Source organism: Cololabis saira, chromosome 8 (genome assembly GCF_033807715.1).
Source record: "Cololabis saira isolate AMF1-May2022 chromosome 8, fColSai1.1, whole genome shotgun sequence".
Taxonomy (NCBI): Eukaryota; Metazoa; Chordata; class Actinopteri; order Beloniformes; family Belonidae; genus Cololabis; species Cololabis saira.
The window spans coordinates 5,533,119-5,591,821 of record NC_084594.1 but is presented as its reverse complement, the minus strand read 5'-3'; the positions used below and the strand labels follow the sequence as shown (position 1 = coordinate 5,591,821).

At 39.2% G+C, this 58,703-nt stretch overlaps 1 protein-coding gene across 1 annotated transcript; it reads right to left on the bottom strand.

Moving 5' to 3' along the window:
- Window positions 1-11,896: 11,896 nt before the first annotated feature.
- LOC133448254 (14-3-3 protein beta/alpha-1) lies at window positions 11,897-48,030 on the bottom strand. The gene is made up of 7 exons (XM_061726615.1): window positions 47,894-48,030; window positions 35,259-35,419; window positions 26,249-26,389; window positions 18,977-19,100; window positions 16,350-16,513; window positions 13,394-13,489; window positions 11,897-12,638 (listed from the first exon to the last, which is right to left on the bottom strand). Exons 2-7 carry the CDS (start codon window positions 35,409-35,411, stop codon window positions 12,582-12,584), a joined length of 735 nt encoding a protein of 244 aa, XP_061582599.1. The 5' UTR covers window positions 35,412-35,419; window positions 47,894-48,030; the 3' UTR covers window positions 11,897-12,581.
- Between the last annotated feature and the right edge of the window lie 10,673 nt (window positions 48,031-58,703).

Sequence of the window (58,703 nt, the reverse complement as noted above, 5' to 3'; positions counted from 1 at the left end):
TGAATTATTGAAATAAATTAACTTTTACACCATATTCTACTTGAATTATTGAAATACATTAACTTTTACACCATATTCTAGTTTAATTATTGAAATAAATTAACTTTTACACCATATTCTAGTTTAATTATTGAAATAAATTAACTTTTACACCATATTCTAGTTTAATTATTGAAATAAATTAACCTTTACACCATATTCTTCACCTGTAGGCTATATTATACATCTGGGCTGATGTGGACATACACAGCATAGGAGGATATTTCAGCTGCTAGTATGGTTGGCTGTCTCTACAGTCATGAAAGTTCAATGCTATTAAAGCACTTTAAACTTTAAATCAAAGCATTTTGTTTTTTCATATAAAATAAATACATTTCTATGTATTTTAGAAGTTTTGGGGATGTCCCTTTTTTTTGGCGCCTGCACTGCTGAAATCAGGGCGTCCCTTATTTCTATTTCTGAAAGGTGGCGACCCTACAGCAATGTGAACCCGGAAATGTTGAGTACCCCAAAGTTTTATGTTAGAAATGTACAGTATAGGTCCCCAGCATTTAGAAACTGCCAGATACTAACTTACATGTTGGGTAATTAGCATAAATTAGCATCAATTAGCATACTCACACATATGGACAATATTTCAGCAATTGCTTGGCCAATTTGGACAATATTGGAGTGGTTCTGGGGGTTATTGATGATGCTGAATCCATTTCTGACATTTTCAAAATTCAAAATGGCCGTTTAAACCAGAAGTGGCCATATTTCAACTCCTGGTGGGCCGATTTTGATGAAGTTTCCGTCAGTTTAGAAGTTTTAGAAGATGCTGAATCGATTGTATTGGACAGATAACATGTATTTGAAATAATTGAAACAACTTGGTTATAAATTGTAGGATATTTATGAACACAATTATCCAAACAGTGCAGAACATGTACATTTTAATTCACATTACACTCTGAGGTGACTCACAATTGGGTATTGGAGGTAACAAAGGCAGGTACCATACCAAACTAGAATTAAATCTGCAAGCAGCGATGAACGGGCCCTCACACCCTTGTGCACGTTCAGGCTGCAGTGGAAGCTTGTATGACTTGCATGTAGATTCTTCAGACCTGGGGCCTCATTTATAAAAGAGTGTGTAGGATTCATACTAAAAGTGCACGTACACCCAAAAGCCGAAAATGCCGGGCGCAAAAAAAAAATCCGGATCAATAAAACCGTGTGCACGCACACTTGCACGCAATGTTCGCTTTATAAATCACAGTCCAGCTGGAATGCTGCGCAGCTGAATCCGCCTCATATCCCGCCCTCTACACGCCCACTGTTTACCATAAATGCATATGGATGAGCCTACTGAGCATGCGCAGTGGTTTCCTACAGCCTGTTTGGCGTCAGAATGAATGAGAGGGTGTCCAGCCACCGTGACACTGACTTTCACGGAGACTTAGATCTAGATGTTGTAGATGATGTGGAGGACAGGAAAACCACATTATTTGGTGGTCACAGTAAAAGTTAGAATAAGTATAGAAATAGTATACAATAAAATAAAGCGAGTGACTGGCAGCACGCCGTTGCTGCCCGTTAGTGCCACGACGCAATTACCACTGGGGACAGGGGGGACATGTCCCCCCCCACTTTTCAAAATCATGTATTTGCCCCCCCCACTTTACAGTTTAAAAACTAACGGTAGGCTCATAGTCATAGTAGACATAGTTTTACCGGCAGCAAAGACAAGTTCAACAGTTTGAGCCTCCACTGGCTGTAAACTGTCACTAATGGAGTTATAAATGGAGTTATAAAATAAATGAACGAGTTTCGCGGCAATCATGTGTTATTTAGACGCTGCATCACCTGTGTCCCGCTGTGCCCCCATGCGCTACCATTATATGGAGAAGCGGCTCGCAAAAAAACCCCTAATATCTTCCGAAGGACTACAAATGACACACTTGCCTGGGTGAGTATACGACCATAAAAAATGCCAGAAATAAGGTCCAGGTTGTAAAAAAACAAACTTTCCCTTTAAGGACAAAAGCCAATTGAAAATGAATGCATTAGTATAATGCAAATATATTAAAGAACCATATATGTGTACTATTGAGCATTAACATGTGTTTCAGAGAGCAGCAGATATGATGACTAGTTGCCTATAAGTATTGTAATGGTGCAAAAAGTCAAACTTCAGAGGCATGTTATCATTTATCCTAACCTTTATTGGAATGTACATCCAAGTTTAGTGGCAGGAATCTGAGGGAACGGATGTAAGAACAAAACTGGACAAGAACATCTGAAACAACCACAACCAAATTCACTCTATCCGGATGGAGCAATTTAACTGGATAGTTTTTATTAAAAGGCAGAAATGAAATAGAGTAACGAGGCTGTTTTTAAAATGTAAGGAGTAAAAAGTACAGATAATTGCGTGAAAATGTAAGGAGTAAAAGTAAAAAGTTGAAAAATAATTACTCCAGTGAAGTATAGATAACCAAAATTTCTACTTAAGTAAGGTAACAAAGTATTTGTACTTCGTTACTTGACACCTCTGGTTGTGCACCATGGAAGAGTGCCGCACATTGTTAAACAGACTGTGAGTTCAATTCCCGCCGGACTTCTTCATCCAGTTGTCTTTAAGTAGATCAAAATCCACTTTTAGAGTTCAACGCTAAAAATGAAAAGATAAATGCACTATGCGAGATGTCTTCCCCCAAGGATACTGGTGGTGTGGAGGGTTTGCTCAGGGCTCTAAGGTGCCAATGAAAGGGTGGTGCATGCTGGTTCAAACCCTCCCCATCCTCACAATTTGGTGAGGTAGAGGCATCAGACCTTATACCTGGACCACTTTTAAAATTATGTCCTTCTACTGACGATTGAAAACTGGCCAGGAAGCCTGGGAAAGAGGCAAGATTGTGGGGCCTCATGGTAAAGAGCTGTACATTGTTAAAGAGACTGTGAGCATTATATAATAAGTTCAGATATATAGGTAGTTTAGATTGTCTTCCCAAATGTTGTAAGGATAGAATTGACCCTATTAAGTGAATTATTTTCATTATGTTCAGACTTACATTTACCTCTTTTCACTTGCTGAATGTTCATTTTTTGTTGAGTTTGGCTGTGCTTGTGGACAAAAGCCGTAGTGTTTAACCTGAAGGAAGGTTCCATTTTTATTTATTTTTGTTTTTTCAGATATATTTAATTTATATATTTAGACAGACAATGTTGAGTGGTCTTAAGACAAATGTTTAGTTTTTGCATTCTGGATAGTTAAGAGATTATTAATAAGTACACTTAATACATTTATTGTGTATATTAATATAATTTAAGTTATGTTCAAATATTGCAATTTAAATTGATAATAAAATCCTGGAATATTCTGGAAGTTTTCAAAATGTTTCTTTAGTAGTTTTTGAAAACATATGTTTGAATGGAACCGTGTATCAGGTGAACCAATACACATGAAAGTTAGTATAAGTCAACAGATTTATTTTGCATTGATCATTTAACCTATCAATTAATTAGGTTCATATTCGTGACAAATGCAGCCCTGACCCCCGTTCACCCAATCTGTTTGGTCTTATTAATGTCCCGTCCCCAGAAAAAAGTACATGCAGGTTATTCTGTTATATCGTCCCTACCGATGTTGAGACCAAACCTACGCCCTTGGGTTAGGGTTAGCTCTCTTGATTCTGAAATGTAACTCCAATGTATTAAGCACATCAATAACCTCAAAATCGACTAAAATTAATCAAAATCGGGAGTTGAAATTGAAAGTGTTGAGTTGAAATATGGCCACTTCTGGTTGAAAAGGCCATTTTGAATTCTGAAAATGTCAGAAATGGATTCAGCATCATCAATAACCCCCAAAACCACTCCAATATTGTCCAAATTGGCCAAGCAATTGCTGAAATATTGTCCATATATGTGAGTATGCTAATTTTATTTTTATTTATTTATTTATTTATTTCAGATCCCCATTAGTTGCTGCCTCAGCAGCAACTATTCTTCCTGGGGTCCAAAAGTACAAATATACATTTCTAAAAAACTTTTACAGTACAATATAAAATGTTAGTTAAACAGAATAAAACAAAGTAGATAACAAGTACAAAGAACAACTAAAAAGAAAAACAAGACAAAAAATAAAAACTAAAGGTAATAAGAAGCAGAAAACAATGAAAAAAAAGAAAATGAATTTTCCTAAATGAAAAAACGAAAATGAAAAAAACAAATAACAACCAAAAACAGATAGATTAAAGATAAATCCAAGTACAACTAAAGATAAATAAGTGCATACTAAATGAGGCAAATACAAAAACAAAAAAACAGCAAAAACCATTAGACACGATCTAAAACAACCAGTTTCTTTTGAACTAATTATACTAATTGCCCGACATATGCAAGTTAGCATCCGGCAGTTTCTAAATGCTGGGGACCTATACTGTACATTTCTAACATAAAACTTTGGGGTACTCAACATTTCCGGGTTCACAATAGGGCTCTATAGGCTGGCAAATAGACTATATGGGGACAGATAATTTGTAAATAATATAATATATTACAAATAATAGCAGTGACCAAAACAGCTGCAGAAATACTGCAGGAATGACATAGCAGCAGTTAAATGCAGCCTTCTGTAAGCTTTAAATATCCACTGGGCTTACATCAAATACATCAAAACACAACAATAAAAAACAGTTTTCTGAACTTATCAATATGACTCTGTCCTTCACAGGATAAGTAACATGGATCACTGCAAAAACTCACAATCTTAACAAGAATATTTGTCTTATTTCTAGTTAAAATGTCTCATTTTAGTAAAAAAAATCTTATTACAAAATCTTATTACACTTAAAACAACAATTTTCACCTGTTTCAAGTAGATTTTCACTTAAAATAAGTAGAAAAATCTGCCAGTGGATCAATATTTTTATGCTTGTAATGAGAAGATAAATCTTGTCCCACTGGCAGATTTTTCTACTTATTTCAAGTGAAAATTTACTTGAAACAGGTAAAAATTGTCAAATAAGTTATTTTTCTGGTGTTATTTTTCTGGTGATGACTCTAAATGTTGAAATAGCAGTAAAACCACATTCATTGATGAAATGACATAAGGGATGGAAAGGGGGGATGGCAGTTTTACAGGGGGGATGATTTTGACCGTTTTTATTTCAGGGGGGGATGCCGTCCCCCCTCATCCCCCCTCAACTCCAGTCCTGATGGGAACGTGTTCTGTGGAGAGGATGCTGCGGCAGCAGCAGATCTCTGGCTTTAAAAGGCCCATCAGATCCAGATACATCTCCTGTGGAACAAAAACAATGAACACCCTACGAGGGTTAAAAAGATGCAGCAGACCGGCTGGGCTCCTCTGAGCTGTTGCTAGGCAACCGCTGGAGGATCCAGGAAGTTTATGTGCATGAAAATAGTCCAGAACATTTCTGCTTTCAAACAACGGGAAACCATTTCTGAACAGGCTTTTGTTGTTTGTTGTGGTTTCAAAGACATCACAGCAAACCGGCTGGAGGTGTCTGGAGGTATCTATCTATCTATCTATCTATCTATCTATCTATCTATCTATCTATCTATCTCATATGCATATATATAATATATATATATATATATATATATATATATATATATATATATATATATATATATATATATATATATATAAATATATGAAAAAAAAAATATATATATAAAAATATATAAATAAAAAGAAATATATATAAATATATGAAAATATATATATATAAATTCATATATTAAAAAATATATAAATAGACATATAAATAAAATGAAATATATATATATAAAAAATATATATATAAATATATAAATATATATATATATATATATATATATATATATATATATATATATATATATATATATATATATATATATATATATATAGATATATCTACTCTCACATAGACCTAAAATCTCAGCCACTAAAAAAACAACCTGTTTCCACATTGATTTGAATATTAAATAATTGGGAGAGATGTTGCGTTCAAGGACATGTCTGTCGCATCCGACTGTTCCCCGCTCATTTTATCTTATACTATTTATATCCTGTTCTAATACAATAAAACAGAGCTGCAGGCTCTTTGTGATGCAAGGCTTTGAAATGATTGATAAATGGTGTTTAAACTCGCGTACGTGCCAAACCCGTGAAAGCACCACACCCTGAGCCGTGAGTCAGCTCTAAACCTCTAAACCTCGCCCTCGGGAAGAGACTCCTGCGAAGGCAGGACGTGAAACTTGAGCCACCAGTCGGGCCTGGAGCGAGCCGAGCGGCAGGAGACATTTCAAACATGTTCAAACAACAGAAAGACTCGTTTCTTTTCTTTACTTTCACTGCAGAAATCAGGAGAAAACTACTGTGACGTCAGCGCCTCAAACGCATCACCGGCCAGTTAAGCCTGATTTATGGTTCCGCGTTATATCGACGCAGAGCCTACGGCGTAGGTTACGCGGCGACGCGCACGGTAATGCGTTGGTGTAACGCGGAACCATAAATCAGCTTTTAGACGCACAAACTGCGACGGAAACAGTTTACACACTCAAAAGCGGGAATGTTCACCCACGTTTTGTCTTTTTTTACTTAAAAAGTATATATATGATACTTATGGTCCATAAGTATCATATATATACACTTTAGAGTTTACTATAGGTATATACTTTAGTAGGGTTGCCACCCGTCCCTTGATAAATTGATAAATACGGAATGGTTCCGTATTATTAATTATTATTAAAAGTTGCGTCCAGTATTTAACTATGGAGGATTTTTTGTGCCAAATTAAATAAATAAATACATCATTAATTAATTAAAATGGGAATGAAATATATCAATTAAATGTGTCATTAATTAATTAAATGCAGTTTTACATTTCTTGATTCACACGCAACATGAAATAATTAATTAAATGTGTCATTAATTAATTAAATGCAGTTTTACATTTCATGATTCACACGCAACATAAAATCATTAATTAAATGTCATTAATTCATTAAATGCTGAAATAATAAATATATTTTTTTACTTAAAATGAATTGTATTTTAATTAATTAATGACATTTTTAATTCTAATTGTAATTAATGACACATTTAATTAACTAATGATATATTTGATTCCCATTTTAATTAATTAATGATGTATTTATTTATTTATTTAATTTTGGCACAAAAAATCCTCCATATTGAACCGGACATATATTATGCTCTTATTTATTGATGTATTGATGTAATATACAGGTGAATGTCGGAAAATTTGAAAATATTGCAAAACTTCATTCGTAGTAAATTCAACTTAAGGGGAAACAAATGCATTATTTCCCACTACATGCAAAGTGAGATATTTCAAGCCTTTATTTGTTATCATTTTTAGTGATTATGGCTCACAGTTTATGAAAACCCCAAATAAAAAAAATCTAAAAAAAATAGAATATATTATGAAATCAATAAACAATTAAATCATCAGAATTATAACAAATAAAGGCTTAACATATCTTGCTTTGCCTGTAATGAGACTATGTCATGTATTAGTTTCACCTTTTAAGTTAATTTATTGAAATAAAATTAACTTTTACACCATATTCTTCACCTGTTCTACGTCTGGGCTGATGTGGACATACTGTACATAGGAGGATATTTTAGTTGCTAGTATGGTTGTCTGTCTGTACACCCATGCAAGTTCAATGCTATTAAAGCACTTTAAATCAAAGCGTTTTGTTTTTTCATATAAAATAAATACATTTCTCTGCAGTTTAGACGTTTTGGGGATGTGCTTTTTTTGGCGCCTGCACTGCTGAAATCGGGGCGTCCCTTATTTCTATTTCTGAAAGGTGGCAACCCTACTTATGGATCCCTTTTTTTTTATTTTAAGTCATTGTGAATCTGCAGGCGAGCCTGATTTCCACCCCCATGTTAAACCCCGCCCACACCTGACGTAGCCACGCCCACCAGACAGAGGCCCCGCCTACACCTGCACACAAACACATTCATGCATGAACGTGGTCTGACCGGTTTTAACACAACACTGTTAATACCAAGAGTAAATGTGGCAAAGGGCACTATTTAGTCTACGGTTATGACAGATGCCGAAATGTGAAAGTTCATGATGTTCTGCCCCTATGTGGTCAGAAATGGTATTGCTCCACTTGCACAGAGATATTCTACATACTAGTTAGGGCCTTCGCACTTATAGTGCGAAGGCCACATTATATGATGTTCTCATTTTTCTTCCAACGAAAGGAAGGCCTTTTTTCCCCCTAAACGTTCCCCAAAAGTCACCAAATTTTGCACCAAGCCAGACCTGGTGAAAAATTAGAAAATCAGTACACACCTGTATCATGTTGCAACTTAAAGAAAAGTCTCTTGGCACCATGGCCCAAACCCAACAGGAAGTCGGCCATTTTGAATTAATCGTGTAATTTTGGCGCAATTTATGCCATTTCTTCGGCCGTTAATGCGGCCCGAACCGTAACGTGCACCCAAGTGTGTTATACATCAAAATGTGCGTCTCCATCCTGCGACGACGGGCATTACTTTTCTCAGTCAAAAGCGTTACCGTGGCGACGATAGACGCCAAAAAGCGCGCCCTCCCCTTCATCTGATTGGTCCATATTTGATAGTTCCCCAAAAGTCACCAAATCTTGCATGCAAGCCAGGCCTGGTGAAAAATTTGATATTTAATGGTTTGCATTAATGGGCATGACCTAAGGGCTCAACAGCGCCCCCTAGAAAACTTTGTGCCTCAAGCCCCACAATACGGTTTGTACGTGCACGAAAATCGGTACACACCTGTATCATGTCGCAACTTAAAGAAAAGTCTCTTGGCGCCATGGCCGAAACCGAACAGGAAGTCGGCCATTTTGAATTGTGTAATTTTGCCACAATTTATGCCATGTCTTCGGCCATTAATGCGGCCTGAACTCCAACGTGCACCCAGGTGTGTTATACATCAAAATGTGCGTCTCCATCCTGCGACTACGCGCATTACTTTTCTCAGTCAAAAGCGTTACCATGGCGACGCTAGACGCCAAAAAGCGCTCCCCCCTTCATCTTGGTCGATATTGGATAGATCCTATTTTCTGCCATAACTTTTGAATGGTTTGATCTACAGGACTGCCTCAGAAAATTAGAATATTGTGATAAAGTCCTTTATTTTCTGTAATGCAAAAATGTCATACATTCTGGATTCATTACAAATCAACTGAAATATTGCAAGCCTTTTATTATTTTAATATTGCTGAAAATGGCTAACAGTTTAAGAAAACTCAAATATCCTATCTCCAAAAATTAGAATATTCTGGGAATCTTAATCTTAAACTGTAAGCCATAATCAGCAATATTAAAATAATAAAAGGCTTGCAATATTTCAGTTGATTTGTAATGAATCCAGAATGTATGACATTTTTGTTTTTCTAATTGCATTACAGAAAATAAAGAACTTTAACACAATATTCTAAATTTAATATTCTAATTTTCTGAGACAGTCCTGTGTATATGTATATATATATATATATATATATATTTTTTTTTTTTTTTTTTTTTTTTTTTTTTTTTTTTTTAAATTGCATTACAGAAAATAAAGAACTTTATCACAATATTGTAATTTTCTGAGACAGTCCTGTACGAGTTATTATTAAAGTTGTTGTATGAGTGTAGCAACGATGCAACATTTCTGTAACTTATTACCAGAATAAAGATTTTAGGTTTTCATATTTTTACTGGTTTAAAAGAAAAAAAACAAGACACTTGTTGCACAAAACTCAAAATGTTGAAACCCCAAGAATAAGAATTTGCATCGTGCTGCATTTGAATAAACCGTCGGGCCCAGATAAGACCGCGTCCTTCTGTTATCCTGATGAATATTTGCATTTTTCTCTGTTCCCGATCGTCGCTGCCCGGGGCCGGCCAGGTGTGAGGGCCAGGTGTGACGGCCAGGTGTGCTGCTCAGGTGCAGCGCTGAGGGTTGCCGGTTCCAATCCCGGCCCTGGATCTTCTCCTCCCAGAGTCCGTAAACGCTGATTTTAAATTCCAAGCCTCCGGGAGCCTAAAAACCGTGAAGAAACGTCCCCGACATGCTGCATGCACCTGGACTTAGACCGACAGAAAACCTGCCAACATGCGGCTCCAACCGGGAATAAAGACCGGGCTCGTGTGGAACTGATAAAACCTTTATTTCACTTTAAATTGTCTTTTACATTTTGTCCTGTTTATTACATGTAAGGTGAAACTAGAGTTGGGAGGTTTTTTTTTCTGCTTTTTTTCTTTTTTAAGACATACACAAATCTAGTATTACGTCAATAACCAGGGAGGGGGGACGGGACTGAAAGGGGGAATTTTTTTTTTTTAACCATTTTCTCATTTTTATCGGTGTCCTTAAGCTAAAATTTCACAACCACGTGCACGCTAAGAAATAAAACCGTCACAGAAGCAAACTTCTTTTTTTTTTGTGGTTATTTTGGGTTGTTTTTTTTTCTTTTTTTTATTTTAAGCAGAATACTGGTCAGTAAAAACAAAATGATTTCAGATACCAGATATACAGACAGGCTCAGCGCCACATTCACTACTGCATGGGATGTTTTTTGTGTTTTTTTCCTTATAAAGCGTAGAATAACTGTCTTTTTTGTTCAGCTAAAGAGAAAAAGGCAGGGGAGAATTGTTTTTTTTTTTCTTTTTTAAACCTTTTTAGATGTCAGTGCATGAAAATATTTGTCCCGGTAAAGAGAACCAAAGAAAAACAGACTTTTCTACATCTAGAGTGGAATGTTGTGATGTTTCGTGACAAGGTTATTGTGACACTGAGTTGAAAAGGGGAGAGAAAAAAAAAAAGAAAAACGGGTCAGCTGACGAATGTTTGGCTGCAGAGACGACATTTTAAAGAAACTGCTGCTTAAATTTTGAAGGATGCAAAAAACAAAAAGGGTAAAAAAAAAAAAAACACTGAAAAAGTACCGTTAACTTCTTATCCGAGTGTTTTCGGTGCAGTCGGACGATGACAATCCAATTTTTCTCCTTCAACACCTGCCGAGGCCTCAAATAAAGCTAAAAAAAATAATAACCGCTTCCTTATTTTCTTACTCGCTTCATCTTAAAAAGGAGTTTCACTTTTCCTACAGACGTGAGGGCGAAAAGAGCTGAACTAGGATAAAGGCGGATAAAGATTTTGAAACGAGAGTGAAGTTTCACGGTGGATTTCTGACTCCGGACTCGTCTGAAGGGAAAGCGAAGGCGTTGCATTCTTGAGCCGAAACTCCAGACTTGACTGAACTTGTCAGGAAAAAAGGGCAAAAACGAGGAAAGAGGGAGAAGGCAGGCAAAAAAAAAAGCAAAAAGAAAGAAGTAGTAGTGAACACGATCCGGTTAGAGACACCGAGGTTTTATCTGACGTCGGTTTTACAGTCGAGCATTAAAAATGCTTTACAATTTTACAGTTTTCAAAAAAACCAGAGAGAAGAGTTGGATTTGTTGTACAAACACACACAAACACACCCTGAACCCCCTCCCCCTAAAAGAAAAAGAAAAAAAGCAGAGGAAAGGAGCGCCACGGTCGCCGAAAAAGATGGAATGTTTTACATTTTGGTGCCATTTTTTTCCAAATTATTACTGTTTTAAAAGTTTCAAATTGGAACTGCGTGAAAAACGGATGAAACTCCAGGTCCCGGTGACGGAAAAAAGCCAAAAAAAGAAGCGGCGAGTGTTTTTTTTGCGTCAGTGTCACAATACAGCCTTGTGGGAGCCCCTTCTGTATAAACGCCAGCAGGAGTTTCTGCGGACCCCGGACCCCCGTCCTCCTCCTCCCCCCCATCCCTCCATCCATCCCTCCATCCCTCCCTCCCCTCGACTTTATCAGGAGGATCTGGCGGCGAAGTGGAGGAAAAACTAAGCATCACAGTGTTTGTTGAAAATAAACGGACAGTTTAATAACCTTTTTTGTTTTGTTTAAAGTGGAATAAAACCAGCCATTTCTGCCAGTACACTAAGAAAAGCCAAAAAGAGAAGGAATGGACAACTATATAAATGCATCAACTCACTAGAGAAGAGACGTTAAAGGGGGGAGAGGAGGGTGAGAACGTACTGAGATGTTAGGAAGGAGGGAGGGAAGGAGGGAGGGAGGGAATGGAGGAGAGAGATTAGACCAGGACGGGGAAAACTGGAGGGTGAGATGTTTTTCCTCGGGGATAAAAACCCTCCCAACGTCGGTGCCGCTGGTTTTATTCTGCCGGCCTACACTGGAGTGCCATGATGGAGGGATGGAGGGATGAGGGGAGGGAGAGGAAGAGAGAGGAGTAATGGCAGGGGTGATGGAGCACTATTCCTTTCCTCCCAGTTTCTTTTTCTTTTTTTTTTTTCTCTCGTCTGTGAAGTTCAGGGACTAATTCATGCTGTTGGTTATACAGAAGGGAAGTCGGGAGGCTGGGCTTGAAAAAGTGGGACGAGGGAATGAACGGGCTTTTTATGTGTACGAAGAGAGAGAGAGAAAGAGAGGAAAAAGACAAGAAAGAGGAGGAGATAAAAGGAGGAGGAGGAGGAAGGGGGGGAGAAGAAGAATGTGGGGATGGGTTAACAGTGAAGTGCGGCTCTAGTTCTCTCCGTCGCCGGTTTCACCCTCGTCTCCCTGGTTTTCTGATGTCCACAGCTGCAGGAGAGAGAGAAACACAAACAGACCGGTCAGTAAAACGGGGACCGGAGGGAAACCCGGGCCCAGAAGCTTCGGCTCCGGTGTTCTGTCGATTTCTGCTGCTTCGTCAAAAAATGCTACCGCCACATAAACCGATAGTGTGTCGATTTTTGCTACCCTATCGAAAAATGCTACCTAATGGTTTTCTACCTTTTGTAGAACTACAGTTTTACTGTGTTTTACTCCCTAAACCACTTCCTCATCTCTTGCCAGGCCGTTATTGTAAATAAGAATGTTCTTAAGGACCTGCCTGCTTAAATAAAGGCCAATGACTGAATGAATATCAAATATAAAGCAATAGAATTGGGTTTTTTCTCTCTTTATCGTATAAAGTTCACAAAGTGTAATGCTATTCATGTCATGGGTAGTGAATTTTGAAAGATCAGATACTCAATACTCCCATATTATCCATTTTAAATCAATATTTCAGGGGTAGCATCATTTGATAGTCCAGTAACGTCCTATCAAATAATGCTCCCGTCACTTAATTCATTCAGGGCACGAGAAATATCTAAAATTATCTCTGCTGGTTTGTATATATATAAATATGTATCTTCTTAGGGATTTTGAGGATGTTTCTCACCCTCAACCGCAGCGTGGACTGAAGGGATGCATAAAATTATGGGCGTGGCAAAAAAAATCGTCGAAAAGTAGCAGATCTGGACGGGTAGCCAGGATCGACAGAACACCGGCCGCCACGGCGGGATACTCACAGTCAGGTTGTCCCTTAGTAGCTGCATGATCAGCGTGCTGTCTTTGTATGAGTCCTCGTTCAAGGTGTCGAGCTCGGCGATCGCCTCGTCGAAGGCCTGGGGGGAAACGGAGACGGTTAGACCCGGCTCTGGACGTGGACCAGGGAAGAAACCATTCCTACAATAATTCCAGTACAAAAAATGATCGAGGAATCTTCTCTGCTTCGAGGAATCTTTATTTTGCAGCTCAAAGCAGGTATTTCGCCCGGGCTACGTTTAATGCGGCACAACGCGCTGACACCGCGCACGTTAAGGAAGAAGAAAGAGGCGGCGGATATGTTTGGTTTTAACTAGGGGTGTAACAATATATCGTGTCAAGAGATTTTGCAATACAAACGCGTCACGAAACGTGTCGTGGAGGTGACAAACTGTATCGCGATATTGGGTTATTAATATTAATCTATTGTGTTGACTAGAAACGGCCGCGCCTCGACCCGCGGACCAAAATCTTCCTCCGCTCAGAAGAAACTAGTACCGTTTTGAGCTCTGAACCTTTACTTATGTAAGTCTGGTGTAGAGTTAAGCCTTACCTTATTAAATTAAACCTTTTTGGGGTGGTGAGTAGGATAAACACGGGGACAACTTCTGCTGAGTTCCAGTGTACTTTAATGTCCCTCAACAGTGTAGGATTTTAGAACATCAACACAGCACCTAGTGCCGTACTGTGGCGTATCACTCCGCCCAATCTAAAACAGACTAATCACTACAGATAAACTGACTAGTGTCATTATAGTCCCTGATTTACATCACAATATAAAGAATATAGTTATACAATAATGAACCCTGAATTACCAAAATAACCTTCTTAACGAAAATAAATTATAAGGTGAGCATGAATCAATCTTTTTTATGATGTAAAATTGTATGTATTTATTTACTTTTATTTATTTATTTAATTTTAGTTGTTTTTTTTCTGGAAAAGAAAAAAGTTAAATCATACATGAGAGAAACTATTCAGTTTGTGGCTAAATATTTGTACTTGTATGAAACTGAAGATCATAATGCAAACCTGACATTTACTTTTAGTTCAGTTTGTGGAAAATGGTTGGCCTGGCTTTCTCTTTAAAACTTAAACATTTATAAAGCATTACAAACTGTAACAATAGGGCAAACGCACAGCATTGTTTTGTATTTTGTGTCTTTCAAATAAAAGACCATTTTTTCCAGTCATATGTTCCTCATTCAAGGTTGTTAAAAAAATACTGCTATAATATCGTATCATGACCTCAATATCGTGTATTGTACTGGATCACAAGATTAGTGTATCGTTACACCCCTAGTTTTAACTAAAAGAAAAGGCAGAAAATGCCAAAAGTGTGGGAGCATTTCAAGCTGGACACCAAGGCAACACTGTTACATCTTCACTGTAAGACAGAGCTGATACAACAGTAACGTCCTCAACGCTGCAGCTTCTCCACCAACACCCTGGTTACTCCGAGAGCGGAGGAACCGTCACCCGAGACACCGTGAAATTAAGTTAACGTAACGCTAATTAATGAGATTAACGTTACGGTACCTTGTTAACTTAACGTTAGCCCTGTGGAGGGCTGGGTTTCTGTTAATTATGACTGTCGATGCATTTAATCTGTAAAAACACAGAGCTGGAGAGTGATGAGGGTGAAAAATAAAAACGTAATAAAGCTACCTGGGTAGTTTTCAGTTTTATCTCTGTAGTCTTTGATGGATAAAACATCAAGTAGCGCCGGTGCCTAATGTGCTCCAATACAGCAGGTCTCATAATTTTATTTTGAACACTGCCAAAACTCAAAATCTTATCAAGACTTTAACTTAAAACTTAACTAGAACTTAAAATTAGCTTGACACAAATGAAAGTTCAATTGAAACACGTGGGAAAAACAGCTAACCTTTTAAGTGATGTGTGTTATCGGGTGTAATGGCATTTTTAGGTTGGAAATAAGAACATTTATTGGTAAGATCCTTAGTTTTTTGAGTGAATTTGGTCGACTGGTGTAAGTTCAGGGTTTTTAAATGCACAGCCATGAACCTACTGGATTATATAATTTAGTCTTAGTAATGTCAATTAACATCTAATGTATATTTAGGGCCCGAGCACTTACAGTGCGAAGGCCCTATTGTATCTGTAGGAGTTGTTTTTTTCCTCGTTTTTTTTTTATTTTTCTGACGAAAGGAGGGCCTTTTTTCCCCCTAAACGTGCCCCAAAAGTCACCAAATTTTGCACCAAGCCAGGCCTGGTGATAAATGTGATATTTAATGGTTTACATTAATGTGCGTGGCCTAATGGCTCAACAGCGCCCCCTAGAAAACTTTGTGCCTCAAGCCCCACAATACGGTTTGACGTTCATGCAAAATCGGTACACACCTGTATCATGTCACAACTTAAAGAAAAGTCTCTTGGCGCCATGGCCCAAACCCAACAGGAAGTCGGCCATTTTGAATTAATCGTGTCATTTTGGCACAATTTATGCCATTTCTTCGGTCATTAATACGGCCCGAACTGTAACGTGCACCCAGGTGTGTTATACATCAAAATGTGCGTCTCCATCCTGCGACTACACGCATTACTTTTCTCTTTCAAAAGCGTTACCGTGGCGATGCTAGACGCCAAAAAGCGCACCCACCCTTCATCTGATTGGTCCATATTTGATAGTTCCTATTTTCTGCCATAACTTTTGAATGGATTGACATAAAGACTCATGGCTGGTTTCATCTGCTAAATGTCCAGGTCTGAAGAATCTACATCAAGTCATACAAGCTTCCACTGCCGCCTGAACGTGAACAAGGGTGGAGGAACGTTCATCGCTGATTGCAGCTTTAATTATAATTGCTCTTTAACTAAACAGAAATATGTTTTATCCGATTACTGGATGTAATGTTCAGTAGAATACTGGATATCTGCAGCCCTAGTTTCCCCCCGTAGACCCGGATGTTCCCCCACCTGCTTGGCCAGGGAGCAGGCCTGCTCGGGCGAGTTGAGGATTTCGTAGTAGAAGACGGAGAAGTTGAGGGCCAGGCCCAGCCGGATGGGGTGCGTTGGCTGCATGTCCTTCTTGCTGATGTCGAAGGCGTCCTGGTAGGCCTGCTGAGAGTTCTCCACCGTGTCTGCAACACAAACACAGTTAGTGTTAGCTCGCTGCTCAGGGAGACGATGCACAGTCCCCCCCGTGACAGCTCAGCGTCAACACACGCTTTTACGGCAACCGATCGCCCGGGCCGGCGGGGACAAACACCAACCACACTTCGGATAAAAACGCTCAGAAACAAGATCTCCCTCAGCGGGACGTCTAAATTTAAGACTTTAATACCATTTTAAAACTAAATTTAACCTTTGTGCTGTCTTCAGGTCAAGGAAGGAGGAAGAGAAGAAGGGAGGAAGAGAGGAAGGAAGGAAGGAAGGAAAGAAGGAAGGAAAGAAGGAAGGAAGGAAGGAAGGAAGAAAAGAAGGAAGGAAAGAAGGAAGGAAGGAAGGAAGGAAGGAAGGAAGGAAGGAAGAAAAGAAGGAAGGAAGGAAGGAAGGAAGGAAGGAAGGAAGGAAGAAAAGAAGGAAGGAAAGAAGGAAGGAAGGAAGGAAGGAAGGAAGGAAGGAAGGAAGGAAGGAAGAAAAGAAGGAAGGAAGGAAGGAAGGAAGGAAGGAAGGAAGGAAGGAAGGAAGGAAGAAAAGGAAGGAAAGAAGGAAGGAAGGGAGGAAGGAAGGGAGGAAAGAAGGAAGGAAGAAAAGAAGGAAGGAAGGGAGAAAAGAAGGAAGGAAGGGAGAAAAGAAGGAAGGAAGGAAGGAAAAAAAATTAAGAGGAAAGAAGGAAGGAAAGGAAGGAAGGGGAAAAAAGAATGGAGGAAGGAAAGGAGAAAACAAGGAAAGAATGTAAGAGGGGAGAAAAGAAGGAAGGAAATGAGTAAGGAAGGAAGGAAGGAAGGAAGGATGCCAGATCTGGCAGGTTCCAGCCCAAACGTAAACGATGTAAAACCCACCGAAATAATGAAAAAACATTCCAAATCACACATTCTCTCTGTTGAAACCCTCAATTATTAAATGCATAAAACATTTCAAGCTTCACAACAACTAAATTCTGATTGCTACTTTATTATATCTTGATATAATAAATGATCTATCTCAAAAAAAGTTCAGGCTCTAAACAAAGACTACAATTTAATTCAGTAGATTAAATGAAATATTAGTCAGTTTATTGTGTAAGTTTCTACTTTTCTCTGCCATAATGGAAACTTTTTTTGTGAATAATTTCTCCTAAATATTTAGTAAAAACCAGGAAAAGCAGCACAAGTTTATATTCTTCAGCCCAATTGTGCTGAAACTTGCCCAACCTGGCAACACAGATTTAGAACCTCTGCAGGAGATTCTCCTCAAAACGATGAACTTTGATGACTGGATACATTCCCTCTAAAATTAAGACCCTTGGATTGAGATTTAATATAAATTAAGACAATTTAAGGCCTTATTTGATCAAAAGTCAAGTTAAAACACACGGGTGTGGCTGCAGCTCATCGTTCAGGCCAAACCCGAGCAGATGCCGGAGCTACAGGGGAAATTACAGCCTCACAGGGGCGTCAAAAGCAGTCACCGTTTCCATGGCAACAGAAAACCCTGGCGTCCAATCGGCTGTCTGATCAGCGTTGCACGTCAGGTGTTGCCGACTCGGCTTTTATTTCCTCGCTGCTTTTATTCAGTCACAACTCGGAGAGAAAGAGAGAACAAAAACACACGAGGGTGCGCCGGCTTATCGCCATGACGACCTGATGATCGATCGCCTTGGAAACGGACACCGTGGGCTACGGTCGCCTGGCAACCGCCTCACTGCGTCAAATCAGGGACTCTTAACCCTCGTGATGTCAAGGAAGGAGGAAGGGAGGAAAGAAGGAAGAAAGGAAGGAAGGAAGGAAGAAGAGGAGGAAAGAAGGAAGGAAGGAAGAATGGAGGAAGAAAAGGAAATGAGGAAAGAAGGGAAAAAAGAAGGAAAGGAAAAAAGAAGGAAGAATGGAAGGAAGGAAGGAAGGGAGAAAAGAAGGGGAAAAAAAGAAGGAAGCGAGAAAAGAAGGGAGGAAAGAAGGAAGGAAGGAAGGAAGGGAGAAAAGAAGGAAGGAAGGAAGAAAAGAAGGAAGGAAGGAAAAAAGAAGGAAGGAGAGAGCAGGAGGAAAGAAGGAAGGAAGGAAGGAAGGAAAGAAGGAAGGAAGGGAGGAAAGAAGGGGAAAAAAAGAAGGAAGGGAGAAAGGAAGGAAGGAAAGGAAAAAAGAAGGAAGGAAGGAAGGAAGGGAGAAAAAGAAGGAAGCGAGAAAAGAAGGGAGGAAAGAAGGAAGGAAGGAAGGAAGGGAGAAAAGAAGGAAGGAAGGAAGAAAAGAAGGAAGGAAGGAAAAAAGAAGGAAGGAAGGAAAAAAGAAGGAAGGAAGGGAGGAAAGAAGGAAGGAAGGAAGGAAGGAAGGAAGGAAGGAAGGAAGGAAGGAAGGAAGGAAGGAAGGAAGGAAGGAAGGAAGGAAGGAAAGAAGGAAGAAATTGAGACAAGAAGGAAGGAAGGAAAGGAGAAAACAAGGAAACAAACACACACACACGGTGCTCACCCTTCTTGGAGTTCCCAGACGCCACCTCCGACAGGTATCTGAAGTAGTCTCCTTTCATTTTGAGGTAGAACACCTTGCTCTCCGCCTGAGATGCGTTGGGGATGAGGAATTTGTCGAGCAGGTTCTGAAACACAAACGAGCAGCAGGTTTTTCACCAGCGGGGTCGAGGAATCCTCTCAGAGAAAACACCAACGCCAACGTGACGGCTAAAAACGGCACCGACACCTCCCTGGATTGTTTTTATAACCTAAAGCGTTCCTAAGTGCCTTCGTTTAAGGCCCAGTCCCAACCCCCCCCTACCCCTCGTTTTCATCCCTACCCCTAAATTGTGCGCCTTCCCGTGAGGGTAGTGGTTCCCAATTCCTCTTTCCACCTAAGGGTAGTGGAGAAAACTAGTGTAGTGGCTGAATCTGTCCCTACGGAGCGAGGGTTTTCCGATCCTCACTAGTTTGATCTAGCGACCAAAAAATTTCCCAGAATGCTTTTCGTCGTCATTTGCGGACTGAATAAAAAAAAAAAAAAAAAAAAAATGGCGGACATTTCTTATTTTTTAGTGAATAAAAATCAATATTTTGAGTTAGTTTCTGCATAAAAATGAGTTTTGATTACATTTCTAGCGAGAAATATATATTTTACTTTCATAATATTCACTCAGTCAATGTACATAATCACTTTTTCGACAGTTTTTTGCAACCTCGCCAGAATAAAGGCGGATTTATGGTTCCGCGTTACACCAATGCAGAGCCTACGGCGTAGGTTACGCGTCGACGCGCGCCGTACGGTGCACGCCGTACCCTACGCCGTCGATTTAACACGGAACCATAAATCAGCTCCGGAGCCGGCAGGCAGAAATCCCGAAATTTTCGGAGCAAATTTCTTAACAGGTGTAGCTACAACTGTTAGATTTCATCTATTAAACCAACATTTATCTTCCTAAATGATTTATTTCAGCCAGCGGTAATTCTCCACAGAGCTGCAGGTTTCTCCCCCGGGACGACGGCGCGTTGACCAGGCGATCAATCCTGTACGTGAGCTGCTGCTGCTGCGTCCCGGTCTCATCCCGAAAACATCAGATCAAATTTCTTAACAGGCGTTATTTGGATAAACTGAGCACAGGTTGGGGATCTTAACGCTTACTTTTACTAGGCCTGTGTTGAAAAAAATCGATTCTCCGATTTTAAATCGATTCTCATATTAATTCCTAAAAATCGATTCATATGTCCAAAGATCGATTAAAAAAAAAAAAAAATTTCATTACATTACAACTTTTGGTACTTTTTTGTTTATGCCTAAAAAAGGAATATTTTGTTGGACACGAGAATAACTGGTGCCATGTTTTTGCCTTTAAATATGTTTAAAGGTATGAAAACATTAAAGTTTTCAGTTATAATTGCATACATTGTCTATATTTATTTGCTTTATATACTGTCTTGGGGTGACATTTGCATAAATGTTAAAAACCAAATTCTCATAAATGGGAAATGGGATAAATTGATAATTCTACTCCACGATGTTTCTGTTCTTCAGTTCTATCAGCATTCTGGGAGCTGATTGGTCCTTACAGCATCATTAGCTGCAATACTTGCTGTTGAATATCAATATAATACTAGTATTAATATGTTGCAGAACTAGACAGTCTTATAATTCATGCAACAGCTGAATTATTAACAATAACCCAAATCAATATCGGATCAAATCTTGATAATCGATTCTGAATCTTAAGAATCGGAATCTAATCGATTCTTGACATTTGAATCGATCCCCAGCCCTAACTTTTACGCCTGAAAAAATATTAAAACTTAATAAAGTGCCATATTAACAGCGCTACAGCTGAAATTAAAACAGCTTTTGGCTCTCAGCTTCCTGATCAGGGTAGGGATGAAAACGAGGGGTAGGGGGAGTATTGGGACAGGGCCCTGGGAAGATTTCAAGTGCCCTAAAATCTGTCCCTTCTTTTTTAGGGCTAGTGAAGAAAAGAAGGGCGTGTATTGGGATTGGGTCTAAAGAGAGACAGAGAGAGAAATATGTGGATTTCCCCGGCGGGCCGGCGTTTTTCTTCAAGCATGCGTGTCGTTCCTGTTCCTCGTGTGATGGTTTTAAAGACGGGTGTTATCCCGATCATGTGACCCCCCCGGAGCGTCTCCTCACTGAGACCGGCTTTGTTGCAGTGATTACATTTAGACGTCGCCGCAGAGCCAGAGGTCGGCTCTAATCTGCTGACTCCACTAACCTGTCCTAGGAGCGTCCCGCAGACACGCAGAGGCCTCGACTTCACTCACAGTGTGCTCGCTACTTTAGTGGTAACGCGCTGGAATTACACCCACAATGCCGCTCTGTTCGCAGCCCACTCCCAACATGTGACACCGACGGGACTTTTTTAGATACAGTTTTTCCCCCGGGAGGATAAAATTCCTGTTTGCTTTTAATCACTCGGGCGGTAAGAGATAAATATCAACTGCAAGAAATTTCTACACTATTTTGGCTTCAGGCCCCATAAAATAAGCAATAAATGCTCTAATAATGTACAGGACTGTCTCAGAAAATTAGAATATTGTGATAAAGTTCTTTATTTTCTGTAATGCAATTACAAAAACTAAAATGTTATACATTCTGGATTCATTACAAATCAACTGAAATATTGCAAGCCTTTTATTATTTTAATATTGCTGATTATGGTTTACAGTTTAAGATTAAAATTCCCAGAATATTCTAAATTTTTGAGATAGGATATTGGAGTTTTCTTAAGCTGTAAGCCATGATCAGCAATATTAAAATAATAAAAGGCTTGCAATATTTCAGTTGATTTGTAATAAATCCAGAATGTAGGCCTGTGTTGAAAAAAATCGATTTTCTGATTCTAAATCGATTCTCATATTAATTCCTAAAAATCGATTTGTATGTCTAAAGATCAATTTTTTTTTCTCATCATTACATTTTTGCCTGGTGAACTTTAATCCCAGAGCTGTTGCAATTTCTTTCCTTTTTTTGCACTTTAAATGGATATTGAAATGCCTATTTGAGTTATTTATTTCTTAGTTATTTCACAATAATTATTGTGAAATTATCATTTCAATAGTTATTTTACAGTCATATAATCCAGGCAACACTAACCCAAATCAATATCGAATCGGATCAAATGGTGATAATCGATTCTGAATCTTAAGAATCGGAATCGAATCTTGACATTTGAATCGATACCCAGCTCTACCAGAATGTATGACTTTTTTTTTTTCTTTTTAATTGCATTACAGAAAATAAAGAACTTTATCACAATATTCTAATTTTCTGAGACAGTCCTGTATAATAATAATGCACCTAATGGTGGTTCTGGTTCGTAAAGGTTCAAACTTCCCCAGAGACTGATAATCACGTCTTTGTCCACGTCAAGACTCGGCGAGACGCTTTGGTTTTTAGAGGAAGCTGCTTTTAGGAAAGTCTGAGCCGCGTTCCCGACGAGGAAGTTCGGCTTCTCGCCGGGTTTTCCAGGCTGGAAGTTCGAAACATCGCAGCACGAGAGCAGCGATCGTATATCAGTCTGGTCGTCATCGGTTACAGGAAAAAGTATAAAATGTAGTTTACATTTAGTTTGAGTCCAGTTTGCACGTACAGGACTGTTTTAGAAAATTAGAATATTGTGATAAAGTTCTTTATTTTCTGTAATGCAATTAAAAAAACAAAAATGTCATACATTCTGGATTCATTACAAATCAACTGAAATATTACAAGCCTTTTATTATTTTAATATTGCTGATTATGGCTTACAGTTTAAGATTAAGATTCCCAGAATATTCTAATTTTTTGAGATAGGATATTTGAGTTTTCTTAAACTGTAAGCCATGATCAGCAATATTAAAATAATAAAAAGGCTTGCAATATTTCAGTTGATTTGTAATGAATCCAGAATGTAAGACATTTTTTCAGAAAATGAAAGAACTTTATCACAATATTCTAATTTTTTGAGACAGTCCTGTACATTATTAGATCATAACAGAGAAAGTTGGTGGTTGCCATGACGACAGCCGGAGCAGGGAGGCCCAGATCTGCCTGCGTGTTCCTGGTTGCCACGGTTACGTCCCCGGGGACGTCCAGGGGTCAGGAACAGATCCATCAACATCTGTATCATTTTATTAAAAACTAAACTTATTAGGACGGGTCTCACTTTAAAATAAGAGATAAATTACAACACAACTCCCTATTTGGCTGAACTAGTCTACGAATCAGAAGTTTTTACGCGTTTAAGGACTAAAAATAAGGAGCAAAACTTCGGTTTACAGCGAACTCTCGCCGCTGTTGGGAATTGTCAGATTTCATAATCAGGAATAGAAACTCGCCGTTCATCATCGATGCCCTTTAGCACAAAAAACATGTCTTTTACGAAAGCAGCTCGTCTAAACGCCTCAATAAGAACATTTTCTCGTTGAGAACGAGGTCAAAATGTCGGTCGTAAAACATCCTGAGCAGCAAAATGAGAAGAAACGGGTGAAAAAACCAGCGGAGGGCTGTTAATCTGCAGGAAAACACACCGTCACACACGGATCCAGGATCCCTCTTTTATTTATTCATTTATCTATCGTCCTGATCACTACGTTCAGTCACATAGTTGTGGTTTCTGGGGTGGTGATGTCTCTCTGTCCCCGAGCCGGCTGCTACTTTAAGGACAGCTCCTCCACCCATCCTCTCCTCTCCTCTCCTCTCCTCCCTTCATTCCTGCAGCACCACATCACCGCAGAAGCTTCAGGATGGTGTGACCTTGAAGATATTATTAGAAGTCTGCTCATGCGCTAGAAAAGCGGCGTCTGCTTTGACCTTGAACGGTTTCTATTCCTCCGTCAGGACTCCAGGGTGAGGACGGTGGGGGGGGACCTGAATCCTGAATCCTGCTCACGTTAACGTTAAAGGCTCGGAAATTACAGAGCGAGTGTTTAAGACAAAAGAGTTGGACTTTTACCGAGTCTGGGTCGAGTCACAGCTTCGGTTCAGCCGGCGTTTAGTGAGCCCTCAAATACATCTCTAGAGTCTTTAACGTCAAAATCAGCCTTTAAATATGAGCTTGAATTCTCATTGGCTACTATAGAGTCACATGTCTAACATTTAATCAAAGGTTTATGCACAAATATCACTTTATGGGATCTTTTCTAAGGTTTAAGGTTTCTAAGGTTCTTTCTATAGATCTGTTTTTCTTTTATCCTATGTAACTTTTTTATCCTGTAGCCTATGTGATTGTTTTTAACCCTTGCCACGAGTACTTGTGCTTATGTAGGAATTTGTTTTTATTATTGTACTGCATGTAAGGATGCGTGGACTGTGATTTTTGCACTTGCACTTTTGTGCTCCCGCAACGAAGTTCCTAACGGAAAAATAAAGTACTTTTGAGTTTGAGTTTGAGTTGAAGATTCAAGAGGATCGTTGTGGTGTTAATTATTACCGACATTCCCACCCCGACCTTTACTCAATACTATATATGTTAGCGTCCCTCTTTTGATCCCCTATTTACCGTTTACCGCTTGTTATTAAACGAAAAGGGGGGAAAAGAAAAGAAAATCACGTTTGTAACACCAGGTATTCCCATAATGCAACAGCTGGTACGAGCAACAATTGTGGCCCATTTTTCTTTACAGCAGAAGCTTTGATTTGAGCGTCAGCATATTCTCTCAAGGTCACAGCCCTTCAGCCGGGGTTTATGGTCTGGAATTAGACTCATGTTTTACCCTCTTGGCGGTGTGTTAACACACACCAGCAGCACCAGGCTAAAACCAACCCTCTCAAATCCTACCGGGGGGTACTTGGTGTTGCCCCTCACGGCTTCTGGGGTGGTATTTGCCTAATTTCAGGATCATTGGCCACGGTTACGTGATGTTTTTTAATTCGGAATTAATTATTCCGAATTAAACTACTTTCCATCGAGTTTACATGGAAATAGTAATTCTGAATTGAGTTTTACATGGAAAACACGTTTGATCGGCTTTATCCAATTCCTCTTAAGGTCTTTTAATTATTTCCAGCTCCTCCAAGCTATTTATTAAATAAATGGTCTCTGCTCTTGACCAGCGTTTACTACGTGCTGCATCTTGAAACTTTGTTCGGAAAACAAGCCCAGCGCGGAATATAAGCGTCATGGAGACAGACGGGCGAAGGAACGAGCAGAAAGAAAGACCGGAATTAATTTAAAGAGGAATGAGTGGCTGTGTCCAAAATCCCATACTTCCACCCTAATGAGTAGCAAAATGAGTATGAGATTTTTTAGTGCGTCCGAAACATTAGTACGTACTCAATAGTAGCTCTATCCATACTCATTCTGGAGAATATCTTTAGTATGGATTGATGGACACTAGCCGAGCAGAAACTTCCCACAATGCAATGCAGCGGCGTTTGGTTACTTGGTTTGGTTAGTATAATATTAAGTATAATAATATTATTATATAATATTATTATAATATTCGTATTTAATAATATTATATAATGTCATCTTGTTTCGGCCAGAATAAACGGGAAAGAGCGGTGCTGCTACTGCGACAGGTTACCATGGTAACAACTCCCCCCCCTCCCTATGGCAGGAAGTGACGTGTGCGCTCTTAGTAGTACGTCTGAATTAATGCACACTACTGATATTTACGCAAAAGTGTGCCGAATTTAAGTATACTTTTTAGTATATACTTTTTAGTATGGCATTTCGGACGCACCGAGTGTTTACATGATCGCGGAATTATTCTATTCGGATTAAAAAAACAGAATAAACCAGCCACTTACTTCAGAATTAAGTTTAATTCGGAATGGCCATTTTCATTCGGAATTAGGTGTTTAAATCGGATTACATTTTAATTGTGAATTAAAGAGGAATTAAACTTCCCTTGTAAACGCAGTCATTGTTTTGTTTTTTTTTTTAGAAAGAAAAGATCCATACAAAAAGAAGAAAACTAATTTTTGCACATTAACAAAATCACTTGCGCCCTGAACCTTTTCCGGACCGATCGCTGCAGCGACATGATTCCAGTGGAACTCGAGCACCAGTAGCAACACGCCCACCATCCCCCCCCAGGGCTCACGCTCAGCACTAAACTATTTCATGACTCGTCTCCTCCCGAGCCGCCTCGTCTCTCCGCTTCTCCTTCAAATTCAGACGATATCAGAAGCAGATTAAAGCTTTTGTGACGATCTCACACCTCACCCCGCCCACCTCGCCCACCTCGCCCTGCCACTCCCTCTCACGCCCGGCTCTAACCGCCCCGTCCCGGCTCTAACCGCCCCGCCCCGTCCCGGCCCTCGGGCTCGTACCAGCACGTCGTGGCAGATTTCTTGGAGCTCGGCCTCGATCTTCACGCGGTAGTCACGGGCCATCTGCTGTTTCTTCTCGTTCCCCTCCGTCTTCTGCTCGATGCTGGAGATGACGCGCCAGGATGAACGGCGAGCGCCCACCTGAAAGAGACAGGAAGAGAACGACATCAGAAGAAGAAAAAAAACATACAAAACTGCAAAGCTGAACAAGTTCAGACTGACCAATGACGGGGCCACATTTTACTGGACGTCTAAGTTAGATTTAAGACTTGTGCTTCAGGTCAAGGAAGGAGGAAGAGAAGAAGGAAGGAAGGAAGGGAGAAAAGGAAGGAAGGAAGGAAGGAAGGAAGGAAGGAAGGAAGGAAGGAAGGAAGGAAGGAAGGAAGGAAGGAAGGAAGGACGAATGAAAAGAAGGAAGGAAGGAAGGAAGGAAGGAAGGAAGAATGAAAAGAAGGAAGGAAGGAAGGAAAAGAAGGAAAGAAGGAAGGAAGAAAAGAAGGAAGTAAGGAAGGAAGGAAGGATGGAAAGAAGGAAGGAAGGAAGGAAGGAAGGAAGGAAGGAAGGAAGGAAGGAAGGAAGGAAGGAAGGAAGAAAAAGAAGGAAAGAAGGAAGGAAGAAAAGAAGGAAGTAAGGAAGGATGGAAAGAAGGAAGGAAGGAAGGAAGGAAGGAAGGATGGAAAGAAGGAAGGAAGGAAGGAAGGAAGGAAGAATGAAAAGAAGGAAGGAAGGAAGGAAGGAAGGAAGGAAGGAAGGAAGGAAGGAAGGAAGGAAGGAAGAAAAAGAAGGAAAGAAGGAAGGAAAAGAAGGAAAGAAGGAAGGAAGAAAAGAAGGAAGTAAGGAAGGAAGGAAGGAAGGAAGGAAGGAAGGAAGAAAACAAGAAGGAAGGGAGAAAAGAAGGAAGGAAGGAAGGAAGGAAGGAAGGAAGGAAGGAAGGAAGGAAGGAAGGAAGGAAGGAAGGAAGGAAGGAAGGAAGGAAGGAAGGAAGGAAGGAAGGAAGGAAGGAAGGAGAGAGCAGGAGGAAAGAAGGAACAGGAGAATTAGGTCATTTTGACCCGAAGACAGTACAAGGGTTGAGACTTTTTAACAGCATTTTCAAACTAAATTTATGACCAAAAAGACACATTGAACCCAATGTCCCAAAAAACTGGAATTATGGAGCCATTTGTCTCTAAATTTACATTTACTTATATTTGCTCGCTTCATCTCGAGACTACGCCGATTTAGAAATCCAGCGCTGAGGTCGAGGTTGCCAGATCTGGTGGAGTTTCCAGCCCAAACGCGGCGTAAAACTCGCCAAAATAATGAAAAACCAGCCCAGATCAAACATCCTATATGTTAAAACTGTAAATTATTAAATGCGGAATAACTTTCAAGTCATAAGCAAATGAAGCCAAAAAAAAGTTCAGGCTCCAAACAAAGACTACTCTTAAATTAAATTGAGCAGATTAAAGCAACTATAATACCAGTGAGTTTATTGATCAAGTTTCTACTTTTCTCTGCCATAATGGAAACTTTTTTGTTAATAATTTATCCTAAATATTTTGTAAAAACAGGAAAAGCAGCTTGAATTTTATCAACCCGCCCAGTCCTTTATTTTTCAGCCCAGTTGGGCGGAAATCCGCCCAACCTGGCAACCTTGACCGAGACAACTGGTAAACCGGTTTATTTCTCCTCAAAAACAATTAAATAAACTTTTCCTTTTCAAAGTGTAAGAAAACTTTTGAATGATGACTGGATAGATTCCTTCTAAAATTAAAAAATTAAGACCCTTGGATGGAGATTTAAAAGAAATTAAGACATTTAAAAAGGCCTTATTTTAAGAAAATGGGATTTAAGACCAAGTCTTTTTAAGGATGCGCGGCCGGTGATTTTAGGAAATACTTAAGCATATGCAGAAGAAACCAAACAACTTCTAAAACATCCCCTCGCTTGAAGAAAATGAAACTACAACATAATTTCAGAGTTCAGGAAAAACTTGGGGATGCTCTTTCAGATTTAAAATGTGTCAACATTCGATGGAAAAAAAAAAAAACGAACAAAAGCCCAAACTGCACTTCAATCTGCTGAAAGCCTGTGCATCATATAGGAAACGCAGTGACACGCCGTCTAATGCATTTCCTGTTACTGCCACCGTTTGCATGAAAGGTTTGTGCTGAAAGGAGTTGGCAGATACTTGAGAGAGAGAGAGAAAGAAGGACTGATATAAATGTGCAGCAGGAGGTGTGGAGGTGAGAGGAGACATCATGTCACCTGTTTCAGACCGGGGGGGAGGCTGCACATCTGAGCCGCTAGTAATCGATGTGTGTGTGTGTGTGTGTGTGTGTGTGTGTGTGTGTGTGTGTGTGTGTGTGTGTGTGTGTGTGTGTGTGTGTGTGTGTGTGTGTGTGTGTGTGTGTGTGTGTGTGTGTGTGTGTGTATACAGCAGCAGGCATCGCGCCAACACCAGCGCTGATGTCACACCTCTGAATCTGCAGTGCACCCTGGGAAGCCGCTGCGGCTTCAACATCAACTTATTCGCGCCATTTCAGCCCCGTCAGCATTAGGGGGGGTCACGAGTAACACTCACTCAGATTAGGCCTGTGCTGAAAAAAATCGATTTTCCGATTCTAAATCGATTCTCATATTAATTCCTAAAAAGCGATTCTTATGTCTAAAGATCGATTTTTTTATTTTTTTTATTTGATTTATTTTTTATTTATTTTTTTCATCATTACATTACAACTTTTGGTTATTTTTTTGTTTATCCCCAAAAAAGGAATGTTTTGTTGGACACAAGAATAACTGGTGCCATGTTTTTGCCTTTAAATAAGTTTAAAGGTATGAAAACATTAAAGTGTTAGGTTATAATTGCATAAATTGTCTATATTTCATTACTTTATATACTGTCTTGGGGTTACATTTGCAAAAAATGCTAAAAACCAAATGCTCAGCATGAAGAGGGGGTCACGAGTTACACTCAGCTCAGATTAGGCCTGTGTTGAAAAAAAAAAGATTTTCCGATTCTAAATCGATTCTCATTAATTCCTAAAAATCGATTCTGATGTCTAAAGATCGATTTTTTAATTATTATTTTTATTATTTTTCCTCATCATTTTCGCCAGGTGAACTTTAATCGCAGTAGTCGGACACACAGTTTGTCATGACACTTCTGAAAAATGCCAGGTGCTTCATGGCAATATGTGTGCGTGGTGACAGAATAAATTAGATAAGCTAAAATGATTTGTTTACTGCATGAACTGTTGCAATTTATTTCTTTTTTGCACTTTAAATGGATATTGAAAGGCCTGTTTGAGTTATTTATTTCCTAGTTATTTCACAATAATTTCTGAAATTATTATTTCACAGTCATATAATTCAGGCAACAGCTCAAAAACATTTTAAATAACACTAAGCCAAATCAATATCAAAATCGGATCATGATAATCGATTCGGAATATTAAGAATCGGAATCGAATCGATTCTTGACATTTGAATCGATCCCCAGCCCTAGCTCAGATGTGAAGCAGCGCTTTATCTCCCACCCTGGTGCCGTTTTGTTCTACGCACAAGTAATAAAAACTAAATCTAACAAACTAATACTTAAAGGGGACCTATTATGGCATCTAATACCTATTTTAAACAGGCCTTGAATGTCTTAAAAACAAGCTTTTGATTGTTTTTGCTAAATAAATTAGAAATTCAGCCTCTGAGCCATGTCTTTATCTTCCCATTCTCTAACCTCATTATCTATGTGGGATGAGTGGGCGGGGCTATGATAATGAGGCCCTGTGCTGATTGGCTGCCTGAATGACGCGATACACCGCTACGAAGAAATGGCGGAAGCTCCGGCCGGTGGAGTTAGTTGTGGGCGTGGTTTCACGCATCGGAGGCCAACCGATGTAAATCACATTTTGGTTACATAACGACGGCTGGTAGATCCACATCACACTGGACGGATCATCCGGGCGGCTGTACAGACACTGCAGAATCTGGTTACTTTCCTCCTAATCTGAGTTGGCAGGCTGAGGGGAGACCACTTTATATATGTTAAAGCAAGAAAAAACTTGTTTTTTATAATAGGTCCGCTTTAACTGCAGAAATACACTGAATTATAGGAATATCTTGATGTGCATCTTGTTTTAATCTCCACCTTCAGTCAGGATCAGAACCATCTGCCATTAAACTGAATAACGCCTCCCTACTTGGGCTGCAACCATTCGGCGACGTCGTCGACAAAAATCGATAATCAAAATTGTCAACAATGGAATTAATTTTCAACAATTGCCGCCAGACGTGTTTTTCCAACGGAGTGAGGCGTCTCACTTCAATACAATCTCTGCCGAGAGTCGCGCAGCAAGATGGCGTCTCTGCCGAGCGGTGCCGGGGAAAACTAAAATGACGGCGTCCTGTGCAGCTGCTGCAAGTAATAAAACTTCAAAAGTTTGGGAGAATTTTAGCCTGGATACGGTGAATAAAAAGATACTTGCAAGGTTTGCAAAGCCGACGTTGCTTTTCACAGAAGCACGTCGGTAATGCACGAGCATTTGAAGAGAAAGCACGTCGGAGTGTTGAACGAAACGGACTCGCCTTAGTAAGATATTGAGCCTATTTTCATTTGTTAAATTAATTTGTTTCATTCGTTAACTTTGTTTATTTCATGTTATTTATTAGTGTTATTTGAGCCACTCACAGCTACTCTCGTTGCTAAAACCTCAATCATAATTGATGCTGCACGAAAGGTGAAAAAGCTTGTGTGATGATGAAAATGATGGATTTGCATCTAACGTTCAGTCAGGTGCCTTTGAACTGTCAATTATCCATCAAACTCCACAATGATCATGTTAACATTAAGTCAGATAGATTTGTCTGGACATTTCTCTTGCGGGACGGGAGAAATCAATGCATCTCTATTATCGTGCGCCGTGTGGGCATGAATTCTCAGAGTTTTGCAGGAGCGGGCGGAAGCAGAATGAAGAAAATAGTCCCGCTATATCAGGGCTCTAGTGCCATCTTTCTTGTGTTTATTATCATTTGCCACACAATTAAGCAACCTCATACTTACTAATTATCCGATTAATTGTTTCAATAGTCGGTGACTAGTCGACTATTAAAATAGTGGTTAGTTGCAGCCCTACTCTCTACTGCCAGGCTTTGGTGAATCTGTTCCAGGAAACATTATTTATCATAAAAGTAGCGTCTCATCCTTTTCTTTGAACCCGATGACTCTGATCCCTGGAGGGGAGGAGCCGGAGAAACGGCCCCTGGACGCTGTCGGGGAGCGACTTGTGCAGGAAAACCTGCTGATCCAGGTGGTATTAGCGGCATTAGCGGCTCCGCGGCCGCAGGGCGACGCCCCGCATCGTTTCTACCAGTTCAGTTAAACTTCTACCAGCTGAAATAGCTGTGAATGTGGGGGGGGGTTTTTACACGGACGGATACCCCACAACTGAGCTGGACCCGTGAGAAAAACTAAATTAGTTGGGACTGCCGTAAACAGAAGTGACCCGGGGGATTGAGACAAGCACACACCCGTGAACAAAAATGTCCAGACAAACTGGAATTTCCAGCCATTTGTCACTAAATTTACATTTACTCATATTTGCTTGCTTCGTGTCGAGACTACGCCGACTTAAGAAATCCAGCGCTGAGGTTGAGGTTGCCAGATCTGACAGATCCAGCCCAGACACGATGTAAAACCCGCAGAAATAATGAAAAAAAAAAACAAAAAAAAAACAGCCCAAATCATACATTCTCTATGTTAAGACCGTAAATGTCTATGTAAATATGGTGTATGTTCTTGTCCTTGAGAAGTCCCTGTCCTTTGTTGTTGATTCTTGTTGTCCGTGTTTCTATGGGCGCAGCATTGGGTTAAAGCCCAACCCAAATTTCCCACACGTGGGACAATAAAGTGTATCTTATCTTATCTTATCTTAAATGATTAAATTTCAAGTCATAAGCAAATGAAGCCAAAAAAAGTTCAGGCTCTAAACAAAGACTACAATTAAATTGAACTTAGATTAAACTTAGATTAAAGCAAATAAAATATCCTTGAGTTTATTGTGTACGTTTCTACTTTTATCTGCCGTAGGGGAAACTTTTTTGTTAATAATTTCTCCCAAATATTTAGTCGTGGGCTCGTGGGGATTTAGTGATGAAACAAGGACGTCCCGCGAGCTCCTCGCCCTCAGAGCCGCCGACGCCAGAAAGCTGCGTATTACAGGCTACTGAAAACACCAGACGGCTAGTAGGAATGGGCGATATGTTACCGTTCACGATATACCTTCAAAAAAAGGGTACGGTAAGAATTTGTCATCTCGCGGTAAAAACGATAAATTCCTGTTGATGACATTTTTGTGTAAAGCCGGATTTATGGTTCTGCGTTAAATCGACGCAGAGCCTACGGCGTAGGCATAAATCAACCTTAACAAACATGGCGGAAGGCGGATCTGAGAGCGAGGAGCTCGTTGTTAAACGAGGCTCCAGCTCCATTATCTGGAACTAGTTTGGATTTAAAAAGAGTGACGAGGAGCAAACATCATCTATTATATGCAGAGTCTGCAAAAAAACAGTGAGTGCAAAGGATGGCAATACAAGTAATTTATTATATATAACATATTATTATATATAACAGCTGCTGCTGAAAATAAAATTGCAATAGTATCTAATTTGCACATTTTATTTATATTAGAAGAGGTCATCACTGATTGGATTTTATTTTCAGTGAACTTTTATTTATTTGTCCTGTTTCTTTATCAGGTTGTATTTTTTCTCTACTTTGTGATTTTATAAGCTAAGAAAACTTGAAGGACAATGGTACTTTTGCTGTTTGCACAGTTATCCCACTGTTTAAGCCATACAGTTAGAATAAATGTTGAATCTGTTCTTACATTTCAAACTTGTTTCATTTGAGTCATTACAGTTTTGCAGTACAGGTGTACTAATTTAATTAGTTTTTATTAATTCAATGTAATTGGTGTAGTTTAGTAGTATTTAGTATCTTTTAGAGCAGTGATTTGGCTCCAAAGACTGAATGTGGTGATAGATTTAAAGTTACAAAGGTGGAGTTGAATTGGTATTTTTTCTATCGTCATTTTTATCGGTATCGGGATAAATGCCAGAAATGATGGTGATAAATTTTTTTGTCCATACCGCCCATCCCTAACGGCTAGAAGCGAAGCTGAAGAGCCTCAGCGAGAGGTTTGAGTGGCCGACGGTTGCAGTTTCAACATGGGATCATCACCCAGGGAAAATACCAGGGTCTCATCTAAACATGCCGTATGACTCACAAACTAACTTTAGGGCTCCAGAAGTCACAACAGGCAACATGACTTCATCTTATTACCAATTTCTTTATTTTTATCTTCCATTTGCCTAAATGTGGAAGATGAGACGCGTCTCTGTTTCAGAAGATTACTGAAATTACAGCTAAATGGAAACAAACATGAGAAAAGGACTGATAGATCTTATTGGCTGATGCAACATTCCTCAGGACACGGCAACCGATACCGACCCCCGTCCCCCCCCGTTACAGCTGCTGGTTAAACCTTAGCCGGTAATGACGGGGGGGGGGGAGGTCACATGACCTCCATACATCACTGGGGGGTTTAACAGCAGGTTAACTCAGCTAGTGGCCGGACGGTCCGTTGGTCCCACAAAGCTCCAGGCTTGGACAGAATGATGTTCAGACCCGGCCTTAGTTCAGGTCAGCGCACAGTTTTTATCCATGCATGAAAGTAAAGTTGCTTTCGTCACAGAAAAAATTATGACTTCCATATTTTCTGGACTATAAGCAAATAGCAAATCGCTACTTTTTTCACAGGTTTTGATCCATGCAGCTTATACAAAGGTGCAGCTATTCTGTGGATTTTTCTTCCACCGCTCGGGGCGCTCTAACCGGAATTAGAATAAAAACTAAGACAAAATAAATGCAAAGAAGAATACGCTACTTATTCTTTAGCAGATAGAAGTAGGTAGAAGCAGATTTCAAACAGATGAATAGATAAATAAATAGCGGTTATTTTCTCTTGGTTCTGTCCTGTTTTAATCAGCAAAGTTGCTGCCGTGTTAAAAGACGCTGTTAGGAAAGGATCTATTTAGGTACAAACATGTACATCATTTACAGTTCAAAATGGTTCTGTACATGTAGTAAATATCTAATCTAACAACATTAATATCTGCGGCTTGCATATCTTTTTTTAATTATTTTTTAAAAAATAGAGCGGATGTGGCTTATATGCAGGTGTGGCTTATAGTCCAGAAAATACGGTAAATATCGTCGTCAACGAACCTTTAAACCCTGAGGAAAAACGAGACGAGACGCAACGAAAATGCTGGTCATGTGACGATAACGAAAATTAGATGTATAATGCAATATCGTAGAGGAATAAAAACCAGACTAAAATGTAGATTACAAAATAAAAACTAAAATAAAATGTGTCTTCATTTTTGTTGCTATGTTCTAACAAAAATCCTTAATATCCATTTTTTTATTTGTTTCCTCTGGTTTAATCTTTAAAACCAGTTTAGTCTTTAGATCTTTGGATACACTTTCCTACATAGACGTGGAAAAGAAAACCCAATGTGTCGTCGGAAAAGAAAAAGATGGGGAGAAATGCAGAAAAATAAATATGTTGTAAACTCAAATTAGAGCCTTCTGTATCTGGAATGAATGTATTCTTGAGTCTATAAGGTAACAATAATATAATAATAAGATAACCTTGTTTGAATTGTTAAATGGGTTTGGCTAAATACAATCTTTGACTAAAACTAGACTAGAATGGTCCTGGACAATTCTGGCTAAAATAAGACTAAAATGCTTTTTTCGACTGAAACTTGACACGACTAAAAGGAGAATGAACGTGACTAAAACTAATAAAAACTAAAATGATAGCTCGACCCAAAGACTAGACTCAAACTAGAATTGAAACGGGCTGACAGAAACCTCTCTACATGAAAGTTTGGAGTTCTATCGACACCTTCTTCCCTTTATTAGATCTGTGGACACATAGCAGTGATCTCAGGGAAGCCATACCACGTTCTTGTAGGCGACGGAGAGCAGGTTGCGCTCCTCGTTGCTGAGCTCCAGGCCCTGCTCCGTCACGAGCTTCATGGCAGCCGCCATGTCGTCGTAGCGCTCGGCCTGCTCTGCCAGCTTGGCTTTCTGCACCAGGTCGTTCTTATCCATGGTTTAGGCTGCAAGACGGAGACAAACACAGATACAGAAAAGGGGGAAGGAGACAGGAAACAGAGTTAGTTTTTTTTCGTTGGGGTAAAAACGGTACAATCAGAAATGAGAGAAAACGGTGACACATAAAAAAGGTAGTGATGCACCGAATGTTCGGTAACCGAAATTGTTCGGCCGAAAATAGCAAAAAAAAACGTCCTCGGTAGGGCTTTAAATCGAAATCGGATTTAAATGTTAAAAAAAGGAAAATCGGAAAATCGATTTTCCTTTTTTGGCTGGCTGCATGCGTTTAATCATCTTTGTTTGGTCAAGAAAATTGTAAATGTTGTCACTTTACTAAACTCAAGGAGGATTTACAGTATCTTTCAAATGCACTTCATTCCCAATAGGGGAATTTGTTTGCTGTTTTTCTTTAAAAATAAAATATTTGAAACAATTCATTCCATTGTCTTTTGTAGTTTTACCAAAAAAATCGAAAATCGGGTTTTCAGAAAGAAAGAAAAAAAAATCGGGATTTTATTTTTGTCCAAAATCACCCAGCCCTAACCCTCGGTGTTCGGTGGAATAAGTGGGGAAAAAAGAACAATTACCTGTAATAACGGCGTGTTTAGATGACGCAAAAGAGGATAAAACAAAATAAAGAAAAAGAAAATCAATCCCTTTCCCATATTAATACTTGTATGGGAAAGGGATGGATTTTCTTTTTCTTTATTTTGTTTTATCCACTTCTTTTTCACTTTTTTTTTACAATGCATTTTTGTTTTGTTTTAAGGCCTATGTTACAATTTTTCAGCAGTCAGTTATAGGCCTAAGCTCAAAGATGGCCAGTTGTTCATGTTCAAAAAATATTTCTACCTTTTAATTTTGTAAAAGATTGTTTTCTTTGAAAAGCATGCCTAAAGCCCATTTATTTGATTTATGCAATGGTGAAAAAATTGGCAAAATAAAATGGAAAAACTGCGAAGAACCATGTTCGGTATGTTATTCGGTATTCGGCCAAGTGTTTATTATTATTTTCGGTTTCGGCCACAATTTTTCATTTCGGTGCATCACTAAAAAAAAGGTGTAAAGATCTCATGGGTGCACGGACAAAGTAGGGCATGAAGCTGGAGCAGCCGCCTCTAGGTACCACTTGATCTGATCCGTGATCGAACCCCCCCCAATCGCACGCCTTTCACATACGAGAGAATATCAGCGTGTAAAAACACACGAGCACAGACCTAAAAGCAATTCATTAAATGTCAAAACCCGGTCAAGTGAAGCTCCTGCTCCCCATCATTTCATCCCCGAAGACTTTCTGCTCTCCAGATGTATCTGCAGGTCTAAGTAGGACACATCCTCGCCTCCATCTCCCTCACATCCACCAGCACCACACAACTACAGAACGGGCTTTAGTGCAGGAGCATTTCTATGGCTAAGGGGGGAAATAATAATAATAATTAAAAAAAATCATTTTTTTCTTTTGTTTGAACTGCTGGAGAATAAATGACCAAACAAACACACACACAACTGGCTTTAGGCTGCATTTTCAGCTGCAACTAACCTTCCAGAGGTGAAATCTAGGAAAGAACGTGCACATGTCTCTGAGTAAGGAGGATATAAACTATAATAAATACAAAAACTACCTTGTTACCTTTAAACAGTCTTTTTTTTCCAGAGAAATGTGTCAGATTTTATGATAAAAACGATGAACTTGTTACCTCATACAGGACTGTCTCAGAAAATTTGAATATTGTGATAAAGTTCTTTATTTTCTGTAATGCAATTAAAAAAAAAAAAAAATGTCATACATTCTGGATTCATTACAAATCAACTGAAATATTGCAAGCCTTTTATTATTTAATATTGCTGATTATGTTTTACAGTTTAAGATTCCCAGAATATTCTCATTTTTTGAGATAGGATATTTGAGTTTTTTTAAGCTGTAAACCATGATCAGCTATATTAAAATAATAAAAGGCTTGCAATATTTCAGTTGATTTGTAATGAATCCAGAATGTATGACATTTTTGCATTACAGAAAATAAAGGACTTTATCACAATATTCTAATTTTCTGAGACAGTCCTGTAGATTATTAGAGCATATATTGCTTATTTTATTGGGCCTAAAGCCAAAATATTCTGGGAATCTTAATCTTAAACTGTAAGCCATGATCAGCAATATTAAAATAATAAAAGGCTTGCAATATTTCAGTTGATTTGTAATGAATCCAGAAAGTATGACATTTTTGTTTTTGTAATTGCACTACAGAAAAATCACAATATTCAAATTTTCTGAGACAGTCCTCTAAATTATAAAACTACCTTGTTACAAACAGTCTTTTTTCCAGAGAAATGCGTCAGATTTTATGATAAACGAGTGAACTTGTTACCTCATAAGGTCATAAGAACGTGGTCCAGCATGTTAACACGTTTATCCATCACATACCTCAAAGGGGAGGGGGTTTAGGGGTCACAAGAGAGAAGGTGTCGCAACAACTACACGTTTACTCTTTAAGCTGCTGTCCATAACTTAGCAGCTCGTGCAGCCCGGCAACACCGCCGTGCGTGAGCTAAATCCGAACACGCCAATACCGTAGAATCAGCTGATTGACATCACTCGGCAAAGCTCGGCCCTGGGGCAACACGCGTCCGCGGTGCGACTGTGCGTGCGTGCGGCGCTGCGCTCCCCTCTCCTCTCGCAGGGCTGTGCAGCTGAAGCCGTTATGTGGAGCAGCATCCACTTGAACTGGAGAGCTGCGTCACACTGGCTGCATTCTTGCGCATCAGCCACGCTCAACGCTTTTGATGTGCCTCCTTCCCATGATGCTTTGTACTGGCGTTAACCATACCCGTCTTCTTACCGCGGAAAATGTCTCATGCAGTATGAGTGATTTGTTGCACGTGGTGCTGAATCGCCTTCACTGCTGTTAACTGAGGATATGCTTTTATACAGAATATACAGGACTGTCTCAGAAAATTTGAATATTGTGATTTTCTATAATGCAATTACAAAAATAAAAATGTCATACATTCTGGATTCATTACAAATCAACTGAAATATTGCAAGCCTTTTATTATTTTAATATTGCTGATCATGGCTTACAGTTTAAGATTTCCAGAATATTCTAATTTTTTGAGATAGGATATTTGAGTTTTCTTAAGCTGCAAACCATGATCAGCAATATTAAAATAATAAAAGGCTTGCAATATTTCAGTTGATTTGTAATGAATTAAGATTCCCAGAATATTTTGGCTTCAGGCCCCATAAAATAACCAATATATGCTCTAATAATGTACAGGACTGTCTCAGAAAATTAGAATATTGTGATAAAGTCCTTTATTTTCTGTAATGCAAAAATGTCATACATTCTGGATTCATTACAAATCAACTGAAATATTGCAAGCCTTTTATTATTTTAATATTGCTGATCATGGCTTACAGCTTAAGAAAACTCCAATATCCTATCTCAAAAAATGATAATATTCTGGGAATCTTAATCATTAGCTGTAAAATATGAAAATATTTTACAGAAAATATTTAATATTTGTAAATATTTTGTAAATATTATCCGTTTTTTTGGTGTTTACTATTTTTTTTCTCTTGTACATACTCTTTCTACTTTTTATATTGCTCTTTTTTATTATTTAACTATTTATTGGTTATTTCTATATCAAATTTTTTGTATAAACCGTTGAGCGTGTGTGTGTTTTGGCTGCTGCACGACTGAATTTCTCCTCTGGGAGATCAATAAAGTCTTCTATTCTATTTGTAATGAATCCAGAATGTATGACTTTTTTTTTTTTTATAAATTGCATTATAGAAAATAAAGAACTTTATCACAATATTCTAATTTTCTGAGACAGTCCTGTATATACACCCCCCCATAGTGCCTGTGAGGAGATTTGAATTGATCTATAATAAATTACAATAAAAAAGGTTTCCCTCAGGGGTTTTAGTTCCTCATTTTTAATGAATCCTGTGATAATTTGGCATAATTTTGATATACTGGTTCTGTTATAATATAATGGTCTAAAATCCCCTGTTTGCTGTTCCGTCAGTGTTCCCCCGACCAGTTAGACAAGGCATTATGTAATTGTGCTGCTGCAGCTTTGCCTCGTTTTATCCTGAGGCCATCTCTGCCGTTTCACTTCAAGTGGTGAAGCACCTGACGATAGCAGATGTGTGCGCTGCGTCTGCTCTCCGAGCACGGAAAAGGTGGGAGATCCTTCAAAAGCTGCTGTAGGTCTCCTCACTAGTTCTCTTCCCACATGAAATATATATATTTATATATATTTTTAGATCAAGGCAGAAGCTTCCATTTTCATTTACCTCCCTGATACATTTTCTTGGGTTTTTTTGTAAATTAATGCCAATCATTTTATCTTTCGGAATATAATGGAGCAGAGAGAATGGAGTTCACCTCCACACCTGAAGGGGGCACCAAGACTGTTTTCCTTTCCGATCCGATATTGAGTAAAATTCAGGCTGGTATCGGTGACGCCGGTTCAATACCAATATATTGTGCAAATACACCTGACGTACCCGGAAAATCTAATCAAAATGGTGCATTTTAGATAGCTAAAGAATACAAGACAGAGTCGCTTATTTAGCTATTTATTTCAGTCAGAAGTTTACTGAGGTAGCTGCCTCATTCACGATACAGCCGAGCTGTTACAACAGAAAAACTGTTTGAAAAAGGTGTTTCCATCACTAAAAAAGATGCTAAGTAAAATAATAAAACCATTAACCTGAAGAGAATAAACAAAAATAACTACTATAAAAATGAAAAAAGTAGTTCCTACCAGCAGCGTGTCATTTAGACAAAATCTGAATAGTTTTTCCGTATTTTCCGCACTATAAGGCGCACCTGAAAGCCTTTAATTTTCTCAAAAACCGGCAGTGCACCTTATATATGATAATTACGGTAATTTCTGTTACTGTAGTCAGGGGGATTGTGGGTAATGTAGTTGGTGTCGCCGAATTAACGGCGCTAAAAACGTCAGGAATCGTCACAGACGTTCAAGACAACAGCAGCGACGCTGACTCGCATAACGGAGACTTTGACGAGACGGAGCAAAGCTGGTTTTTATTTTGTTAATAAAGTTTGACATACAGTACTTTTCTTCTTGTTTTTTTTTTTGCATTTGCTGTAGGATTTTGTAGCATTTCCTGTAGCAGCTCCATCAGGTAGATACGTAACTCAACCCCAGCCACTATAGTACGGTATTTTAACATATATTTAGTGCGCCTTATATAGGGAAACAGTTTTAAAATACATAATTCATTGAAGGTGCGCCTTATAATGCGGAAAATACGGTAGTTACTTTCCACCGTATTCTTGTTAATGATATACATCACCACAAATGACTAAAGTATCGATATTTTCATTTGAGAATCGATTTTTTGAGCATACAGATCTGGTATCGGAAGTATCGATATTTCAGTATTGATCACTACTGACGACTGAACTTTCCCCAACTTCAGATTCAGTTCAGCAACACCCGACGCCCCAAGGTGAGCGGAAGGCACCGGGCGCCGTCATGGCCGACGTGAGAGCATGTAGTACCACACGACCACACTTGTGATAACGAGAGCTAAATCAAACCGATTATTCTGATAGTCAATCAATGGGTTGATTTTTTTTGGTTTACCCGTTTCCTGTCACTGTTTGGCGATGGTTCATATGCTCTTGTTAGTCAGAGACAGGACGCTAGTGAGGCAAACATTGAAACCATACTGCCCCTTACACCTATTTTAGTTTACTGCAGTTATAAAACAACATTTGTAACTGAAATGGGAAGATTTCAGACATTAAATGTGAGTTTATGGCTCGAAAAATCTTTACAACTGCTGTAATCGTTTGTCAACTAATCTCTGTCGGCCTATTTACGATACCACAAATCATGCAGAGTTGCAATCTCAAACGTAAGTCTTAAGGCTGAGTTATGGTTCTGCGTCAAAACGACGCCGTGCCTACGCCGCGTGGTCCCAAAAATTGTAACTACGCGTCGAGGCGACGCAGACCAAACGCAGACGAGAGGGCTGTGATTGGTTTGCTTGGTAGCAACGCATTTCCGGTTTCCGGTTTAAAGCAGTAGTGAACTTTCAGCGCTCTTTTCTTCGAGTTGTCCTTATCTCTTTGATTCACTGTGACCGGAAAAAGTCGAAAACCATTCAGGAAAAGATCGCAAATTAGCGGTCACGGGGGGTACTGCACCGCGGAGAAATGGAGTGACGGAGAAGTCCGAAGGTTCACGACGGCGTCACGGTGACGGCGTAGGCACGGCGTCGATTTGACGCAGAACAATAACTCAGGCTTTACATGGAAGCTAGAAAGGTGCTCGTGTTTTTGACAATTGCCCCTTCGTCAAGCCCCGCCCCCGTTGCCAGGTCTGAAAAAACTGTCGTCTCCCCGGTCTTCTTCCACTGTAAAAACTGGGTTTTACATCACTTTATTTCTAATTATTGCGCCAAAGAAAATCAACAGCAGCTAGATATGAATAAAAACACTTCAGGTACAGCGGAGTGAGTTTATAAAACTGAGGTTTCGGCGAAAACGAGATCTTTTGACTAGTTTAGCTGATAGCCCGGTGGAAGGTGTGGCCGTCCACATAGCTTCATCCAAAGCAGACATTTTTCATAAATTACCGTTGGTTTTGGGATGAAATGTATTTCCCGTGAGTTTCTCTGGGTAACGGGTGTCAATTCCACTAGTTAATCGTCGTTTTGTTTTCCATTTGCTTCAGGTTGCACCATGTTGTGCTTGTGACTAGTGACACTATCTGATCTGCTCGCCCTCATTGGCTGTTGAGGTATTCAATCTGTGGCAAGAATCGTTAAGATCAATGATTTTTGATATTGACAACTTGGGATTGGGCAATGGAGTAAGCTTATAGGCAAACAGTTGAGGTTTATTTGGACTGTTAATCTCTTCTAACAAATTTCAGAGCAGGCCACGTCCTCATGACCTCTGTGGGACAAATGAACTAAAAAAAAATAAAAATCAATCTAGTCACCCTTTGCAAAAAAAGAATGCTAGTAACATGATAGTTTGGCAATAGGACGACACTTGCAGCGGCACTACGGCGCATCTGATGTGATTGGCCAATCTGGGTGAGGCTGTACATCCTTAAAACATTGCTTTTACGTGTTTGCATCATTTTACTAAAATTAATTTACTTGATCTCCTGTCAAAAGTGACTGATGTTTTTTTCTTGTTTAGTTTTTTTCCAAAAATAAATTGACTTGGTGTTAAATTTGGCTTAAAACCTTATAAAATGTACTTTAAAAAATCTATATTTTTCAAGAACGAGGAAAATATCTCCAAGTTATTTGCAGCAAAACATCTTCACAAATGTCTTCACCAGCCTCGCTGCATTGGTCTGTTAGAAATATCATGGCCACATGTGAATGAATTAAAGGTATTTGCTGCTGCAGACCTCACACGTACATGAAAAGAAAGCTCATCTAAATAACTTGTAATTCACACAGCAACTACACTGTTCGTGCTGCCACTTCTGTGCACTTTCCATGGCTCTGCGGGGTAATTAATAGCCTCACAGCTGAGAATGCACCGACAGCACAGAGCTGGTCTCGATCCAAGTGCTAAAAAGTAAAAATCAATTATCTGCTCATGTTGAGCACAGTTCCATTAGTTTTCCAAAAGACAAAATGGTGCGATCATTAGGCGGTGGGAACATAATAAATTCAGAAACCCATCTTTCCATTATCAGAACACTAAGGGTCCCTCTTGATTCACTGGTTTTCTGCTGAGGTTGGCAGGGGAATGTCTTTTTGTACTGGCCAAATCCAAATCATTAAGGTCAGAACAAGGTCACGTGACCTCATTTTCAGAGAGGAAACAGTGCCATATACTGTATGCTACTCAATAATCTCTATATATTCAACCAGCCAGAAAATGCATTTCAATTAAACGTAAAGGTGGTCACATAAATACAGAACCTGTGACATTTGCTTTAATTCTCCTACTTAAAACGACATTTTTTAAAAGGAAAACTATTATGACCTTCCTCAAACATTGAGTTTCTTGAGGTATTAATTCAAATTCTGTCACATTTATTTGCTCACGGTAAAGTATAACAGCCACTTTAGCCACTCTAGTCATGCTTTTACTGCTCTTTTCGCAGCAGTCAGTTTTGGGGCGGAGCCAAAATGTCGCCTAGTCCAGTGATTTTCAACCACTGTCATGGTGCCAGGAGAGATTATTGGGTGTGCCGAAGGAATTTAGACAATTTCACAAAAAATAAAAAAGGAGTAAAACACTATTCCACATCAGCAGGTGGCAGTAGGTGAAATTACCTTCTTGATTTAAGACAATAGTGATGCACGCAAGGGTTGGTGGTGAGGAAATGTGCAGTTATGACTGGTGGAATACTGCAGGATTTTCTAAAATGTCTTTTTTTTAAGTTATTTATTTATTTAGTAAAGGAAAAAAGTGCCATGCTTGAAAAACTACCCTATTCAACAGGGCGTGTCTCTTGAGATTAACCTTTTCCATTACTCACATCTCAGGTAATGGGAAGTTGGGTGTAAATGGAGAATGTAAAGCTGGATATACTATTTTAGCGAGGGTCTGTGATGTCACAGTACCAAGGAGATCTGAACGGTTCACCGAATGTCTTTGGAGTCGACTCGTGTTTAGTTTTTACTGTTAGATTTTTGAGTTGGTAGTGATTTCAATTAATAATAATAACATTCACTAAGTAATTCTAGACTAAACTTAAAACTGATTTTCCAAAATTGGAAAAAAACCTTTATTTATTCCCCATTTTTCAATTAGTACCGACTTTTAGAGCAACCTTAAATTGCATGTGGCTTTATTGCAGGAAAATCTGAGACTTGTGCAAACCCAGTTAATGGTTTATCTCAACCATGAATGGATCGACTTCAGGCCACACTGTGAATTACAGAGAAATTGCTCGATTCTGATGGGATAAAACTTGTTAAGGAGGAATCATCACATGTAGGCTAATAACCCAGTCAGGAATTGGTTAATAAGGTGATATAAGCAGAATAAAACAAATTCAAAAGTTATTATAAGCCAGGCTTAAAACTTGAAGAATGACAAGCGGGCTCCCTGCTCTGTTTTTCTCTCATGCAAGGGGTCCCTGGGCTCAAAAAGGTTGAAGACCCCTGGGTTCGACCATCATTATTAGGGCCCGAGCACTGACATTGCGAAGGCCCTAATGTATCTGTAGGAGATGTTTTTATTTTTTTCCCTCGTTTTTATCCTTGTTTTTCTTCCGACGAAATGAGGGCCTTTTTCCCCCCTAAACGTGCCCCAAAAGTCACCAAATTTTGCACCAAGCCAGGCCTGGCGAAAAATTTGATATTTAATGGTTTGCATTAATGGGCGTGGCCTAATGGCTCAACCGCTGCCCCTAGAAAACGTCGTCCCTCAAGCCCCACAATACGGTTTGACGTACATGCACGAAAATCGCGTCTAATATAACACAAGTTGTCTCCAGGATCTTCCCAGAGACCCAGTACATGACCCCCGAGCAATTACTACATCAAAATGGCAGGAAAATCGGTACACACCATCATGTCGCAACTTAAGGAAATGTCCCTTGGCGCCATGGCTGAAACCGAACAGGAAGTCGGCCGTTTTGAATTAGACGTGTATTTCTTTGGCCGTTAATGCGGCCCGAACCGTAACGTGCACCCAGGTGTATTATACATCAAAATGTGCGTCTAGATCCTGCGACTACGCGCATTACTTTTCTCAGTCAAAAGCGTTACCGTGGCGACGATAGACACCAAAAAGCCTGCCCCCCCCCTTCATCTGATTGGTCAATATTTGATACTCCCTATTCTCTGCCATAACTTTTGAATGGTTTGACATAAAGAGTCATGGTTGGTGTCATCGGACTCGGTTTTGAGTCCTTGACTTTTATTGGTGAAAATAGCACGCGCAAGGGCCCGTTCATCGCTGCTTGCAGCTTTAATTTATATTTATTTTTTTAAGAAGTTGGGCAATAATCCAGCAGGTCCCAGTTTTGTATTATTGTACTGTAGGTTTATTATGACACTGCAGCGTTTTAGATGAAGTTAAAGTGGCCCAGGTGCCTCCACGTGTGTGGTTATCCAACCACCTGGCTGAGGTGAAGCAGCCTTTCCAGGGGCGGACAGGGAGGATGGCCGGGGCGGGGATAGGGCGCCGCCGCAATCACGCTCCGCAGGGCGAGACCCGCCGTCTTAAAACCTTCTTAAAAATAAGAACCTTAAAAACAACCGAAAGCACCTGGGACGAAGTGGGCGAGTCGGAGCTTTAAGATGGAGAGACAGATTAGCAGCCAGCTAGCGGGGGCTAGCGCGCTAACCCCGCTCCGTCACTTCGCAGGCGCGGCCAGCCTTACGTGGCCGCGCATGCCCGGGCCCCGCGGGGCTCCGGATCCCACTGAAGGGGGCCGGCGGGATTGGGAGGGGAAAGTCCCGGGGAAACATGGAGGGTGTGTTAGCTCCCATGTCGCCTCACTGCGCCATGACGGAGCGGAAAATTTGATATTTAATGGTTTGCATTAATGGGCGTGGCCTAACGGCTCAACAGCGCCCCCTAGAAAATTTGGCGCCTCAAGCCCCACAATACGGTTTGACGTACATGCACGAAATCGGTACACACCTTTATCATGTTGCAACTTAAAGAAAAGTCTCTTGGCGCCATGGCCGAAACCGAACAGGAAGTTGTCCATTTTTAATTATACGTGTAATTTATGCCATTTCTTCGCCCGAACCGTGAAGTGCACCCAGGTGTGTTATACATCAAAATGTGCGTCTCCATCCTTCGACGACGCGCATTACTTTTCTCAGTCAAAAGCGTTACCGTGGCGACGATAGACGCCAAAAAGCGCACCCCCCTTCATGTGATTGGTCCATATTTGATAGTTCCTACTTTCTGCCATAACTTTTGAATGATTTGACATAAAGAGTCATGGGTGGTGTCATCTGGCTCGGTTTTGAGTCCTTGAACATAATTGGTGCAAGATGGCCCCGCCCCTTCTTCTGATTGGTCGATATTTGATAGTTCCTTTTATTTTTAGTCCCTTTTTTCTGGCATAACTTTTGAATGGTTTCACATAAAGAGTCGTGGGTGATTTCATCTGACTTAGTTTTGAGTCCTTGACTTTTATTGGTGCAAATTGCATGCGCGATGGCCCGTTCATCGCTGATTGCAGCTTTAATTTATATATATATATATTTTTTTTTTAAGAAGTGGGGCAATAAGAGGGGCCCTTTTATTCACATATTTTTAAAATGTATTTGTTATCTTTTTGCTGCCCACAACTTTTTATCTTACTTAGTAGCTAGGTTTTGTCTTAGTTTCTTAGTCTTCTTTGTAAAGCGCTCTGAGATCTGTTGCTTCAGGTGAAAAGTGCTATATAAATTGAAATTATTATTAATTATTAATCCAGCAGGTTCCAGTTTTGTATTATTGTACTGTAGTTTTTTTTTTCTCTGCACATCTATATATTATTTTGTACAGCCATGCAATTGTGGGTGGGTTGGGGTTTAAAAAATGGCATACTTAATAGGGTTGGTTTTGATATCTGTTTTTGCCATTTTGTTATTGCCCAAAAATACCAATAAAAAGATTTATAAAAAAAAAAAAGAAGTGGGGCAATAATCCAGCAGGTTCCAGTTATTGCATCTAATTTTATTTTGTTATAGGAAGGAAAATGTACATTAATGAACATTTAAAAAAATGTAAATGCACCCAATTGTAGCCAAAAGGCTAATTTCCATTGGCAGTCCCCCTGTCAGAAGGAACACCATAATAATAAATAATACTAAATAATATTAAATAATAATTAAAAAAACAGGTTTATTTGTTATTATTATTTAATATTATTTATTATTTTATTATTATTTATTATATTATTATTATTTATTAAACAGGTTTATGATACAGGGACGGAGTGGGCGAGTCGGAGCTTTAAGATGGAGAGACAGATTAGCAGCAGCTAGCGCTAACCCCGCTACGTCACTGCGCAGGCGCGGCCAGCCTTACGTCACCGCGCATGCGCGGCTAGCCTAGCCGCTAGCAGGACCTGACCCAGTTCAACCAGCGCGGCGACACCCATTTTACCCATATTACCTAAACCCTCGAACGCAGCGACCCCACCCCGGCGGGGTTTTAAACCCGGGCCCCCGGGGCTCCGGACCCCCCCGAGGGGGGCCGGTTCCGGCGGGATTAGGAGGGTAAAAGTCCCGTTAAACATGAGGGAGAGTTAGCCTCACTGCGCCATGACGGAGCGGACCCGCTGCCATTTCACGACGGACTCCCCCGATCCGTGAAAAATCCGCCCAAACCAGCCCCGTGTGCGGCTCGTTTGGGCGGATTTTTAACCTTTTTCAGCCTAAATCCCCCCTAGAAACCACAATATTCTTCTTCTTCCGCGGTTTAAACCCGTTTAAACCCGCGCCCCGGGGTGTGGAGTACACGGCGGTAAAAGGGGACTAGAACACGGCTGTAACTCACCGTTAAGAGAGGTTTGTTCTGTAAGGATGGGGTTTCTCGTCCTCCGCTCTGCTCGCTGTTCAGGGCAGATCCACTTCCGGCTGCGCTGACACTTCCGCTTCCTCCAGACCCCGCCCCTCCCCCCGCCCGTATCCACGGCAACCACAACGGGGGGTTTCCCGAGCATCTTGCAAGGGGCTTTGACGTCAGCGGCCAGGACCATGGCAACCACTACGGGGATGACGTAAGCCGGTTTCCACGGCAACCGTTTCCACGAGGAGGCCGCTCTGCTGCTGCTGTTGCCGTCGTGTGTGAAGTGAACTGTTGTGTATTAGCTGCAATTAACACGATCATCTATGGGCTCAAATTAATGCCATAACTTTTTTGTATCTGTTAATAAACTTTGTACTGTAGAAATATTTTGTGCGTGTGTAAAAAATATTTGTACTTGCAAAAAATATTTGTACTTGCACAAAATATTTCTACAAGTACAAATATTTTTTCACACGCACAAAATATTTCTACAAGTACAAATATTTTTTGCACATGCACAAAATATTTCTACAAGTACAAATATTTTTTGCACACGCACAAAATATTTCTACAAGTACAAATATGTTTTGCAAGTACAAATATTTTTTGCACACGCACAAAATATTTCTACAAGTACAAATATTTTTTGCACACGCACAAAATATTTCTACAAGTACAAATATTTTTTGCACACGCACAAAATATTTCTACAAGTACAAATATTTTTTTCACACGCACAAAATATTTCTACAAGTACAAATATTTTTTGCACACGCACAAAATATTTCTACAAGTACAAATATTTTTTTCACACGCACAAAATATTTCTACAAGTACAAATATTTTTTTCACACGCACAAAATATTTCTACAAGTACAAATATTTTTTTCACACGCACAAAATATTTCTGCAAGTACAAATATTTTTTGCAAGTACAAATATTTTTTGCACACGCACAAAATATTTTTACAAGTACAAATATTTTTTGCAAGTACAAATATTTTTTGCACATGCACAAAATATTAGTACATATTAGTATATAAGTACAAAGTTTATTTACAGATACAAAATAGTTATGGCATTAATTTGAGCCCATCATCATCATTCTTGGGAAGTTTTTTTTACATATGAAAATAGATTTATGAAAGTAAAACCAAACTGTTGTATTTTTTTTTTTTTCATTTTTCTTTTTTTTTAATACTAACAGCAATAACAGACCAGAAGCCTATAAGCCAGTTTTCTCATCATTGTATGAAGCTTTTTTTTTTTTCTAATATTTTTCTAATAATTTACTATTTTTCATCTCTCATTGTACATTTCTGTCTATATTGTTCATTTCTGTTTATACATTTTATCTGTCATCTGTCATCCTACGTCACTTTTTGTAAAGATTCATATCCAGCACTTTTTAATCCTCATATTGTACATTTCTGTTTATCTCTGTTATACATTTTACTTTATTCTATCTCTTAGTTTATCTCCATATATTTGTTTGCTTTTATATTTATATTTTTATTTTTATTTTTACTGTATTGCACCAATCACCACAACAAATTCCTTGTGTGTTAACAAACTTGGCAATAAACCCCCTTTCTGATTCTGATTCTGATTCTGATTCTGATTCTGATTAAAATGTATGGAGAAAAAGAATGAAACTTTACAATTTAGTAGAGGAACTTAATCTTGCAAAATACCCTAGCTGTCTTTTCTTTTAATTTATTTTTAATTTATTTTTATTATTTAATAAATGTTTCAATTTTATTTATATAGCGTCTATTACAACAGAAGTTGTCTCTAGGTGCTTTCCAGAAGCCCAGAACATGACAAAGGACATGACATGGATTTTTGCATGGATGCTACGTTTTAAATATATGTATATTTTAAAATCTCACGTACCCCCATTTGAGAACCACTGCTCTATCTTACTTTGTGTACTGTCTGTTTCCCACTACGTGCTTTCATTGTACCATCATGCCAGTACTGTTTGTAAACTTCTTCAATTTTGCTAATAAAAAAAAAAAAAACTATTGTGTCAGCTGCAATTAACACGATCATCATTCTTGGGAAGTTTTTTTTACATATAAAAATAGATTCATGAAAGTAAAACCAAACTGTTATGTTTTTTTTCCCATCTTTTTTATTTATTGTTTATTGTTTATTGTTGGCTTTGTCTTGAACACAACAAAACCCATCAAATTAAAAGCATCAAAATATTTAAAAAAAAGCAAAACAATTTAACAGTCTCATCCAAAAATAAAATCACAACAACAAAACAAACAATGGCCGGGTTTCCCAGATCCAACCTCTCTTAAGGATTTAAGAGAGGTTCAAAGAAGGTTTGAACTAAGAGAGAACCCTAAGATATGGGTGTTTCCCAGATGACTTCTTAACACCGTTCTTTAGTTTCGCTCTTTCAGAAGCTCTTTGGAGCAGCTGTCCGGTTCTGAAACCAAATCAATCGATGCCAGGCAAATCGATCACCGATCACTATCAGCGCATTTTCACACGCAGCACTGCTGCCTAACGCACTAATTCCCTGCTGCCTGTGCGTTATAATGAAAAATTAAGATGATAAATATAATTCAATGACCCTTTTTCATCCAAACGGTGCGTTACTCCGTTATTTCTGGCTACAGTGAGGCTTTTTTTCCCCACACGCAGAAACCGGGAGGAAACGTGGTGGGCGGGTGTGTGCGTTCAAAAACATGAGCCAAGAGAAGGCGAGTTTCGCAAATCGCAACGTGGAATTACAGCAATCCCTGGTTTTTCGCAGGGGTTATGTTCCAAAAAGAACCCGTGATAAGTGAAATTCTTTTTACAATTATAGAGGGCTTCAGATTGCAGAGATCATCCCCGCCACGCACGTATTCCTGCTCTTCTGATGCTGCTGCATCCCGCAGGTGGGTTTTTTCAAGAGAAGAAAATAGTTATGGGTCGTTGTCTTAGCTCTTTTTTCTTCTGGGCAAAAAGATTCTTTAATATAAACCGACACCATTGATTATATTTGAGACTGTAATGAACGATTCATCAAAGGATCCCGTTGATCAGCTGCTGCTTCCCTGTCATCACATAGATGCGCTCGGGCGCGGCGCAGGAGGATCGGTGTCGCGGCTGCCTGGACAGCGCGGTCCGACACACGTCCAGGGGACTGAAGTGCTGACGCACGAATGCGTTCATAAAAACAGTTCTGCTTCGCGCACGGTGACGCGGTTGATTTGCAGCGAGAACATGCTGTATAGCAGCCAAATCATCAAATAAATGATATTCATGATGATCGTTTTATTTGTGCGTAATGCATAAAACATATACAGGAACACACTTGTTATTCCTTATTTTTATTTTTTTTCCCCCCCTTTGCTGTCACCAATAAATGCTAAACAATATAAATCTAAAGTATAAAATAGATCAAAACTTGTGCGGGGTGCATTGTTTTAATATCTCATTGCTTGGTGTAATATTGTTTTGCCTGACGCGGCTGGATCTGTGAGTCTTTGTTCACTAAGATGGTTGTAAAGACTGGGTCAGCAGCATCTTTCATTTCCTTCTTAATGAAAGAGATACTTAAGCTAAGAGCGACTCTGGGAAACGCGATTTTCTTTCACAGGCTCCTTAAGAAGGTTTGAAAGAAGTCTTTCGCTGTTAAGAACTACTTAACTGATCTGGGAAACCCGGCCAATATCATATCATATATGCCTTATAAGATTTTAAATAAAAGAAAAGAAAGAAAAGACAATATAACAAAAAATAAATGCAACACAAACAACCAATAAACAAATATCCGGTCTCCTACAATATTTTTTTTTTTTGTTTAACCCGTGTTCTGTCCTTCTTTCCTCCTGCCATGCTCTCTCCTTCCTTCTTCCTTTCCTCTTTCCTCCTTTTTTACACTCCTTTACTTCTTTTTCTTCCTACCTCCCTTCCGTCATTCGTTCCTTTATTATCTTCTTTGCTTTTCCTTCCTTCTTTCCTTATTTTCTCCATTCTTTCCTTCTTTCCTCCCTTCTTTCTTTCCTTTTCTCCATTCCTTCCTCCCTCCCTACTTTCCTGTTCTCCCTTCTTTCCTTTCTTCTCCCTTCCTTCCATCTTTCTTCCCTTCCTTACTCCCTTTCCTACTTCCTTCCTTCTTTTCTTCTTTCTTCCTTCTTTTTTCCCTTCCTTCCTTCCTGCTGCTGCCGCTGCCGCCGTGTGAAGTGAACTGTTGTGTATTAGCTGCAATTTACACGATCATCATTCTTGGGAAGTTTTTTTACATATAAAAATAGATTTATGAAAGTAAAACCAAACTGTTATTTTTTTTCATCTTTTTTATTTATTGTTTTAGTTTTAGTTTATTTGTTCGCACATATTAAAAACAATACAAAAAAATAGTGACAATACAATAATTAGTGCAGTGCAGGTGAGAAAAAAAGAAACCCAAGGTGGGCTTATGAAGGATTCTCACCAGTGATAAATACAAATAATAAGTACAACAACAACAAGGTAATCAAACTTTACAAAAGCAACACATGAAGAGAGAGAGAAAAAATGTAAATAAATAGCTAAATACATACAAATACACCATCAAATTTACAAATAAATAATTGCAATGTGCGTGTGTGGGTGCATACGCATACTCCCAAGCATGCACACAAAGCTACATCTTAGAGATCGTGTGAAAAGGGTTGATTTAAGAGGCTGGCCCTCAATCTGCGTTTGAAATTGCAGAGAGAAGATGAGGAGTTAGCAATAGTTATGTGTGAGTTCCATAATAAAGAACCTCTGACTTTAATGGAGAACTGACTAAGAGTGGTACGGCTGAAGGGAGGATGAATATTGTCAGATTGTCTAGTGTTATAATCATGAACTTGGCTTTCAATCAATCAATCAATCAAATGTTATTTGAATGGCACCTTTCATCCAGGTACATGAAATACAAAGTGCTTAACATTTTGACTGAAAAATAAGCATAATAAAAACAAAAATAAAAACTGTCTCGAACACAACAAAACCCATCAAATTAAAAGCATCAAAATATAAAAAAAAGCAAAACAATTTAACAGTCTCATCCAAAAATAAAAACACAACAACAAAAAAATGTGTTGGAGAGGGAACAGGAGGAAGCAGAACACTTATTTAGCCCTGTCCCTTCCTCACAATATCATATCATATATGCCTTATAAAAAATTCAAAAGAAAAAGAAAAGAATGAAAAGACAAGATAACAAAAAATAAATACAACATAAACAACCATTAAACAAAGATCAAGGGATAATTAAACCGGTCTCCTACAATATCTAATTTAATATTTAATACTAACAACAATAACAGACCAGAAGCCTATAAGCCAGTTTTCTCATCATTGTATGAAGCTTTTTTTTTTTTTTTTTTTAATTTTCTAATATTTACTATTTTTCATCTTTAAAATGTATGGAGAAGAAGAATGCTGTGAAACTTTACAATTTAGTAGGGGAACTTAATCTTGCAAAATCCCCCTAGCTGTCTTTTCTTTTAATTAATTTAATTACAATTTTATTTATATAGCGTCTATTACAACAGAAGTTGTCTCTAGGCGCTTCCCAGAAGCCCAGAACATGACAAAACATTTTAACAACGGTGGACGACATCCACTGCCAATCCAGGAAGCAGGAACACACGGAGACACACGTCAAGCACTGGAAATCTGCAACAAAAAACCACAAACAAAGCACGAAACCGGCACGGAGCCGACCAAAACACGAACAGCAATCGACCTAAATCTTGAGATCTGATCGCAGTCTGAGCTAAGCTACCGCTACCGCTACCTAAACCCAAAAACTAGAGAGCCAGCATGCAGGTGAACAAGCCAGTGTGTATGTCTATGTGTGTGTGTGTGTGTGTATGTATATGATCATGCGTGTGTGTGTGTGTGTGTGTGTGTGTGTGTGTGTGTGTGTGTGTGTGTGTGTGTGTGTGTGTGTGTGTGTGTGTGTGTGTGTGTGTGTGTGTGTGTATGCATGTGACTAAATGACTATATGTGTGTATGTGTGTGTGTGTGTGTGTGTGTGTGTGTGTGTGTGTGTGCATACCTGCCAACATTGGGCTGTGAAAAAGAGGGAGATTTTCTGGGGTAGTGGTTGGAATGCTCCACTCACAACATCCCCGCCCTGATATAAACAAGGCGACTTTTAATGAGCTTTAAATCCATAGCTACAATGAAATGTGCTAAAATGTACCTCCCAAAATGACTCTACAGCCTTCTTGGGGCCAAATAAGTTTAGTATTAATAACAATAAAATACAATATTTGTAGAATTTTCCAGGTTCCCTTTGTCACCCAAGGACCTGTTGTAATTGTAGGTGTCAGACTTTGCAGCTTCAATCACTTTCTTGGAGGGTACATACTTGTGGCCAGGGCTGGTATGGTTTATCTTGCAAGAAAGGAGTGCACAAAGAGTATAATTATGCATACTCATTCCGTTTCCTGTGAGGATCTTTTTCACCATGCTGAATGACTTCTCTGAGCTTGCATTGCTGTGAGGGATGCAGAGCTTTGCCTTCATCAGTGATGTCAGATTTGTAAACCTCTCCTCTTTCCCTAGAAGAACCCAGAACCTTCAACTCTCTCTTCCTGTGGGAGATCCTTGCTTGCTATGACTTGATATTCCACCAACTCTTCCCTCAGCTTTTTTTCAAAGCATTTTCTCAAACAAAACAAATTTTCAAATAACAAAATAACATTTTTTAACCATTTTCCAAACAATAAAATAACTGAAAAAATCTGAAAAATTGTACAAATATGTTATTTTGTAACTTGAAATTTTTTAAAATATGTTTATGTAATGCTTTGCTGATGAGAAAATATATTTCTCTATTTTTCTTGTTTTTGTGAGGGGGGATATATTGTTTTTCGGCACTACCTTGTTCTCTATAGCTGATATAACATGAATTACTGTGGGATCAATAAAGTTCTTATTTTTGCCATCTGAGAAAATTAAATATATTATATTTGGTGCCTAACTGTTTCCCAAGTATATTAGTGCGTGTGTGAATGAATAAATGAGACGTAAAACGTAAATTTCTTTGTAGAAAGGCGCTTTATGAAAATAAGTCAATTTACTTGTATTAGTTTACAGCGCAGTCTTGCCACATCCAATATGGCGGCGACGTTGACGTATCGCAGCAGTTCCATGGGGCGGAGCTTGGACGTAGGCAGTGCTTTTGGGTTGGGTTGCCAGGTTTGTCAGGAACCCGTTAATATAATACATCCATGCAGGAACCCCGACACGTGAAACACCATTGACTCATTTCACTTTAAAATCGGGAGATAAGCGGGAGAAATTACAAATCGGGAGCAGGGCGGGAGAAATGGTTGAAAATCGGGAGACTCCCGCTTAAATCGGGAGTGTTGGCAGGTATGGTGTGTGTGTGTGTGTGTGTGTGTGTGTGTGTGTGTGTGTGTGTGTGTGTGTGTGTGTGTGTGTGTGTGTGTGTGTGTGTGTGTGTGTGTGTGTGTGTGTGTGTGTGTAATAAACCAAACAAAGCTCCACCTGAAGTGTATCTATAGTGGGGGAGGGGGGGGAGCAACCCCGCCACCCGCGAGACCAGAGGCCGACAAGGAAGAGCCCGGAACCCAGGCCACCGGCAACCCCACAGAGGGGAGAAGTAGGAGGGAGGCAACCCACCGCCTGCGAGGCCCCCCCCCCCACCCGGCGGCAGCCGAGGGGGCCCGCGGGCGGGGCCCCCACGGCGCGGAAAGAAGCAGCCAGGGATCCCGCGGCGGCGGACCGCGACCCAGGCAATCCCCGGCCACCCGGTCCGGGCCGGACACGTGGCCAGGAGGCCCTCACCCTTCAGGCCAACGACCCCCACCCGGCAGGGGGCCAGCCTGCCCGGAGAGACAGAGCCGCCCCGGCCGCCGACGCGGGCAGGCGCACCCGTCCCCCATGAAAGTGGTCCTCCAAGACCAGAGGGGCGCCCCGCTGCGGAGGCAGCGGGGGGGACCGGAGACGGGCCCGGAGAGAGGGAACCCCCCAACAAGGCGACACCCGCGCAGGCCCGACAACGGAGGGCCCCAGACCCAGGCATCCCATTCATTCATCCATTCACCTATCCGATACCTATACTAATAATAATATAATATACTATACATAATAATAATAATAATACTAATAATAATAATAATAATAATAACCATCTTTGTATAATATAATATCTCATATAATATAATATCTCAGTTTCAGTTTCTACACAGTACTGTTTGTAAACTTCTTCAATTTTGCTAATAAAAAACGATCATCATTCTTGGGAAGTTTTTTATACATAAAAATAGATTTATGAAAGTAAAACCAAACTGTTATTTTTTTCATAAGGAGCTATGTCACTATTTTTCATCTTTTTTTAATACTCAGAGGTACCAGGAACTACAGGCCAGAAGCCTATAAACCAGTTTTCTCATCAATGTATGAAGCTTTCTTTTCTATTATGTTCTACAATTTACTATTTTTCATCTTTAAAGTGTATGGAGAAGAAGAATGCTGTGAAACTTTACAATTTAGTAGAGGTATTTAATCTTGCAAAGTACCCCTAGCTGTCTTTTATTTTAATTAATTTTAATTTGTATTATTTAATTTCATCATTTAATTTCCATATTTCCTTTCACTCTCTGTCTTACTTTGTGTACTGTCTGTTGCCCACCTATGTGCTTTCTACATTGTACCATGCCATTACTGTTTGTAAACTTGTTCAATTTTGCTAATACAAAAAACCATTTGTGTGGGTGACACAGATTTGTGTGGGTGACACAGATTTGTGTGGGTGACACAGATTTGTGTGGGTGACGAGGGTGCGATCACATTTTAGAAGTGTTTTTACTTATCCGCTTCTTCCACACGTTCCTTAAACCAGGAATGTTCCTCTCACCGTACACACAGCTAATGTATGATGAAGCAGAAGGTCTCTTCCTGTTTGACAGCCCCCCAAAAACACACACACAATAAATAAAAGCAATATATGACAAAAGCAAAAAAAACACAAAGATACTAAGAACTAATATCTTTGTTCCTTGATTTACTGGCTCATTAAAAGTTCAAAATATACAGCCTTCGTTAAAAAATAGGGAATCTGTGAATATAAATGTACAGAAGAATAGAATATAATGTTTTGTAAATCCCACAAAACCTAATTTTCTTCACAATAGAATATAGTGTTGAAAGGGAGATACTTTACAATTCCATTAAAAAAAAAAAAATTAATTAGAAGACATCCAAATGGTCTTTGCAGCACCTTTGAGACGAGGAGACTATTAAAAAAAAGCAAAAAAAGCAATAATTAACTGCCAAGTAAAGAAAAGAAAGATACCAGAGAGCGGGCATTTATATTAAAATTTAACTTATCTATTGGGTTGAGCATAACAGATTTGTGTCAAGTTTATTTTCCATTTGTACATTTATTAAAGTACATAGGACATTCTTGTTCAGAGGACACTTCGAGTAAAAACATGAGAAGGAGTAAACATTTAAAAACTAAAACAAAAAGTAAAAAGAATAAAATAATGAATATCAGACACGCTACACTTCACCTAAGCATATTTCCCGGTTTCCCGGTTGGTTATCAATAAACATATAGGCAGAGGTGTCAAGTAACAAAGTACAAATACTTTGTTACCTTACTTAAGTAGAAATTTTGGTTATCTATACTTCACTGGAGTAATTATTTTTCAGACGACTTTTTACTTTTACTTCTTACATTTTCACGCAATTATCTGTATTTTTTACTCCTTACATTTTAAAAACAGCCTCGTTACTCTATTTCATTTTGGCCTTTAAAAAAACCTATTCAGTTAAATTGCTCCATCCGGATAGAGTGAATTTGGTTGTGGTTGTTTCAGATGTTCTTGTCCAGTTTTGTTCTTACATCCGTTCCCTCAGATTCCTGCAACTAAACTTGGATGTACATTCCAATAAAGGTTAGGATAAATGATAACATGAACATGAAGTTTGACTTTTTGCACCATTACAATACTTATAGGCAACTAGTCATCATATCTCCTGCTCTCTGAAACACATGTTAATGCTCAATAGTACACATATATGCTTCTTTAATATATTTGCATTATACTAAGATACATTCATTTTCAATGGCTTTTGTCCTTAATGGCTTTTTTCCCCCTTACATTACTTTTACTTTTATACTTTAAGTAGTTTTGAAACCAGTACTTTTATACTTTTACTTGAGTAAAAAACTCGAGTTGATACTTCAACTTCTACAGGAGTATTTTTAAACTCTAGTATCTATACTTCTACCTGAGTAATGAATGTGAATACTGAAGACACCTCTGCCTGTTTCAACAGATCTGAACTAATGGTCACCATCATCTTGTCATCAAGGACTGAACAACTCTGTAAATCAGGCAGCCATGTCTATTCAATTCAACTTTATTGATATAGCGTCTATTACAACACAAGTTGTCTCCAGGATCTTCCCAGAGATCCTGTTGAGCCGCATTTTGTAATAACGGTGCATTTTGTAATAAACGTCCAAAATGTAATAACTTTGTCATTTCATTTTGTAATAAAGCCACATTTTGTAATAAACTGCCGCATTTTGTAATAAACTACCCCAACGCATTTTGTAATAAATTTTGCCGCATTATGTAATAAGTTATTACATTTTGAGAAGATTATTACAAAATGCAAGTTATATTTGGAGTTTTATACATAGATTTATTGGGCTACATACAGTAGCTCTAAGGGAAATCGCATAAAAAACAACAAAAGTCACTCTTGTATAAATTAATTGTTAAACAAACAACAATAATAGGTATTATTACATAATGCACCATGT

What these genes read in the sequence shown, in the direction of transcription:
- LOC133448254 (XM_061726615.1), bottom strand. Translation starts at nt 35,411, where the DNA reads ATGGATAAGAACGACCTGGTGCAGAAAGCCAAGCTGGCAGAGCAGGCC. An exon ending in CCGTCGCCTACAAGAACGTG is followed by an intron (nt 26,390 to 35,258) that starts GTATGGCTTCCC and finishes TGTCTCTTTCAG; the next exon opens with GTGGGCGCTCGCCGTTCATC. An exon ending in GTCTGGGAACTCCAAGAAGG is followed by an intron (nt 16,514 to 18,976) that starts GTGAGCACCGTG and finishes TTTGTGTTGCAG; the next exon opens with ACACGGTGGAGAACTCTCAG.